This window comes from Thermobia domestica, chromosome 1 (assembly GCF_964235325.1).
Source record: "Thermobia domestica chromosome 1, izTheDome1.hap1.1, whole genome shotgun sequence".
Lineage (NCBI taxonomy): Eukaryota > Metazoa > Arthropoda > Insecta > Zygentoma > Lepismatidae > Thermobia > Thermobia domestica.
Genome location: NC_137454.1, coordinates 189,715,060 through 189,787,148, shown reverse-complemented (window position 1 = coordinate 189,787,148; position 72,089 = coordinate 189,715,060). Strand labels below are relative to the sequence as shown.

Genomic DNA, 72,089 nt, shown 5'->3' with positions numbered 1-72,089 from the left:
ACAGTTTAAGGTGAAATCTGGACTACCGCATTGCTTTTAATGCTTTCCCATCTAAAATCAGTGTATCAAAGGCGCTCATGCTAGCAACTAAATGCGGGAAACTAGCGTTCGATTCCCTGGGAGACCTTATATAGTTCGGGTCCCACATTAAGTTGTAGGTCCACGTTTCATATACCCTTAGTACTGAAAGGGACGCTAAACTCTAATCCAGTTAAATCCAAAATTGATCTTGTATTACCTTGTGACCTTACACACCTATTAATCGATTCCGTCTTAGGTTATCCAATACCGAGATTTTGACGGACGTTACTCACCCTTTAAGTGAATTTCGAACCATGCTGGATGCAGTTGACGGTGCACACGAACAGTACATCATGCAATATCACCTCTTAAGAACTGTCCTTTATTCACACCAATGTGTAGCCTTCAAAAAAAGATGGATTATAGGATCACGATATCCCCCACTTTTGTTATTGTACAGTACACCCATCATACAGTTTCATGCGGGCCTGGAATGAAATCAGTTAGTCTCTAAGAGTGTTAGGTTTCAAACATCATAATTTTCTTTCATATATCCAATCCAGGCTCCCTTCTGATTATGTAGATAGTGTACTGGCCTCTTTAGCGGAGGACCCGGGTTCGACTCCCGTTGGAAGCTCATGTTGATCGGATCCCACGTTAAACTGTAGGTGCACGTCGTATATAGCCTCTCTGCTGAAAGGGATGCTAAATTCAAAACAAAATCATTTCACAAGTGTTTTATTTTCCAATAAGGTACCATAAAGACAAGTTTTGTTGTATGTTTTAGAGATCGAGCGTCCCAAATACGGCATAGCTAACTGTTAGGAAGTTTTAGATTTTTACAGAGCTTAACGACGAATTGTTGAACGTTTTAGCTTGTCACAAATAAATATTTTCCAATATTTCAAATAAATATATTATTGTTTCGTTTTTATCACTGCTGATACTGTTGTACTTTGCTAAATGGCCTGGACTTGAAATGGGAAAATAATAAAACACGAGTAAAACCTCTCTTTGATACTACATACAATTATGATTAATTATTTTCATTAATTACTATTGTTCGTATTACATATTATTTCAAAGTGCGTAGTTCCTAAGTTCCCAAAAGCTAATAAAATTTTTTGTGAGAAGAGACAGTACTTACAAACTACAAAAATAGAAAGACACTAATAATATTTAGATATTATGAAGGATTTGCTCAACAGATTATATCGGAACCGGTGGGAAACGTAAACCTAGAGGATCCTCAATTCAGTCATCATTAAAGATTAGCACATCTATTTTTTCTTGATTTTAGTGTCACAAACAAGCTCTTTGTACAAAATTAAACAAATGACTATCAAATAACATTAGATGAAACATTGTAGCATGTAAACTGAAATTTGAGTTCGAAATGTATGAAGCGATGCACTTAGCATTATTTTGTTTAATGAGTTTCTTTAAGTATTCTAGGTGAATAATTGGATATGATATGGATATACATGGATCTTCGTAAATTTCATTACAACCTCCCCTCATTTCGATAATTTTAATAATAATAATAAATAATGACGGGCTATTTTTTCAACAGACGAGTCAGAGCAGAATAAAGAGAAAGCCACCTAGTTACTTAAGAACTTAGAAAGTCACTTAGGAACTAATATGTGCCCTATCCAAATATCCAACTTCCAGAATCCTGTGGTACTTCCGCAACAATTTTTATAAAGGGGGTTTGGCTACGGGCATATAATTTGAAGTACTCACCAACTACCTCTATAACAATTGTTGTGGAACTAAAATAGAATTCTGGAAGTTGGATATTTGGATAGTACACATATCAGTTCCAAAGTGAAGTCTTGACCCGACTATGGTACGTCCCATAGTTTTGGAGCTATGGACCTTTAAAGTTCCTTTTTTTTATTTTTATAAGTTTTCGGCAGCCTATAACTCTAAAAGGAAGCATTTGTGTACCCAGGTTGGTCTATACTTTTCGTCTTATCTTGGTGTCAGGAATCACCTCCCACACGTTGTCGGTGTTGTTTTGAAACTACCTGTATATCATAAACGAGACAGTGATTTGCTGATTTTTGTTGAAAAAAAAAAACCGTTAATAAATTATGATCATAGATCATAATTTATTATCGAAATGGGCTATGTTTTGCAACAGAAATCAGCACATCCTTGTTTTTCCTTTATGACAGAATCGTTCTCTTTCTATCTTACATACAGTTAAAGCTCAGTGATTAATTACCTCGGACACTCGGTTTCTCTTTAGATGTCTGTTAGGTTCTCAAGAACATAATCTACTACAGGCTAGAAACCAAATTACTGGAAACTAGCTGTAAAATTGACGTCAGACACTATATCCTCTCTGACATTTTATCCTATCTGTGAAGAAAGTGGCTCAGGAGATTCTCGAAATCCAAGACTCGAGCTTACTTTTCGAAAACTAGATTTCTACCTGAAACACGAACCCTTAGCAGTGTTCCTTTCTTTTTTTTTTAACTAGGAGAGTTTCAGTCCATAGTATCAGTCCAGAAAAATATGTCCTGATTTCTACGCTCTCCTATTTTACATTGAAATGACGAAAGAAAATTAGTGTTCGATGGAAAAGCGGAAAATGGAAAAAGAGCTTGATCTGAGTAGCAGTTGGTTAAAATGAGCAAATTAACATTTATGTGAAATTAAATTGATTTGTTTTGGTCGTAAAAATAAAAGTTCATTTCCTGGACTATGTTATTCTAATTCTCCGTTTCTTAGTCATTACGGATTCAAAATCTAATTAAACAAAAGAAAAGAAAAACTTCATATGGACACATTCACAAGCAGCTTCTTAAAAGTTTACTTGCTGTTACTATTCTTCCGTACTTTGCTTTCCATTATCATACTTAGTTCTGATGTACAAAAAATGTTTATTACTTTATGTAAAAGAATAAAATATTGTAAGTCTATAATAATTTCCTACGCTTCGGAAAATGCGATACAAATGTTATAAATTGTGATTTAAATTTGTTTCCTACGTATAAAAGTTAATCTTGACCCACAGGCTGTATGAAAGTAATATACTAAACTTTTGAGTCATCAGCATATGGAAGAGTTCACAGCTCTCTGAACTTTTACTCTTATACTTTCAGAGGTTTTGTAAACACGAGTTTGACTGGCATAGAAAGAGAGAGAATAAATTCCTCTATTAGCGTGGCTCGAATCCGGGTCATCCAGTTAGAAGGTAAATGTGTACAGACTACGCCAACATGGTAATTATTATGTTAAAACTAAAAATAATTAATAGATTATTTGATTGGGAAAATTTGTCTATGTCCAAAAATTTATGAAAATCATTATTTGAAGAGCTCAAGTGCAAAACAAATTATTACCATTCTTTGTTGTTTTTTAAAAGTAGTTTATGCACTTTCAGGGACTTCCTATTTATGTAGGTTTCGTATTTTGAACAAAAAGCGTTATATTTTTCAGTAAAGTCTTCATTTGATTAAAAAAGTCACAACCAAAAAATTGATTACATCGTATTAAGTTATATCCTTTCTTCCCGTCTGTTAACATTATGATGTTCCAATTTTCCTGTATATTAGTAATGCCTTTGTTGAAGTGCTGTAACAACCGATGCATATTGAGTTGTAATTGTAAGGGTGGCAAAATAATAAACATCAGAGTTTACGACTACCTAGAATCCTTACCTTTTAGGAGAGGATTGCAATTCTTAGTGACTGTATTCTCATTTATATTCGTAAGATTGAAATAGCTAACATTTTTTGAAGTATCCTTTTTTTTTTAGATTTCACCTATTTTTTTTACTATTATTGTTATTTTCTTTTTATATATTTCATATTTTGACTGATTTGGCTTTGATTTTATTATATTTGTTTTCTACTTTATTTTTAGAAGCCTTGTGTTGGCCTTTATGAGAAGCATGTGTTGGCCATTGAACTTATCGTGACGGGGATAAATTAGTCTCGGTGCTGACGTTCTCATTAAGCTCTATAAATCAATCCTAAAGCTAAATTGTCAATCAAAACTAGAAGCAAACAAAGTTACGAATACCGTGAATTACTATCTGAACAATGTTATACCAAAGAATGGGACATATAAAATCATCAAACAAATTCTCTTGGTTACTGGTAGTGTGGGAAGCCAAAATAAGAATCATATTATGAAAAACATGATTTTACATACTTGGTTTCGGAATGCTTCTGATCCCATGAAGGCTGAATTGAATCCTTTTTCTAAACATGCCTACAGTTCTTTCCATATGACAGGTTATTCGACGTTCTATTACAAGATATTTGCTTTAATTAAGCTACACGCCTTCCTGAAGAATTCCGCAATATAGTCAGAAAACGTGGTCTGTGTTCATTTTCTCTCAATACCTCTCAAGGTTGAAATCCAAGCATTCACAGAACTATAAACCAATGAATGACATTCAAACTGCAACAAGGATTCGGCTTTTGAAAGTAAAACAGTGTAGGAAAATCTCAATAGAATCTTCGATGGAAATATTTCAGTTTTGAGCTCTTTTGTGGCTAAACTAGGATGACAAGATTCTGACAAGCAAAAAGTAGGGCACAAGTATAATAGTATGATATCCTACTGCATCGGCACTACACATTCTTTGTTTAATGTTAACCTTAAGTTAATCATTTAAAAATAAAAAAAAGTACTCAACAAAAAATTTGAAGGAATTCAACACAAATCAAAATACTTTCATAAATGACAAATGCGATATTGATTAAACAATTTATAATAAAACAATTTGATGGAGTAACATAAAGGAATCACTTTAATGAAAAATAAAACTTAACTAAGTTAAATCATAACATATTAATGAAACATATAAATTAGGTTCGTCCTAACAGTTATTTATCAGTTACATTGCAAAACTTTTTCCAAAAATTGCCAAATTATTTTCATTAATATATGATATCTATTTATCAACTTAACATCAGTAGGGTCCTTGGTGACTTATTTTTCGTTTGAATGTACAGCTCGTAGTAACTTGCTGTTTAGCAAAATCATGTCATGCAATTCACTACAACAGTGCAATTATAGTTGCATTTGGTTATTATTAGGTGGCTATGAGTTTTCAATTTCGACCTGATATCTCTCATCAGTTCATAAATTATTCAGTACTAGCATCAATTACCCGCTTCGCTGGGTTAAATTAAGAAAAAATATTAATATATTTTGTTAGTCAGTCACTTTTTACTATTGCTAAAGCGCTCCTTGATATTGGTCATCTTCAATCATTTTTATATATCCCCTCTCCTCCCCATGTTGAGAGCCACGACATCGGAAGTGTCATTGTTCATCTCAACGACCTCGAAAAGTATGAATTCGACACTGATATTGGTAATTTTGATTATATATATATATATATATATATATATATATGTATGTATGTATGTATTCCCCTCCTCTCCCACAATTTTTGGGGGGCTCAATTTGGATTTAAATGGCATCAGAAATGTCACTGCTCATCTCAGCGAGCTCAAAAACTATAGATTTGACACTAATATTGGTCATTTTCGATCATTTGTAAATGTCTTTCCCCTCCTTTAAGTTACATCGTCAAAGTGATATGATAAAAGTCATCTCATGTTCGAACTTAATCTAGGTTGAAAATTTGATCGAGATCGGTCCGGTGGTTCAAGAGTTATTAAGTTTTATTTATTTTTATATATCTCCCCCTCCTCCCCTAAGTTCTATTGTCAAAGTGAATAGATAAATACCATCCCAGGCCCGAACCTCATACTTATATCCCTCTCCCTCCCCTACGTTGCACCGTCAAAGTTAAATTATGAAAATTATCCCAAGCCCGAACGTCATCTATGTTGAAAATTTGATCGAGATCGGTTGGGTGGTTCAAGAGTTATTAAGTTTTATTTATTTTTATAAATATGTCCCCTCCTCTCCCTCTCCCCTAAGGTCTACTGTCAATATGATATGATACAGATCACCCCAGGTCCGAACTTCATCCATATTGAAAATTTGATTAAGATCGGTCCTGTGGTTAAAGCGTGATGAAGTCACAAAGATGGTTACTTTTATTTTTATTCTTTTTACATATATTTCCCCCTCCTCAAACCCTAGGTTCCACCGTAAAAGTGAAATAACGAAAACATCCCAGGCCCAAACCTTATATATGTTGAAAGTTTGATCAAGATAGGTCTGGTGGCTCAAGAGTTATTAAGTTTCATTTATTTTTATAGATTTATCCCCTCTCATCCCCCTCCTCTAAGTTCCACAGTTAAAGTGATATGATAAAACCACCTCAGGTCCGAACCTCATCTATGTTGAAAATTTGTTTAAGATCGGTCGGGTGGTTTAAACATGATGAAGTCACAAAGATAGTCACTTTTATTTTTATTTTTTGACATATTTCTACCCCCTCCCCCTTTCCTTCGTTGCACTGTAAAAGTGAAATGAAGAAAACATCCCAGGCCCGAGCCTTATCTATGTTGAAAGTTTGATCGAGATCGATCTGGTGGTTCAAGAGTTACTAAGTTTTATTCATTTTCATATATTTCCCCTTCTCCCCTCCTCCTCTCCTAAGATCTACTATCAAAATGAAATGATAAAAATCTTTCCAGGTTTGAACTTCATATATGTTGAAAATTTGATTGAGATCGATGGGGTGGTTCAAAAGTAATTAATTCACGAAGATAGTCACTTTTATTTTTATATTTATTGACTTTTGTATATCTCCCCCTCCACCCCCTCCCCTACGTTGCTCCGTCAAAGTGAAATGATAAAAAATCATTCCAGTCCCGAACCTCATCTACATGAAAATTTTGATCAAGATCGGTCGGGTGGTTCAGGAGTTATTAAGTTTTATTTATTTTTTTCTCTGTCTCCTCCTCCCCCTCCTCTAAGTTGTACCGCCAAAGTAAATAGCTAAGAGCACTCCCAGGTCAGAACCGCATCTACGTTGAAAATTTGATCGGGATCGGTCGGGCGGTTCAAGAGATTAAGAGTCACAAACATAGTCACTTTCAGTTTTATAATATAGAAGATAGAAAGTACTCTCTCAGTCGAAGCATTTGTGGGACATACTGAACTTCACACTATCATAATGCTTGGGAATATGAATAAATTATTCCAACTTAAGAGAGTGCTTTTTTTTTCTTTTTCAAAAATAGAATACTTTTACATTTATAACCTTATCAAACATGTAGGAGTCCTTTGTTTCTCTTCCTGAAAATTTTTAAATGTACTTCCAGCTACTCTCTATCCCATTCAATTTCTGAGTTAAGTCTTGTCAAATTCAAAATGTTAATGTCTACGAACAGTTCGGATCACTACTTAGCATACTAAATACAAACTGAACAAAATTAATACACATATTTCTATAAATTCAATACACGTACTACCCTCTTTTTTCCTAAGACTTTTTAGTTCTAACTACAAAAGGGAGAACAATAGTTATATCTGTCAATTCATTTTGCTTTGAGTTCAGTGGCCAATACTGAATCTTCAACCATCGAAACATACTAACCTTCAAGAATATGAACAAAATAACTGAAAACTGATGCTTGGCTGTGGATAAAATAGAGCTATATTTCGACAGCTCAGACAAAGGATCGTTGAAAAGCATTTCAATGATTATGGTACACTTACCCTGTGATAGAAAATATGATTTTAAGATTGGGTAAAGTTCAAGTATACGTTCTATAGTTGGCAACAAAGAAAGCCATCTAGTTTTACCGAAGGAAACGAGTTTCAAGTACTCGACTTCCACAAAGTCAAAAAATTCATGCAATGTAGCTTCACGTATGTATGTAAAAGTATGAATATATGTTATGAACCCCACTAGATACGCAAACTAGTAAACAGTCTAGAGAGATTTCGTACAGATATCCTCCATATGTGCAGCACAACCAACATCCACAATTGGTTTGTTTAATGAATTCTGAAGAATATTGTGAACATTCTTCTTGCCTTTCCTTGCTGCATCTTCCCAGTTGCAGTTGGTATCAACATATAAACCTGTGACTTTCCTTTCAATTTTTGTATTCCTGTAATTGTCTGAAGAATACATGCGCATACAATACCAGCCGTTTCACGAAACTGATCTTGAAAATCGAGAACTTTAACTTGCACTTCAATTGCACGACAAAAGTAGCAAACCAATAATGGAAACAGTTTCGTACACTTACGGTTTGAAGAATTTGTATATACTATCATATAATTGACTTAATCCAAGTCTTTTTTCATTTCTAAATTGCGTATGGGTTAATCACACTCATTACAAGAGCTTTCGATTTTGTTCTTGCACACGAGTACTAGGGTTCGAAGTCTTTTTTTGATGGGTTTAGAACAGTCTGTTGAACGAAATGACTGGTTATGCGTTACTGTGGGAAACATAAAACATATTTCTACTGCGGCGAGAGCTTGTTCCTTCTGTCCGAAATCCTTAATTGGAAAAAATGTAGAAACCGTTACACTGGAAACAGCTCCACTGACCGCCGATTTATATTTTTTCGTTTCTAGGCGACGTTCTATTTAAGACTTTCCACTGTTGATAATGAAAAACAGCTGAAAATTTTCCACAATTTGCATCACCATCTGTTTTCCCTCTCTTAATAAATGGGACAGAGATTGTAGTTCTGAATTTAGAACACATTTTCGTCTTAAAAGTATCTAGAAAAAACTATAAAGAATTCACGCAGGCTTTACCTCGCCCTGTCTGTCTGTTCATACCAGAGTACTTAACATTACTGTAGGAAGCCAAAATATTTCACACTGCCAGACGCAAATGAGCGAATCAAATTCATTTGTATTATAATCAAATAATTTCATTTCTATTATAACTAATTAGTGTAATTAATATTAATACTTGCACTTTTGGTTTATTTTTATGAACGTACAGTAAAACTTCGTGTACGGATAAAGACTTTTTCTAAATCTATTTTCGGAGCGTGCGGTTATTTTAAGGAATGAGGGAAAATTTAGACCGGCACGAGGGAATTTCTGCTTAACTTGTTTGACATCACTGTCATAACTTGAAACAATAAACATTTCCTACCTTACCGAAATCTCAATAAGACCTCCTAAGTAAAAATTTTGGCTTGCAAAACAATGGTTTGTTGACTGTTTTCTTTCTCTAACAATAATTTTATGAAAGGCATTGAAAAACACAGTGATTTATCATTCAGAAAAAGAGAGCTTGTGGTTCAAAATGTTGTGAGTACAGAATAAAATCTTAAAGTAATGCAAAAAAGTTAAATCAGGATATTTCGCAGGACACTTTAGAAAAAAAGGACATTTTTCAAATTTCTAGGTGTCTTTGCAACACGCAGGACAGGTCTTTGAAAAACAGTATTGTACTGAGAAAAACAGTACGTCTGGTCACCCTAGGCTAAACGTTAGTGTACGAGCCTTTGGCGTGGGAAACCCGAGTTCAATTCTTAGCGGGAGCTCATGCGGTTCGTATTCCACGTTAGTCAGTAGGTCCCGTCTCATATAGCCTCGCCTTTGAAAGGGACGTTAAACTCAAAATAAACTCAACTCAACTTGTTTTTTGTTATATACTCAAGAAAGAAGTGATTTGGGTCTATAAAGTTCATTATTCAGTTGAAATTATAAAATCCAAAGTAAGCATTATGGAACACAACCGTGTAATCATTAATTTCAGTTTGTAGTCTTAAATGTTACATTTTCAATATTTCTGAAAACCATATTATTAATATAATGTGAATGAATTGCATTGAACATACATTTCCATTATTTATTTCATAAAACTACTTCAAAATTAATATTACAGTCTCATCAAGATTTACTGCAAATCAAGTTACATCCATATTTTAAAGATAAATAACTTTTTGTAGGATGAATATTGAAAATCAATATTTTCTCTCCATTCTTGTTACTATACAAAGTACTAAATGAAAACAAAGACATGCAAATTGAACCGTAAATATATAAAGAGGAATATTTTAGTCATTTCTGACAAGGGGGCCGCGGTGGCTCAATGGTAGAGAGTTCACCTCTGGTGCTTGGGGTCTGGGGTTCGATCCCAGCCCCAGCCAAGTGAACTTTGTGGTAGACAAACACCGCGTGCGTGGGTTTCCTCGGGGTTCTCTCGTTTCCTCCCACTTTCTTCATTCCACCATTTCATTCATTACTCATCATCACCGTCTCCTTTAGCCTAATCGGCATAACCGTGGGACGTAAAACTCAAAGATTTCATTTCATTTTCATTTCATTTCTGACAAGACATTTCTGGGAATATAACTTGTTTTGCATTTGTGCTCTTTATTTGCATGCATGGACGACGCCTTGCCTCTAGGCCATCCTAATAAATTTAAAATCCAATAAATTTAAAATCGAATTTTAGGATAGTCCGTTGGACTAGAGGCAAAATTAATTTGTATGATTTCCTACTTGATCAAACACAACATATGTTAAACTATCGTATAATGTATTCTGAGATTATGCTGCTTTTGAGACAGGGAGTTATTATGATCTAATAATGAATTAGATAAAAATATATCGTTAAGATATCAAAGCTGTTCGAAACGATTTGATTTTGGTACTTTTGTGTTCTCAATTTTATATTGATTTTGCACAAGTAGAAAAAACAATCATCTAATAATTACATATACTGTTACATCGCCAATTCTAATATATTATATTTTTGAAAATCAGTTGAATATTGGAATAGCTGACTTATTGAAAATGTAGTTGAATATTTTATGACCAACCTATGATCATTCAAAAAGATGCTCAACTATTGTCCCCTTTTGACGTGATCGTTTGTACCATTTTATTTATTTTTAAGATATCGGGAATAATCTTTTAACACATGCGTTTGACAAATTACGCGTTAATTTCCACAAAACCAATGATTTCTTCACTAAAAATGTTTCATACCACACAACAACGCACATGTACATTCAGTTATAACTGTATCACATGACGCGCTTCGCTGCATTTTTTCTTATTGCAGCTGTTGAATGCAGTGCAGGAACTCTAAATTAGCAGTTTCCCAACATTTTCTTGCTGACGACACATTTTTCTTAAAGTCCACGACGTCGCCACATATCTCTGGTCTCTTAATTATTAATAATATAAGTTAATAATGTAGTGACTCTATGTAGTTCCGACCATTTTTGCTGCCATTCGCGACAGACCATTGTGTCGCGATATAGCAGTTGAAAACCACTGAACTAGCAGATTTTTCCGTGGGTTTTGATTAAACATACCACGGAACAAAATAAAACTAAAGTCAATAAAAAATGTGCTTTTAAAAATAAAGAGCCGTTATCGCACACTAGTGTATAGCGCTTAAATAAACTACCTCTATTTGACTATATACGTATAGTTGAAACTTAATTTTTCTACTAAAAACATTTATGCCTTCAAATTGTACATATTTTTCCAGTGTTTTAAAAAATTTGTATACATTAGCCACGTTACCAGTCACAAGTAAATAGTCTGTTTAACAATGCAACTACATCAATTGGATCTTATCGGGGTATCAAATCTTTTGATGCACTTTATATTTTGCTTGTAATCATATCTAGGTAAAAGGATATAATTAATGATGTTTGAGAGAAACAGAAAAAATTAAAAGATTTGTTGAAATTATGATCTTATTTAATGCATACATTTTATTGAGTGAAGTGCAGACATGCCCATCTCTTATAATTTTGACCCTGTTATTTGTTCCCCCTGAGGAATGAGATTAACTTACTTTCAGTGTGTATTTTTATTATAAATATCTACATATTAATTTAATTGTTTTTCAAAAATCTTGGTGTTAAATAAGTTATAGTGTATATATTTATATCATTCACTTATGCTGGCTATATGTTGTTTCAATATAAAGTGTATTCTTTTAAAAGTATATGGTTCATGACTTAACAACAGATAAAATATTACCTTTATATTTACGGAGAGGTTTGTCCCCAACTCTCTTCTTAGGAAAGCGGTTTTTCCCTGAATTATTAGTTCCTAGAAATATTTAACGTCAACAGTGGTATAATCAATAATCAATCAATAGTTTATAAAATGTTTACCTGTTAAAACATCAATATATATATATATATATATATATATATATATATATATATATATATATATATATATATTCTTTTTGTTTTTTGCCTAACCTCCAATGATTATACTTCGAGCCTAAAGGAGACGGTGATGCTGATGATAAATAAGATGATAGAATAAAAAAAAAACTGGAGGAAACGGGAGAACTCCGAGGGAAATTTCGCACACAGTATTTCTCTATCACAAAACCCACTTAGTGCAAGCTGGAATTGAACAGAACCTCACGCACCAGAGGTAAGCTATTTACCATTGAGCCACCGCTGCCCTATGTCCATTCTTTTGTACAGTAGAGAGTGGAAAAGTAAATTTTATATTTATAACGTAAGTTAGTTAGGTTCTTTAAAAAAAAAATATAGAGAAACGTTTTGATAGGGTATGTTACACTCTGATCGGTAAATTAAATAACTTATCTTTTGGCACATGATACAAAAGAAGGTTAATTTTCTCATTGTCTAGCATACTAGGTAATTGCAAAGAAATTAATGAATGAGAAATCACGTAGAAAATTGTAGAAGAATCAAACAAAAGATTCACTTGTTCTGGACAAGTCATGACCCAGCAACAAAACACAATGCGCTCTTAAGAAACAACAATAAAATAGAGAGAGATTTGAATAAATTTTGTTTGACAGAAGAGAACCATTTTGAAATGAAAGTGTATAATTAAAAAAATATTTATCAAAAATGATATCTTTACAGACGCATATTACAATAAGACATGAAAGAGAATATTGTCTATGTGTATGTGTGCACATTAAGAAAAGAAAGAAAAAAAAGAATTTTTAAAAACAAATAACAAAGGAACATCATTCAGCAAATTAGCTTGCACTTAAGATGAGAATAAATGAAATTATTGTCCAACCCCTCTCTCCTCTCCACGTGACAACTTAAATTATTTCAAGTTGGTTAATTAATCTACCGGCACGCTTTGTAATAAAACGCGTGACTCCCAGTCATTTAGCTGCCATCCAAACCATATTTAGTATTAAACCGTTTGTTATATTTTCTTTACAGAAGAGAAAAAAGGAACACAATGGCTATTATAAAATAGAAGAAGACGAAGAAGACAAAAGCAAAATATGTGGCTGTTAAAATGTTGTTCACGATATCTATGAATTCGGTCACCTGTGACAACTTCTCCAGGTCTCTCGCGTTACGCTACGACAAACGCTGCGCTAGAGAAGTGAAGTGTAGAACGAAGGAGTATATGTAGTGGGACGTCCAAACATCTCTATGTATTCTTACTTGGATCTTCTTCACATACAGGTGTGTAGTGGTGTCTTGGAAAAGTGTATTGTAGTCGTCTCCAAACAGTTTTTTTTGTGGATTGTGGTATGATTCCGTCAATTATACCGTAACGTATAACCTTTATATGTATTAGTCTGTGCTTTACGTTTTGTGGAAGTGTTTGTTAGTGGGTACGTATATGTACATCTAAAGCATGCGCCATTAAGGAGAGGAATTCAAAATTTATCAACGATGAAGTTTTAAAAAGCCATGTATTTGCTACATGGCAAAAAGGATTATTTGTTTGCTAAAACCTGCAAAACCACTCTCTATAGGAGTTCTCAAATATAGTAATAACTGTGTGAAAATCGTATTGTGATCCATAAATGTTCGGTTGTTAACACACGTTCAACGAAGGGGTGTGATTTCATGCATTCTTATTTGAAAAGTTTGTTTTCCAAAAGTAGCATGTACATTTACGCAAACTTTGAGGAAGACACGAAATTTTATCCTTCTAGAACATAAAATACTACCCAGATTCATTGAATTTATTTTTTTTAATCAGTGTAATAGACGCTAATAATAATAATAAACAATTTAAAATGAAGAGTCATTTCTCCATATGAATGGGCATGTTCCTTTCTAAAATTCATTAAGGATTTATGAACATTATGGGGAATTTCAATAGAATTTAGTTCTGATTAGCAAATTTAGTCAAATCTAAAAGCAAACAATTAATTCAGTTGATACAACTGTACTTTTCGTAGATATGAAAGATAAATGAAAAAATATTAGGGTACATTTGCTCACTGAATATGTTAAGACAAATTATCAGAAAATTTTTTTAATGTGTAACCAAAGTAAATATGGATTTCAAGTTAATTTTTTTGTATTTTATATTTAAAAAGATTCGAATTGAAAAATATTTTCCTCATCATTCAGATAAATGAAGGATTAAATGAATTTGTAGATTTCGAGGTGTTAAAATTATATTCATCTTTAAACAACAATTTTAAATTTTCACGTACGTAAACCTAATTGATTGCAGTGAAATTACTAATCTTCTCTACAAAAGTGACGAAGAATCAATATCACATATGTATATAATACATATGCATGGCTGATTAGTATTTTTTTTTCTTGCAATGAATCCGGATAAAGAAAAATGATTGGATTATAATTTGATACTTTCTTAACAATATTAAAAGAATCATAAAATTATTTTTAATTTGACTGATACTTAGGAATACTGTAGCGAGTTTTCAAAACATAAAATTACAATAGTTACTCGTAGATAGCCATAATACGCGAAATCAAAGAAAAACTATAATACCACAGACTAGAGACTATAATTCCTTCGAGCATTGTCGATTTTCTAATATTCCTTCTGTGTTTTTGGCAAGTTAAGGGGTTTTAATATAATAAATTTACATTGGATTTATGCATAATTTCTACCTACCCAGCTCTTTTAAAACCGTAATTTCCTTCAAGGAAAAAATATTTGTTAGAAAGTTTTCAGTAGTGTGATTGTTTACCTGTTTCTGGTGTATGATAAGGTAGAATTGATTAAAAACATAATGAAATGTACAATAGTACTTTTCAATAATTATCTAGAATGATTTCAGAATTAGACAAATAATTATTCACAAATGTCTCTCGATATGCATCAAATTATACGTACAATTAACTTATATATGTTTCTTTATAGCTTGGTTTATTAAAAATGTATAGCTACTTTAACTTAATAATTGCATGGAAAGTATGAAATGCAAATTAACTCATTTGCAAACAATAATGGAAATTTTAAAATTAAATAGAATAATCTGAATGAGAGCATATTTCGAACACAAAAATAGTCAGGTTCAATAACATACAAATACAATAATGATTCAATCACTAAACTCAAAGCGATGATTAAGATACCATAATGATCAGAAAATTTCACTGACTTCGAACTCGAAGGTACTAAAGGAAATTTCTATTATTAAACTTCATAGCAATCTATAAATGAAATCATTGAGTTTAATACCCCACAATTATGCCTGCTAGACGAAGGGAGAAGATGGTTAAATCAAGTGATTGATAATGGAGAAATTGCTGGAATGAGAAAGTGGGAGGAAACGGGAGTATCCCGAGAAAACCTACTTTCCACCACAAACTTACTTGGGCAGGGACCTAACGTACCAGAGGAGAGCGCTCTATTACTGAGACACCGCGTCCCCTGAACTTCATAGCAGTTAGATAAGCTAATTACTATAATTTTTTTATTTAGTATATCCCTATAATATTTTTTTCATAGTACTCCCTATCACCTATAATAAAATTATTTCTCTAAAGACACTTTGTCTCTTACGTTCAAATATTGCTTTATTCTTAATCTGTTATAAATAAGGAGCTCCATCATTTACAGTTTGGGGAAAAATGGTTAAAAAGTATTTGAATAATTTTAAAGTATAAATCAGTGTGCTACAGTAAACAAAAGTGCCCTTTTCTCTGGTCTATCAAAACATGGGAAGATACTGAGATGTGCTGTATATGATGGAAATGTTTAGGCAATATTCAAATGCCATAGATGTCCAGAAAGGAAAACGAGAAACTATATGGCTGATCAGCAAAGAGGTTAAATAATAAATCTGAAGAACTTAAGGTTCATCTGAAATCAGAAATAGTATTTAATATTTTTGTCAAAAGTAGACATTTGTTGCTAGTTTGCTTGAATATAAATCCGCTGCTGACAACAAAAACTACAAGTAAGATTTTTTTTAAAAATAGTGTTAAATAAAAAATCTTCGTTCCGCCATTATCCCTTATAGACTAGTTGAAATGATTGATAAATAAATCCAAGTAAATACCGGTGGAATGTAAAATGGTCATAGACGAAACCTCCAGAGATCTTATACTACAAAAATTCACATGTCTTAAAATGGAACCAGTTCTTTACAAAAGATGAAAGAGGTCTATCGTCAGTGATCCCCTAATCAAAAGAGAATCAAAATGTCAAAGAAAGAGGCATTGACTTTTTCGAACTTAATACGGTTGTACGATACAGCAACAAAAGTTTATCCTATCCTATCTATATACATATGTAAATGCTAGGCTTATATGTTTGTGGTCAGTCCCTTCGACAATGAGATCTCGAAAACCACAAGTGTTAGATTTCACTAGTTCGATTCCAAATTTTGTGTAGATTTGCCAGTTCCCATTCAAATTTACAAAAAAAAAAAAAAAGTCTTTAATTTTCTATTCCACATTTTAGGCGTCGTTTTGACACTGTTTAATATTGCCACTAGAATGTTAAGGTTGATATCTTTGTGAAAGGCAACCGGTAAAGGAGCTACGTATAGCGGGTTGATAAACATTTAAAATCTCAATGACAAAACCTATTGCAAGCTGACAACTTCGAAGGCTTGTGAACCCACAATGAGACGTACTAGGATATAGAATTAAAAGAAAAAATATTTGCATTTGAAATCATCTATCACTTATCAAAATTTGCCTCAAACTTACCCCAACATTCTATATTTTAAAATACCAAATTATATGTTTGTCTATAGCAATTCACTCCGTTTGAGTCTTCCAATCCTTTACTAGTGTTCGTAAAGGGACTTGTACAGATATTGTGAGATGTGGGAGGGAAGATTCACCCTCATATTAGAACTGTGGGCTGTGTAATAGTGCAGGTTCAACTAGTTTCATACTGAACTTGTTCCAAAGGAACCTAATGAGAGAAAAAAGGTAACTTTATTATTTAAGCAAAACATTGAGAGTAAAAGGTAAAGGAAATTAATAGGTTAAAATAAAATTATTAATCGTATTGGAATGTTTGGGGCAGAAATAACTATGACTGAACGAACGTGGGAGTTCATTCCTGCAGAAACAAAATCCCCGTCATTTAACCATATTGGGAACCAACTTATTACAATAAGCAATGTTATCATCATCAATAAGATTCTTCTTCATATTTCTTCTCCTAATCTCAGCTTAACTAAAGGTTTGTTTCTCCAATCTTCAAAGATTTCTAATTATTATTATTTTACAAAGATTCATTTTCCATGTGAGCAATGTATGTCTTTCAGTTCTGATTTTTCCTTTAATTTCAGCTTATTTTTAAAGTTTTTGTTAGGTCTATTATTCGCGACGTGCATTTCACGCTATAAACTTCCTGTTTTTATCTTCATTTAATTTGTTCTCATTTGTTAATATTGACTTCTTACGTCATTTACTAGTTTCTTTCTTTTCTCTAATATTACTGAGTACAATCTTTCCATTGCTTTTACAGAATTTACTTGACTTTATATCCTTGTTTTATCCAAGGCCATTTTTAGATTGATTTCGTTATGCACTAACAAAAGTATTTTTGCTTTTTCTTGCACTGACTGTATTTCTCCTCTTTTCAAGTTTACTTCACTTGTAAACTAGAGTACTTAGACCATATCATTCAGTGTTAAACCTCAATCTATATCTTTGATTTTCTTAATTAAACAAATTTATATATATGATATATAGCCTATGTGATACTAAGAGAATCAAATATGACAACAAAGGTTTAAAACTGGATAGTATGTGAATTTGCGGAACTAAATATACAATGGCGATAAAGTGTTCTTCTTTTTCTCCTATTCACATCTACCCTCGTTATAGTAACACATACTTTACAATCTTTCACCAATTTTAGTATTCTTCTTTTGGTATTAAGACTTTGTATAAACGCTCTGTCTTTTAACAATCTTAGACATTCTTAGAATCTATAAGAAGTTAGTGAACTGTGCCTTTATATTTGCACTTCTACCCTTAATGTTTTGTGCAACGTTGACCTATTGAGTCTGATGCTACATGCTGATGATCGCAGATTGTTTTATAAGAAGAAAGTCACAATAGAAGGAGGCTAGATAAGATTTTGTAGTAAATTGACATTAGCGGAATTTATCTCCTCTTCTCTACTATCCATTTCTACCATTCCTTTTCTTGAATGTAGAAACAATTGAAAATGAAATGAAATATTTCAGTTTAACGTCCCACGATTATGCCCTTGTAGGCGAATTGAGACGCTGATTATGACAAGTGAATGATGATGGAATAATTGGTAGAATGAGAAAGTGGGAGGAAACGGGAGTAACCCGAGGAACCCACGGATACAATGTAGTCCACCATAAACTTACTTGGGCGGAGATCGAGTTAAAGACCCCACGCACCAGAGTAAGCGCTTTACCACTGAATATAAATGGCTGTACAATTTTTAGGAGTTATATACTTGTGTTATATTAATTTAAAAATTTGTTTGGTTAAAATGTCTCTCGGCATAAATAATTCAACTAAAATAGATCCACTCTAATTGATTTATATTTTCAACTTTTCAATGACAGTTCCAACCTCTAAGAGGGTCTTTTTAACCAGAGGTTCTACAGTGCTGGGTACTTCATTGTCCTTTCCTCGCTATCCATGTGTATGTTTAGATCATCGACAGTCTCCACCGGTTTCCGGAATGTTTTTCTTTTCATCTCGCACTACATTCCTTCCTAAGTTCGACTTTTATATTGATGTTTTTGCCATTCTGTCTACTTCCATGATTTTATATTATTCCACTGCTTTTGCATTTATAGATAGCTTCAATGTTACTATCTTAGTGTTTTTCGGTTATTGCGTTGTTTGGATTCTAAAATAACCAATATAATCTTTCCGTTTCCTTTGTTCAGGCATGTCTTTACATTTTTCATCCAACTACATCTTCATCTTGACGTATCCTGTGCTCTCTTTAGCTTCTTCCAACTTGTATCTGACTGTGTTTTACCTTCTATTTTAAATTTCGTCTACTTAATCCTTCTTTTCATTAAAATCTTTATTTTCGTCACTTCCTAAACTTTGTATAACTTTATATCTCTTAAGTAAACTTCTTAAATTTAGGTTCTTTAGTTTCCCAACATTTTCACTGCTGCTACCTCTATTTTTATTGTCATCACTATAATTCATCCTCTATACCAGAGTTGTTAAACTTTAGGGCATGAATTGTCAGCAATTGAATAGGATTTTACCCAGGCATATGTTGTTTTTCGGAACCTATATTTTTTTTTTAAAAAAAAGGGAAATGTCCTTTTATTAGAGAGAGAGGTCAATACAACTGCCTCAACTTGTACTATTGTGCTTTTAATAAATTATATTGGTCCGCCTAGAGGTTTTCCTTTTTCTTTGGCTCTCTTCAATCAAAGAGAGTTCACCATGACCGTATCAGGCGATGAGGCTAGGCTAAAGCAGGTAATGCATCTCTAGAGCTGCAAAAACACTTCATACTTTGATTTATTACTAGCACTCGAATTTAGTTGCACAAATCTTCCGCTACCGCAGCATGTTGCTACATTTTTTTTTCTTTCTAAAGTTTTAGAATAGCCGGCCGACTTCGAACCAACCAGAGAAAAAGAATTGAAAGAGCACTATTCAATTCTGGTTGAAATAATTGAATTGAAATGAAATGAAATTTTTGAGTTTTACGTCCCACGGTTATGCCAGTTAGGCTAAAGGAGACGGTGATGATGAGTAATGAATGTAAGAGTGGAATGAAGAAAGTGGGAGGAAACGGGAGAACCCCGAGAAAACCCACGCACACGGGTTGAAATAATTGAAGATAATCTAGCGATTGTATTTGGCCTGGTGAATTCAATCTAATTCCAAACTGAGAAACTGGATAATTATATACTTGCTTTAAAATCTAATAAGTGAAAACCTTGTTTTAGTTGTGAGAATAAGAAATTTTTACTGAAATAATTTTTAATTTTTTTCGCAAATAATTTTATAGAATGTTAATAAGAAGTTTTTTTTTTTCCAAAATAACTTTAAAATATTTGAGATGTAAGAGAGAAATGTTAGAATAGGCTTGACAAGTCTTACAGGTTCATGTCAGAGCTCTCCTGTATAGTTGACATCTGAATTAGTTTGCAATATTTTATACTCACCTGTTTTGTACTAGAATGAATATAGATTACTTGGGAATATATATCTATCATGTTGTCTTATTCCATTAGTGTTGGGTCCTTCAGTTCGTGGGTTTACGAATAGAACTACCAAAGGAATTAAAAAATAAAAAAATCGCCCATAATATTTGCATTCATTCCACTCCCTCACATTGTGTTTTCTTCAAGTTGTTATTGAAAACATTGCAAAAACTGTATCACGTCTATACTGTAGCTACACCAAATTATGCAATTATTCCTAATTAGATTTTGAGTGTTCAATAAAATGAACGAGATAAAAAAAAAAGACAAAAATGATGTCCAAAATGAACAGTTCATAAATATTACTTTTGCTTGGAGATCATATATATATATATTATTTAACAATCTTAAAATACAGCTTGGAAGGCAAATTTACACTGGAACTAGCAACAACAAAAACAAAAACAACGGAAAAAGAAGTAGAAGGAAATCGAGTATAGATCTATTTGAAGGTGCCATTACCTGGTGCAACTGAGTAAGAACCTTACAAAAAGCTTTAGCAAGGATAGCCGACTCTGTGGTTTAGATCAAGAAACCAACTCCAAAAATTATAAAAAAAATATTGTTTTGATTCTCTCTTGACGCGATGCTGATACTGTCACTGTGATAATTGTAATATCACTCATTGCTCTGATTAAAACGTAGCCGTGAATGAGCTTTGCAAGTCTTTCGTCATTTCGGGATGAGGAACTATTTAAGAAATGAAGAAATCGTATTTGTTCTTCATCCTCAAAGTCCCAATAATACACTATCGTAATAATCACAGATGATTGCTCTTATCTTCATTGTAACATCTATCTTACTCTACTATTAACCAAAGAACTCTCACGCACGTGTTTCCTTAAAAGTGAATTAGGTTGAAACTTATACGAGATCCCATCTCCTCCCTAGTTACGCCTAAAGTCACATACATTAAAAGGCATATATGATCCAAGATCAACAAGTTAAAAATTATAAAGAATAAAATTATAAAGTTAAAAATGTTTGACTGCTTTTCTCCCTCAAAACTAACGTACAACTATGGTGCTGATGTAACTTGGTTGCTTTCCTAGGTCATATGCAGTTTGAATTTTGCAAAACCTCCTGGAGGGCTTACACATTTATGAATATCATTATTTTGTAAGGATTATGACTTAACGAGAAAGCATTTTTTGGATGCTAAAAATATCAATCTTACTTGTTATCGTTCTTCCCTCTTGTTATCATTCTTTTATCTTAAATAGTTTGTAACTGAGAGATTAAATTAGAATCATTGTTTTGCAATATTCTTATCTTTTATATGGTAGTAATATGCCATAGTAGCAACTAGTTTAGTCTTCTAAGAACACCCAACGACGGCATTTTGACATTATCACACCGGGTACTAAATTTTTTAACTATGTCAGTGATTTCATTCATATTTTATATATAACTTAGAAATAGGAATATATGAAATGCCTGAAATTTAGCTTGCAGGGAGAGAAATATAGTGAACTAGTTTCTCATAAGTTAAAAAAATGGTTTTTACGGGGAGGGAGGAGGGCTATGAATAGACTTACAAATTTTCCCCAAATGTCTGGAATCGGATTCAGTACTTAGATTTCCGAAATGCTTCCATATCTCCAAGAATGATAAGATTTAGTATTATTACAATTAATGTAGGTCATTCGTGTTTTCGGTTCCAATTTTAAATAATTTCCGAGGAATTCAGTAATACCGATTGTACGAGTATGCCAAAGAAAGGCAGATAACATTGCCACTGCCAAAAGTCTAATTTTAATTTATTGCACGCAAATCTAAATTTAACGTTATACTAAACAGATAAACCCCAACTGAAATAAATGGTAATAAACTTCAATGAACGAGGAGTTAGTGGTATTGAACGGCAAATGAACCAGATAGTGGCATTAAACGGTTTGTCAATGTTAATGATTGTGAAACCATAAATATTTGTATTCTTGTGTATTGATTTTATTTTCTTTATATTGAAATAATATTAAATCTACTGTGGGAGAAACTTGCTACTAACATATCACACACTTTCCGCGTAACAAAGCAGCGTGATGTGCAAATTCCAACTTTGCCACATAAGCATGAGCTGGACTCATGCGGCAATTAATACTTCTGTCCGCCACCCAATAGGCTTTCTATGCAGCTCTCTAACAAAGCCACGTCATGGAGCTATCAGTACCAAAGTAGATACAGTAGTTTGTTATAGGATGATATAGGCCAAAACATTTGCAATGGCCTCTGCTTGATTAACATGTAGGCATTTAAATGTTTAGTTTACCCATTGTTTAACTAACAAGGAGGTTTCTGTAGTTCTAGCTTCCCCCCCTCCGCCCAAGAAAATCTCTGGGAATTGTACAATATATCATTGCTTTGTTGGTTGTTTGCTTTATTGGATTTTCACATCGATTTTCAGCATCGCAGTTGTATGAGACAATACCTACTGTTTAAGTGATGTCTAAATTACTACTCGGGTGCGTATCTGAGACAAGTATTCAATCGGGGATCGAATTTGGAATAACGTGCACAGAAAGCACGCTCGTAACCCACTCGGCCACGGAGGTTGGTTGCAGTTTAGCGTCCTTCTTTAAAGATTTTTATGAGATGCTGTATGAGACGTGGATCTACAGTTTAAAGTGAAATCCGAATCACCGTAATGCGTTCAAATTTCAAAGCTCACCCAGCTAGAATTGAGCCAATGGGGTACAAAGACTTACTATATACTGTAAAAGTTTCAAATGAAATGAAAGGAAATCTTTCAGTTTAACGTCCCACGTTTATGCCCTCCAGCCTCAAGGAGGCGATGATTAAGACAAGTGAATGATGGAAGATTGGTGGAGTGAGAAAGTGGGAGGACATGGAAGCATCCTGAGAAAACCCACGGACATGTTTTTCATCACAAACTTACTTGGCCGGGAATCGAGCACCAGAGGCAAACGCTTTACCACTGAGACACAGTGCTCTTGTAAAAGTAGTCAAGTCAAATTACGGCATAGCCTTCCCCACTGCTTTGATGATTGGTGCATATATGGTTCGAGGTTCGATTCTCTGTGGGAAAGAATTGAATGTATTACCGTAGTTTGGATTCACCTTAAATTGAAGGACTACGTCCATGGGTGCCAGTAGCGAAAGGCCAAGAGAGGGCAACTGTCCCCCTGGATTTTAGAAAGAAGTTCAGTTCTTCGATTTCGACAGCATATTCGATTTGCTTACTCACCCACTACGATTTTTAATATTACTATAGTTAATTAAGTTATGCAATGTATATCAATAATAATTGTTTTATTCGAAATAGATGCATCAAGGTGTGTATATTCACGGCTTCGCTTGTGTATCGATCTTTTGTCCCCCCTGGAAAAATTCCTGTGGGCGTCTGGGACCACGTCTCATATAATAAGCCACGATAGTGTAAAGAGGCAATAAACTTGAACAAATAACAACTTGTGACGTGGAAGCAAAAGATAGATGTACTCTTTTGACTATAAAATGTTCTTTGTGAGTTGTTTGGGTGATGGAACATTGTTAAATATTTTACAGTTGTTAGTCATAGAGGCAATTGCCCTTGCATAGATAGACATGGCACTGAACTTGGTTACACTTTAGAAAAAATGTTTCTACTACAGTAAATCTATTTGTTGCAGGTAACGGGCGAGAAACCCAGAATGAGGACAATCAGGCGAAGGTTATGATTTGTTAATATGATTCATTACGAGAAATGCTTGGATTAAAATGCTGCTAAAATTGCAAAATGCTCTGTTTTTTCCTTTCTTCCCTTCTTTTCTTGTGTTCAGTAATAATGAGTTGGTGCTAACGCGATACGCTATAGCTTTATATAGCAACTTTTAAGTGGCGTTTAAAGTCCAGGGAAATTATACAATTAGGATGTTTTATTATAGTAGGCGTGCAGTAGGCCGAAAACTTTACGTGAAACATAAAAGAAAGCCAACATAAGGAATCTATAAACATGCAATATTTTCCACTCCACGAACTCCTCGCTACTAGGTGGCATCACCGTGTGAAGTCAAGGACAGAATAGAGGTAAATAGAGGTCGCAGCAAACACACAAATTAATAGCTTCCGCAATTTTTTCTCGTTCTGTGAGCATAGCGACACACACAACCATGATTTCGTTCTCCTTTAACAAATTGATGAGAAAATTCCTTCGATATTAATAACGCATGAGCTGAAAGAATGTCCCAAATGCTACTTTTTTTTTTCCTGCTCAGACTAATTTTGGACACTGCTAAAGGAATGCATACCTACCATACATATTTTGCTTCCATTTAGGAGATAAATAATAAAAATATAATAATAATAATAATAATAATAATAATAATAATAATAATAATAATAATAATAATAATAATAATAATAATCTCCTCGCCTCGTAGTCGACAGACCTTGGACTCTCCTAGCTAGTGTAGTACTATCACTTGTAGCTTTGGTGCATGAAGTCCTGGATTCAATTTCTGATGTAAGCAAAATGGTGGTGAAACGAAATCTTTAAGTTTTACGTCCCACAATTATGGCGGCTAGACTAAAAGAGACGGAGAAATGAATGAAATGGTGGAATGAATAAAGTGGGAGGAAACGGGAGAACCCCGAGAAAAAACCCACGCACACGGTGTTTGTTCACCACAAAGCTCACTTGACGCGATCTGGGATCGAATCGAGGACCCCATGCACCAGAGGTGAACACTCTACCACTGAGTCACCGCAGCCAGTACATGATCTTGATTCACATTCCACATTAAGCTTAGGTCCTCGTCTCACATGCCTCGGTGCTAAAAACAGATTCGAAACTTCATTGGAGTAACAAGGATATTTTGCTAGGGGAAGATATGAGCCCTTACTTCTGAAACTTGAAAAAACCTTACGTAGAGTGAAACGGTATTCCAGGGGACAACAGCATTCTGGGGAGCCTGGTTCCTCGGCCCTTTCTGTTTATGCCTATGTTATAAAAATGAGCACTACTCTTAAATAACTTTCCGTTTCTTTTTGTTCATCTTTTCAGCACAAAGTATCACATTAACTTTAGTAGCTAGTTTCTTGAAAAGTAAACATGAACAAATTACCGGTCTTCCTTCAAACTGAAACCAGGCAGGAGTCAAACTCATATATAAAACATATAATTCTTCATGTGAGTTTGTTCCCAGGATGAAGGCCCGGTTGAAATTACATAGTATTTCAAATACTAAGTTAAACTTTATATATACTCATATTCACTTTAACTATTAAAACTATCAGTAAATATGCAAAATATATTAATCAATTATGATACATTAAGAATGTGTATTGTATAAAGTATTATGTACTAATTAAAATACTACGAACAATATGTCTTAGTGCATTTTCATCTACTACATGAATTTTAATTCATTATCACGTGCCTGATAGAACGTTTTCATTTTACAAATATTTCATTTTACTCGTACTAATGATCAATGATGTACATAAAGAGGAGGAGCCGGGTTTTAACCCTCTTAAAGTGGTATTATGGAAAATTAATCATTTACAATATTAAAAAATGTGTAGGCCTACAGAAAAATCACGCGAGTCCTGAAATGATATGAGCTTGGGTGTTAGATATTCCCTCCTTCATGATATTTGTTTATTCACTGCTAACGAGTCACCAGAATGAGAAATATGTTTGCAATTATTTTAAAATTGGATATTAGTATCACCCTATTCGTTTTTACGAAAGACAGGAAAAATCACTATTCACCTATTATAGCCCATGTAAATCTTTGTAGATACAAATCCAGAGGAATTCGTTCACTGTCTTCTTTGGTTGATTGAAGTTTGTTTCTTGCAGATAACCTTTTAATTCCTTCATAATGTGCGACGAGGATGTTGCTGCACTCGTTGTTGACAATGGATCCGGAATGTGCAAGGCTGGATTTGCTGGTGACGATGCTCCACGAGCAGTTTTCCCATCCATTGTTGGCAGACCACGATATCAGGTAAGTCACTAAGTGATACTGGTAACTTAATTCAAAATTTCCATATTCAATCCGAAAAAAAAAATTACCTAGCTCTACAGATATTTTATTACTAGTAACATTTATTATCTATTTTAGTCTAAAATATATTGTACAACGTGAGACATAATCGATGGCACGTGAGCTAGGCCAATGAAACGAAGTTTGTGATGCGACGTTAGCATGTGGCAAAACAGATACGTGAATGACGAATCATTTAATTCGTACATAAGCTGTCGTGGAAGTGCTGTTACTACTAAACTAACTACCAAAATATATCTAACTAGTTTGTCTTTAGATTTCTAACAAATGTCATGGCATTCTTCAATCTCTTACATAACACAGAACATCTGAAATCTATCTCGTTCTAAGATTAGAATATTGAAAGTTATAAGATTAGAATATTGTATTTCGTTTTTATCAAATCAGAATGAAGAATTTAGCCTACATCTGAAATACTTGCAAATTTATAGTAGTTGGAGCTTTATTAAAAGTTAACTGAAAAAGAAGTAATAGTTAAAATTTGCCTAGGTACCTTTAATGAATAAAAAATAATTAGCCTGTAATATATGATGAGATATAGAGCACGCTGTAAATTAATCCAAGTTAAGTTTCTTGTATTACAATATTCCAACGTATGGAATCATGGGAAGTTTTCTAGAAAATGTTCGAAATAATTTCTGATTTTCGTGTCAAACAGATAAAGTCGACACAAAATAAATCAGTGTTATTCTATTGACATTGATCAATGATGACATAACCAATGCAATTAATTCTGATTGGCAAATATTGAATAAAAATGAAAAAATAATCATTAGATCAAAATTTTGAGACACCTTACCAATTAACAATTGTTAATACTGTAAAATTTATGCACTAAAAAGGTTTGTCACTTTTAATCCATGTCACTTAGTCATTTATTTATTTTTGTATACTCCTCACTTGCTAATTTTGTTTATTTAATTATACCATATAAGTAGACTCATAAATATCTGATAGGAGGGCATAAGGTTGGTGACACCGAACTCTTCGCACCATGTTAGTCAGGATAAAATCATCTTTTAGCTTCAATCGACGTCCTTTCAGCCACCCACAAGAATGTTTACAGTCGCATTTATTTGAAAAGAAAATTTTCAAAATTAATTAGTATTTGCTTGACGGTAAGAAAAAAATCACTACATCCTCCCAAGTGAAGGCATTATCTTAGTTGTGCTTACGCTATCAATGAATGTGTAAATAAGATACAATACCTAGAAGAGGAATTGATTCGGAGAAATTTTGTTGGTATGCTGATGTTTTTAATATGTCCGTTAACCGATGTGTGAAAAAGGATTTTCATACCGCTGCAACTAAGTTAAAAGTGTTTCACCTTACACATGTTCATTTTCTTTTCAGAAAACGATCATTTGTTTCGTCCATCTTGTAAAAGTATATTTTGTTTGTCTTTTACAAGATATAACTTCTTTTGTATCTCCAATAAATTTGCGTATCGCCATTATCAAATATTTATAAGCACTACTTACTGTACGAGTAATTAAACTTATGTTATGACTTTCGAAGGGATTGTCAATGATTGATTCTCTTTATGACATATAATAAATTCATAATTTACTTCTATTAAAATTTTCTGACTCAAACGTTTATGTTTCCAAGTAATGATCTATGTTTTTGCTTCTGCAGGGAATTATGGTAGGAATGGGCCAGAAAGACAGCTACGTGGGCGACGAAGCTCAGTCAAAAAGAGGCATTCTCACCGTCAAATACCCGATAGAACATGGCATTGTCACCAACTGGGATGATATGGAGAAAATCTGGCATCACGCATTCTACAACGAACTTCGAGTGGCTCCTGAGGAACATCCTGTTCTCTTGACAGAGGCTCCACTCAATCCAAAGGCTAATCGAGAGAAAATGACTCAAGTAAGACAATTCAAAGAAACAATCTCAAATACAATATATAATGGTATTTACTTTTATACCTCAAGGTGTTGGTATCATGCTGATAAGTATAATTGAAGCGAGGGAAAGCATGTTTCTTGCATTCGACACAGTATACCTCTGTATGTTAATTTGCCGATCTCTTCCTCGATAATTTTCGTATATGATATCTTCGATATTAAAAACTTTCGGATTTTCAAAATCATAGTGTGAGTTTCTTTTGATCTCAATAGCCATCCCTATTACTTTAAATTGAAATCAGTGAGCAATACCAAGTAGATTTAACCCCTTAAAAAGTTTTGCTCGTGATTATTGGGTATCGTAATATTAAATTTCTCAGACAGTGATTGAGTACATTATTTCATTCAAAACAACGTGCGTTTGTGTATATGTGTATTACTATCTGTCTGCCCTAAGATTACTTTCGTAAAACTTATTTGAATTACGGACGTTCTCTTTAAAGCTTTGCAATCAATCTATCGCTTGAGATTGTAAGTTATCTCAAGAAACCCAACCGAAGAAGTTTGCTCATATACACAATATGATACCAAAACAATTTCCAACATTACTTTCGTAACACTACTCGCCTTTGATGGAACGACATGCCCTTCTTTTACGAAACCTTAGAGTCATTCCTGTAACTTAGGGGTAATACTATTCCAGAATTAGGGAGTAAATTAACCTTAACTTTAAAAAAATAGCTCTACAAAACTTTTATAAACTTTTCCAATATTCATGAAACATAACTTAAAATATGTGAAAGGTTTTTCAAGTTAAATGCTTCATATGAACAATATAATATTCCAATTAAATACACTAGAGCCTTAATTTTCAAAAATCAATATTTGTTCACTGTACGGATGGTAAATCTTTTCTACACTGAAATCAGTATTACGGTGTATGTTTCTTGATTAGTAATTAGTAACGCATATTGCTCATTTGGAACTCATATGTTCAAATGGATGAGATGTTTCATTTCATCACTGCATACGCTTCAAATGAATTATACATGCTTAACCCTAGGAACACCAAGGTATTTTTTGGGTTACATTAAAAACCAAGTGATGTGGGCCTCAGTGCCTCCCTTGTTGTTCCTATTAACTAGCTAAATTGCATACTAGATCTATTAGGGAGTGAGGAATTTAGGTGTCAGAATTAGAAGATAAGATTTCTCTTGAAATCGTTATAAGTTACTTTGAGTAAACGATGCTGATAAGATAACTCACCAAGAAACTGTATGAGAATAACTTTATGATGGATTTTAAACTATCATTTTCAGATTATGTTCGAAACGTTTAACACGCCGGCAATGTATGTAGCAATCCAGGCTGTGTTGTCCTTATACGCATCAGGCAGAACCACTGGCATCGTTCTTGACTCTGGAGATGGTGTCTCTCATACAGTTCCTATTTATGAAGGTATTTAATTAATTATTTCTTGGATAACGAGTTAAACAAAATTTCTCACATTTTTCCAAAGTTAAGCATAACTTTGGATTAGAATGAACAAGTAATAATTACAATAATTCAAAGATTAGTCCAATTCAATATCGGTTACGTATAAGTCTTGCTTTTATTCATGTTTCATTGTATTTCAGTTTGATATGTATTTTGTTAGTGCCTTTAAGAATGGTTTTTTCATAGCTTGAATGAAACAATTGGGAAATTGAAGGCTGAAATTATCCTTAATATTGCTAATGTACTGCACTTTAAAATTTTCGCTTCTTAACTTACTCGTAAATAATGTTACTGGAGACATAAAATTTCAACATTATCTCCTCAAAACACAGCAGTCAAGTCAGTGTTATTTCATTTTTGATCTCGGTGAAGATACACAACTCTGGATCTCAACCTATCATATGTGGTAATTTCCACTCCCTTTAATCTTCACTTTTTATTTTTAACAAACATTTTCTCTTCATTATTTCTATTGAATATTTTTCCTTAATACTATTTCCATGCGTTCCATAAAACACGCCTTCCAAACTCCCTAAATTACAATTTATTACTTTCTCTCTCTCTTTTTTTCTTTCTTTCTTTCTTTCTTTTTCTGTTATAGTGAAAATAAAATTTCGTCTCACTTCTCAGCAATTCTTCACTGTTCACCTTTTGCATTCATTAATCTTAGTTAATTGAATATCTCTAGATCAACCTTTCTACGCATCTTTAATTTTTTTCAACATATTACTGAATTTACAATAGTTCCCAACAATACCTTTCTTTCTTTATAAGAACTAATAAGTGTGTATTAAAAATATAAACCTTAACTATAGATAATATTTTCTTTGTTTAAATTCTGACGAAAGAATCAGTTTAATGGTTGTTACTCTCAAAGATCTTTAAGTTTATTTCGAAATAGCGAAGAATTTTGCCTATGCATAGTGACTCCCAAGTCAATTAGTTTTATTGAACTCCTTCGTTACTTTTTTTATGTCTCGCCTAGGTTACGCTTTACCTCATGCTATTGTGCGGCTGGACTTGGCTGGCCGTGACCTCACAGACTACTTGATGAAGATTTTGACAGAACGTGGCTACAGCTTCACTACGACAGCAGAACGAGAAATCGTCAGAGATATTAAGGAAAAATTGTGCTACGTCGCATTAGATTTCGAACAAGAGATGTCAGCAGCAGCAGCATCCAGTATTTTAGAAAAATCGTACGAGCTTCCTGATGGACAAGTTATCACCATTGGTAATGAGCGATTCCGTTGCCCAGAAGCCCTTTTCCAACCTTCATTCTTGGGAATGGAATCCTGCGGTATTCACGAAACTACTTACAATTCTATCATGAAATGCGATGTAGATATCCGAAAAGACCTCTATGCGAACACAGTGCTCTCTGGTGGTACCACAATGTATCCAGGCATTGCTGACAGAATGCAGAAGGAAATCACGGCACTTGCACCATCTACAATGAGAATTAAGATCATTGCTCCACCGGAAAGGAAGTACTCTGTATGGATCGGTGGCTCCATCTTGTCTTCTCTCTCCACATTCCAACAAATGTGGATCTCGAAACAAGAATATGATGAATCTGGTCCATACATTGTTCACAGAAAATGCTTCTAGACAAAGAAATATGTGTAACATCGTAGTCAATATTTTTCCAATGTCAATTGCTTTTTGCTTCGTTCTGGTCATCGCATTCAAGCTTAAAATTCCAAAGAAACAATGCTAGTTGTTGAATCATATTGCTATCCATTATAACCAAATTAACTTATTTTTTGGCATATAGTATGTTAAACACTTCATCCAAAATACATTCTCACTTCCTCTTTCCATTGTTGCATTGTGTAGCACCATTGTTGATTTTGTAATGGAATATTTTTACATGTTATCTATTTTGAACATGTATAATAATATTCATAATTTATTATCGTTGTTATACATATGTGTTATTGTACATAGGAAATAAAAAATGAAATTGTTTTCAACCTGTTTGTATCATTCAAATATTCCTTGATATATTTTATTTTAAATGGAACTCTAGGCTTATGCTCATAAATGACTTGGTAAAAAGAACGTTTTTGGTTTCGAAGTTCAATGTTTCTTTTCAACACCTATGTTGTGTGATACATGGGATCCGAACCACATCAGCTCCAAAACGAAATAGAAGTGGGTCTGCTTTATCCACATAGCCACTATGAAGTTCGGTGAAAAGAACAGATAAGTCAACAAGTAAATATGTGATGAGCTGGCCCACATGTGGTAAATAATATTATATGTCCATTCCTAAGGTAGTCTCTTGAATTATTTAACATTTATAATACACGCATACTCATACTGGGACTTATGTTTCAAATTAATTTTTTGAAGTTCTTCTTCACACTCGAAATGTGTCCTGAATTTGGGATCGGTTATAATCTGAAGCCATTAGATCTCTACTTTAACGTCCCGCGATTATGCATTGTGCGTTAAAGTTCAGACAAAATGTATATAAAGAGATGATAATAGAATAGTATTGGATAGAATAATAATAGTATTAGATAATATAATATAGTAGACTTATTAGATAATATAATAAAATGGATGACGTAGGAGAAAATAGAAAAACCCACGAATACGATATTATTCACCAGATGCTCATATGGCCTGATATCGAACTAAGGATCATTACACCAGAGATGAGCACTAGCATTGAAGTATTGATTATTATTGAAGAATATTATTTTCTATTGTAGTGGCAAATATGCACTAGAGATTTGTTATTTAATTTTTCTTTCATAGTTATTTCTTTAAAATATTGTTCTCAGTTTATAAGTCAGTATTACACAGTTTATATGTACTGTAAGTTCCAGTATATCTATAAAAATATAGAGAGTATTTCTTAAATAGAAGTCAAATTGTGCTCATGGGTTTGCATTTGGTTCTCCTATTTCGTTTCTTATTTTCATACCACTAATTTTAATAGTCATTCATTCATCAGATGTCTTCTTTAGCTTACAGGACATAACTGTGAGCCTTAAAACTGAACTTAGTATTTTCAAGGTGATTTTCAATGAGAATAATAATAAAAACGTATGAAAGATAAAATATATTTATCTTTGTGGTTTAGCGATCATGCTAGTTTTTACTTTAAATGAAACAAATGAAGAATTCGCTCTTCTGACGCGTAGGGTTCCTGGTTCGAACGCAGCACCCATCAATTGGTCTTTATGCTGGACAAACTGTGTGCATGGGTTTTTATTTGAGTTCTCTCGTTTGCTCCCACTTTTGTCTTTCCACCATCATCATCCATATCATCATCGTGCACCTTGACCTCGGTGCAGAGGGCCGCGGTGGCTCAGTGGTAGAGCGTTTATCTCTGGTGCATGGGGTCCTTATTTCGATCCCAGCTCGTGCCATGTGAACTTTGTGGTGAGCAAACACCGTGTGCGTGGGTTTTCTTGGGGTTCTCCTATTCCCTCCCACTTTGTTCATTCCACCATTTCCTTCATTTCTCATCGTCATCGTGTCCTTTAGCCTAGCCGGCATAATAGTTGGACGTAAAACTTAAAGATGACCTTGGTGCATATCGTAGGACGTTAAACTAAAATGAAACGCAAAATTGTATAGATCCAACAGTTATTTAAAAGTACCTGAACATAGTACACAATTTAAACATTACCTTGATAAAGTACTCTATTTTTAATTGCACCTCATTATAGATACAAAGTACGAAAAATATTTCATATTAGAGAACCCTATGTCGTTAGACATTGTATACCTATGAATTCTTGATCACTTTTCCTTATGCTTCCGAATATGCTGTTACTTGAAAAGCTCTTATTAATCTATTTAAAGAATTTGATGAATTAATAATCAAACTCCTTTCGTGGTTATTTAGGATGTATATCTCAAATTAGAGTACTCTCTGTCATTGGATAGATTGTATGTCTAGGAATTCTTGAACATTCTTCTTTTCATATGGTTCCGAATATGCTGTTACATGAAAGACATCTTATTGATCTATTTAAAGAATTTGATACACACATTAATAACCAAACTACTTTCCTTGTTATTTAGGATGTATATCACTAAATTTCTCCGAGAAAAGTTTGAGTTTCTGCAATGTAACTTGATAATAATTATTAGGATATATTAAATCAGAAACAGTTGGAGAATATTTATACATCTGTTCGATCAAATCTCATAACGTATAAAAAAAAATATTCTCTCGGCAGATATAGAGCATATACAACACATCAAAGTTTCTTTTCTGCTGCTAATTTTTATTTTCCTAATAGACATTACAACCTGAACAATATACAATATGATTTTTCTAAGTATACAAACAGGAGTACACAAGAGTATCATCTTAGAATTTTGTAGACTAAATTTCCAAATCAAAATCAACAATAATAATATTTTTATATAAATAAGTTTAAAAAGTAATCTTAAAGTTTACTAATTAATAAGAACGTTGTCATTCTCTTATGTTCTACCAGTAAAAATTCAAGAGGAAATAGCTTATTCGTAAATGGCTGCTTCCAATCTGAAGTCAACATTTGTGTTTACTTTGAACTCCAGTTCCAAACGATCGGCCAAAATTTCTGCTTCTTTTTCTTGTAGTTCCGACAGAAAGAAGAGAAAGAAATGGATTTTGTCCAAATCTGAAAAGTTAGAAAAAGAAACAAAGGAATAGTTAAATTTTCAAAAGAAAGAAGAAAATATTGTTAATGAATTACTATTTATAGCATAATGAATCAAGATAATTCAAGAAAATGCTAGTCATGACAGTTAACTATGGGAAACGTCAAATTCTTAAATCTTAAAATACTTGATAGAAGTTTTGCATGTTTAAAGTTTGAATGTCTCTGTTCAATACCGAAAGCATATGAGACATGAATATACATATTAACACGGGAAGTAAATCATACGTGGTTCAACCGAAAATCAAATATGAGCTTTCTGTAGAGTTAAAAGTGAGGGGAAACATGGGCGGACATCGTTCCCCCACTTCCCAAGTTTCTAAAAAAATTACAATGCGCAAAGATAGGCACGAAGGCTACCTTTTCTGATCCATTTTTACCTCTGGCTTTCTGCTCAAAATATTAGCTTTATGGTTGATATGCCACGGAACGGAATAGTAACTGTAACTTAACATGTTCAATATACTTTCCAGACAATCCTATTGTTTGGGGTTAAAATAGGTTCAAGGGTCATAAATCTAATTCCATCTAGGTAAAGTTAGTCTGAATTTTGAAGTTTGAATATACTAAGTTATCAAAGATTTTCTTTTGATTTACGATATACATTAAGATTACTATAAATGAGAAAAAAAAACACTCTTGTTCTGTGTGCTGAACTATTGGTGTATGAAATGTAAAGGACAAATTGAAGGGTGTGGTGGAAAAAGTTGGTGTCTTCCCACTTGCGACAGTCCTATTAGCGATCGGAACTGTTAACTGTCCTATGAGCGACCGATTCGAACTGTTAACTGCCCTATGAGACACCGATTCGTTCATACTAAGATAATGGAAGAAGATAAGGTTCTCTCTTCTTTAACTTGTTTTATGCCAATGTGATTTAGAACCTAACAAAATGTACTATGAAAAATTTTGCTCTGCCTGAATTTAATACGTGAGAATGTTCTCATTATGTTAACAATTTTTTATACGTTTTTCCTAATATTATTTTTTGAATTAATTTCGATGAATACATTGACTATATCAAGGGGAAAACTAACTAAATACTTAGAGTAGCTCCGCCTTCGCCTATGATTCTAATATAATTAAAAATTTCATGTTAAAGTTATACAGAGCATAAGTTTAGATTGAATATATTTATGGCATAAGAAAGAAATCAGAAAGAGGTAGGGGCGCCCGAAGAAAATTTTCTAGGGAAGGGCATGGTTGCTGTATCACGTCTTGTATATCTGATATTTAATGTATGTGATTTGGTATATTACGTATACATTTTTGTGAGCCAGGGGGGCAACTCCTGCCTTCCCATCGGGCGCCCATGGAAAGAGGGTGTTCACCACTTGAGGATATCAAAGAAATCTATAAACACGGTGTATTCGAAGAAATTATTAGACAAGTTACAAATCTCTCCCAGGACTCAACAGTTCGTCTAGTATAAGGTACTATTTCAGATTGCTACACAAGCTTTTATGTAATTTCAAGGGAAGTCAAAACAAGGGAGGAAGGCAAATTAAGCAATTAGTTTACGTTTTAGTAGCTTACAATAGGGAAGAAGGTAGTTTAAAGAGTTTACCTTTTGGATTGTTTAGAGTGAACTGTATTGTAATTGGTGGGATTGGTTGAAAATAGCCAATCAGATGTAAGGAATCTCAAAAGCTGTCTTTTGTCATTGACATTTTTTTCCATGTTATTCACGTCGAAACTGTTACACGTTTGAGTTTTTTAAAATAAAATATATTACTGGGCTTAGTAATTAATTAGGTTTGAATCAAATTAAGTACAGAAAACAGAGCTTTTGAAGAAAGGGGATATTACAACTGGATTTTCAATAATTACATAGGAATATACTTTTCATGGAAATGTCCCTGTTGTCTCGTTAAGTTATTTGATATGTTTTATGGCAAATCTAACTCAAAATTAAAATAAGATTTATTTGCACTCACAGTAGAGGAAAATATATTTGACGAACAGTATCACTGGCACGTACATATTTCATACCAAGGTTGTTCGGGCGCTAATAACGCCAGAGGCAAACATACTTTACGAGAAGGAATCATATCATCTTCCATCATCTCAATGTAAATGAATCGGTCGCTCATGGGACAGATAACAGTTTCTGTCGATAATAGGACTGTCGCTTCTGAGACTAATTCGAAAAAGTTGATAATCCACAGAAACAAATTGATGTTATAAAGTAATGTCCAAAAACGCTTTGTCCCTTTTTAATTTATCTTTGTTCAACAACCTTCCATGCTAAAATTTATAATAATTTTAGGTTGATTAAATTATTGTGAGGAAAGTGCATCAACTATACACAAGATTGCAAAGAGAGTTATCAAGTTTTCCTACACACCAATCAATTAAAGAAACGGTAAGATTAGCGAAAAAGACGAAGAAACCATGAATCCCTAAACAACAAACTAAGAAAGAATTTCTTAGTGGGTAGTTAAGGGAATGTGTAAATATTTAAGAACCATTGAGAAACAATATAACTAAACTAAAACAATTGGAAATGTTTGTACGTAAAAGAAGCTGTGTGGAACAGAACAAAAAAAGGGTGAGATTGCAAAAGAAGATTGAGGGTTATAACGTAACAATACTAAAAACTAGATAGAGGAAAATGAATATTCTTGTTGAGAAGAAATTGAATTTTGATATATACCATAAAAATGTAAAGATAACTAAACTAAAAACAAACTTAAAGGAGAACAGAAAGATTGCATTAGACAGACGATATTAAACGAGTTATCATTGAAAAAGTTATTGAGGAGGTATAGAATATGGAAAGCGGCACGCAATCTTCCAGTGATCGTAGGATACTGACAACAATTAAAACGATGGCGGTTATGATAATCGTGTTGACATGATGTAGATTAACTTTGATACTTGATTTGTACAGCCATTTTGAAATATGGTTACCAAATTTTAGTTTCGAAATCTCTAGTTTTATATTTGTAGTTTAGATATGAATCGTTGGGAAAGGGCATGATGGTAATTTTTTATTGCAATCCTACCTAAATATAAGGGCTTAATTCAACTGTAAGAAATCCGGATATTAAGATTTTTATGAACACATTTACAAATTATTAGCATGCAGAATTCTCTGCTTTTATAAATTACGTTCATTTTGTACAGAAAAAGAAACGTATATCTATGGCTTCAGTGACACATTTATGTTTATTTTCTTTAATTGAAAGTATGCATTGATGTGTTTATATTTACACACCTATTATTCAAAATGTATAAATAATAAACAGTTGTCAGGTCAATGTTTCTTGTAATCATTTGGCTACTAGTCTGGTTGTGCTCAGAGAAGTCTGCAGAGCCTTATATTCATCACGTAAAAGATGTCATAAATAATAGTCTATACAAGGTGATACGATAAGACACCGACAAACTGAAGGAGTTGTTAGTAGACACGAAAATCAGCAAAAAAAAAAAATCTAATGAACACTGGTCGAGAATGGCACCGTTTTACAGCGAGAGACATCCAAAAACCGGTAAAGGCCCTTATATAATACAAAATATCTCACGCAGACAGACAGGCATCGCTGTCGGGTGAAAATAGTACACAGAAAGTGGCACTTGACAAGCACAATGACGTTTCTATGCTAGCAGAGTGGTCATCGCAATACGGGGATCCCTACACCTAGATGGAGAATTCACATATGGAGATTAGTCAAAAAGTTTTAATTGTTACCTCGTGAAAAATCAAGCTACGAATATGAAACTTCCTGGTGGTGTTAGTCCTTCTCTACACATTCACCCTCCAATGCGACACAACTTTCCCAATGATGAATTACTTCGTGGAGTGGTTGTAAAAGTTTTCATTTTGGCTGTTTAGGAAACGTTCTACTCAGAAATAACTTCTTCGTCATTCCGGAAATGCCTGCTACGCAATGGTTTCTTCATCTGCGGAAACAAGAAAATGTCATAAGGTGCCATGTCTGGAGAATACAGGGATGAGGTAAAGTGCTATAGTCCTAAAGAAACAGCATGTGTCACTGTGTCCTGTACAGAATGAGCTGGGACGGAGCCAAAAGACTCTCTTAAACATCTTCCCTCGACTCTTCGTCTTCTCAGGAGATGCTCCTGTGATGGTTTGCCCATTATGAGTATAATCTGTTGGCACCACACCTCGGCAGTCCCAGAATACACTCAGCATCGCCTTTGCCCAAAGATGGTCGGGTGTTCATCTTTTTTCAACGGTGATGAATTCATATGTTTCCACTGCTTGCTTTGTTCCTTTGTCTCAGGTCATAGTGGTACACCCAGTTCTCATTCATGATGATTAGGCATTTGAGGAAGTCATCTGGATTGGATTGACACTGCTGCAACATTTCCGCTACAGCCTCGGTTCGGCGGACTTTTTGAACAGGTGTGGTGAGCAGTCGCAGAACTCAGTGTGTGGCGACCTTTATCATGTGCAAAATGTTGTGCAAGATGTTGAAAACTGATCCATGAATGATTTTCCTTTCTTCCACTATCGCTTGGATTGTGAAACGCCAGTCTGTGAGCACCAGGGTCTCCACTTCTCTTGCAATTCCCGATTCTTCACAGAGAGATGGCCCACTACTTCTTTGTACGTCATTCAGACTTATCTGACCACACTGTAAGGGTCTGCGCCATCTAATCACTGGGTTATATTATGGTAAATTTTTCCATACACTTTCACCAAGTCAGCATGGATTGTTACAGCATTTTTTTCTCGAAATGCAGAAAACAAATTACCGCACGATACTTCACTTTATCCATGGACTGTGTTATTTTCTTTTGATTAGCGACATGCGATACTGTGGCACGGACTACAGACATGTATCTGCAAGGAAACAAAAACTAGATAAGTATTCTTTCGAGCTGATAATCAAAACATTATGACTAACCCTCGTACGTATTTCCCATTTGTAAATAACCTCCTTAAGCAGCAGCCGCTCCGTTATCATCGGTGCAACATTGCATTTGTAAGGTGCAACTTTCTATGTAATCCTTTCATGTGAGACCCATCCATCCAACTTGTAATGCTTTCCAAGTTGATGGAGGTGCTGCCGAATGGTTTCTGCACTCTCACTGAATTGAAGTTCTAGTTCCTCACATGTCTGACCGTTGTTCGCCTCAATTGCTGCCTGAAGATCTTCATTTTGTACAGGTGTTGGTTTTGCAGCACGTGGTGCGTCTTCGAGTGTTTCTTCACCGTCCTTAACTTGTTAAACCACTGCTGCACTGTCCGCATAGTCACGACACCCTCACCAAAGGCTTGGCATATCTTTCGCTCTGCTGCAGCGGCGTTTTTGACCCCAGTTTGAACTCGTAAAGTATACACGCCCTTATGACGCTCTGTGGAGGTTCCATGTTCACTCTGTCCTTACGTAAGTTCACGGAGTAACTGAACTGTCAGAACTAGGTATTATGTTGGATATACCCACACCAACAACTGACGTTCGCCTCATATCCATTCGCATTCAATTCACGGTGTATCGAAGACAGACCTTCACAATCGAACACAGACCTCCACAGAAAGCGACAGAAGTTTCTTGGTTATCTTTATAAAATACTACATTTATGTTCGTAACCAATTTAAATCGACAATGAAATCTCGGAAGACGTAAGCTCTAACATCTCGATTCCAAATGCTCGCTAGTAGATTCCAAATTTTGTGTAAATTTGTCAATTCTTGGAGATTTCAGAAATGTTCTTTTTTTTTTTTTTTTTGTTCAACGTTTTTAGAGTCGTTTCGAGCTCGTAAGATTAACATTGTCTTTAGATTACTATGGTTTATGTCCTTGTGTTAGGTAACAAGTAGAAGTGCCAAGTATAGCGGGTTGATGGAAATTGAATGCGTTTTGCTTTAATTGAATGGCGATACCTATCATATACTGGAAACTTCAAAGGCCTGTAGAGCCGAAATGAGGCGTCCTCGGATATGAATTTATAAGAGAAAATATTTTCATTCTACATCATCTGTCACTTCTCCAATTTTGTCACGCAACCTACTACTTTTGTGAGTCTCGCGTAATTCACTTGTGTCTGTCAAGGGACATGTACAGATGTAGAGAAGAAATGGAAAGGGGATTTATGCTCGTATTAGAATGATGCGTTGTGTAGACAGTCCAGCTTTAGCTAGTAATAATAATAGTAAAACAGAGAGAGCGCGCAACGAAAAAATTAAAATTATACACAAAATAGGCAAGATAGAGAGACGCTGTTGTCTTGTATAATTTGTATACCTTATTTATTTAAGTTTTGCATTAGACAGGCGTAACTTCTGAATTTGTACTATTATTAGAAGCAATGAAGGCTTTTGCTTCACCAGTAGGCTTTTAGTTGATTCTTGTGAAGTCAGCGAATAGCATCATTTCACTATTTTATGTGGCTCTCTAGACCGGATTTTACTGCTTCTTAATACAATTAGCTCCCCTATTCAATAACTTCACGACGCTAACTCATTACTAAAAATCTATTGCTGTAACGAGAATCCAATCCCAGACTACTCAAACCAAAGGCGTTCTTCCTTTAAGCCAAAGCACTTTAAATTACAATTTTCATAAATAGACTATATTGACCACTATTATTCATGATCAACACACTATATATACACACAGGTGCTCATCTTCCCCAAGGTCCATCACGTACTGCCCTGAGTACTTCTAGAACATGTCTCCATAAAAAGCAAATTCAAGTTACAAACTTTTTTACTGGTTCTGATTCCCAACCTCTTTCCCATCGTAGTATAACTTTAACTAAAAGTGTTGACTTTATAAATTATGCACTTTTATATGAGTTGTCTGAAATCAGATTGAAATAACTACATTCTCATCTTGTGGGAAATTAGCATTTTTGAAAACAATGATAACTTCGCACGAACTATTACCATTGGAAAATGGGCTTCACGTAACCCTTTGTGGTGATTCCTACACTTATTTAGTTGTGACATGATTCGTTGTGGATGATTTCATACCCTTAAGGTCCATAAGAATTGTAAGGCAGATAGAACACATATTTTTTAATAGTTATTTAGGCATGTAATCTCCAAAATTCGTCATTGGAAGATTCTTACCTCAACGGTTACTCAGTTACGGCCTGGGACCAATATGTCACTATGATAAATAAAGATTTTTTAAAAACAAATAATCATGAGCAATTCTATGATAAGTTTTGTTTTTCTTTTCTTTTCCCTCTGAATAGTGTTAGCAATTATACTGTTTATGTGTAATAATGGTTTTGTTTTCCATATATTTCATAAATTAATGAGTATCTGATAAAATATCATACAAAACCAAAGGCTAATTTTCAAACTACTACAGAGGAATTTGTATTTATATTCATTTATACATGTATTTAATCTTAGGCAATCCCTGAAGCTTTAACATCCAACACATGAAAACTGAAACATTTTAGATAATCCAGTACAAATTTAGAACAACTTAAAGAACAGAGACTAATATGTCCCTTGGACGTGAAGGCATTAAACTCCAAAATTAGAGAAAATGTAGTTAATTCACCCTGGTTTCAGAGAACTATAATAATAATAATAATAATAATAATAATAATAATAATAATAATAATAATAATAATAATAATAAAGCATAATTTATAATTTGCTTTGCTGTTTTAGGTGGGTATGAAATGAGTTGTCATTGTCAAAACAATCAGGTCTACTTTGGATCATTACTCAACGCCTGTGACCAGTTCAATTGTCTGAAACTACAGTGAACTACCTACATTTTCAACAGTTTCTGACTTTAATCATGAAATCGTTTGAGTTATGCCTATTCCATATCAAACGTTATGTCACAACGAACTAACTGTAGAAACTCATGCAACGATCACATGAAGCACATTTCCCTATGACAGTAGTTCGTGTCAAGTTGTCACTGTTTTCATAAATGATAATTTCCCACAAAACGAAAATTAGTTAGCTCATCTTGGTTTCAAACAGCTCATATATGTCCAGAAAATAATTTAGATTCTATAATGAATTATTTACATATATTTCAGTAGGCAATCTAAAATTATCCAACTTTATTTTGTAACTAAAGAATTTTTAAATATAACTTTACTCCATAATAGGTTATGTATTTTTTAGATTTAAGTATTCCATGTACACCGCAAACTTCTAATGTTTAGATGAGTAACTAATTCACATAAACTTATGATAAAAGAATTAAATATATATTTTGCAAACTTACTTGTGACACCATTGAACTGCATTCGGCATATTTGAATGATTGGCTGCATTGACTCCAGATTGCCTTGAAAAACGAAGCTCTTAAGGCAGGGACATTTGCGAACAAGTTCTATCAGGTCGTTGTCAAACAAAGTATCGTGCTGGCTTGGAAGACACAGGTAAAATGACTCTGTAATCAAAATCAAATAGATCAATAACAAATTCCACTTCTTTACAATATGAATTGATCCGCTCAATTTAACCATTTATAATTATGCATGGTAGTAATACATATTTCTCAATATCCAATCATACTTCGTTCGATGGTGAGATGAAACAACTGTGATATATAAATATGATAAAACATTCGAAAGGGATTTTAAAAATCACTATCTTATTCAAAAGTGTACTAAAATAGAAGTAAAAACTTTAATTATTTCTGGTCGCAGGGCCCAATTTTTACACTTAAATTGGGTGACCTTTACTTTGTTCGTTGTGGTATTTGTAGAGCTCTAAATCTCGAAAGCAAAAAGAGTATCCAAATCCAAAGACGGACTTCAGACTTACAATCACCACTTTCAATATTTCAATATCATGCCCTGCACGTCCCTGGCTTACTCAGAAATCTACTTTTTTTTTTTTTTTTGTCTGGCGGGAAGAAGGAAGCTTTGACTAAAGAATGTTCCAAACTAGTAAGTAGGAGTGCCTTTTTCCGGTTTATACACCTGTCATTGAGTATATACATGTGAGTGTTGATCCTTCTCTACTTCCGAAATAGCACCTTCTGGCGAGTCACAAATAAAAATGTTAGTGCATTTTAACAATAATCATTTTACAAACTTCATATGCACTTTAGTGGACTGTTAACTAGTTCAGAAGACAAAACAAATAATATGACAAATCGTCCTTCAAAGGATAGAGCTTCATTTCTTAGCTGCATGAGTATAAATACCATATTGCGTTGGAGATGGGAACTTGTATTTAAAAATATTTGGGAATACGTTTTTAAAGCTTCCGGTTCCATTCAGCTCTTACAAAATTAATTTTGACGTACTTGTAATTGGTATATAGAGACTTGATCAGAACTTACGCATTGTCGCAAGAGAAATGTCTGCATACATTTAAAAAAGAAAGAAAAATGTTTAAAAAATTGATTACAAAATATAACCCACACAGACAGCCAAACTCAAGTTGAATGAAATCGTGTAAAAAATAAATAAATAAAAGTACTTGCTAACAGACAATGTTTCACAACCAAGGAATCAATGATCATACGATAGCAGATAATATACAAGTATCGTTCAGAAAAGAAAAATGTATTGACATACTTCCTGCATGTTTTCAATACAAACGATAATATTAGTTAATAATGTTTTTGATCATGGCTGAAAATAGGTGGAAGTAAGTCAATTTTATATTTTATTAACAAATATAGACATGTAAACGCTCTATTATCCTTCATTTTATAAATCCATTTCATACTGCGATTTTTTGCATGAAACAGACATTTCCACATAATCGTCTGTTTCTGTTACTAGAATTTTGTATTTTAATTACTTTTGTACCTTGTTTTATTCTTTTCAATTGGCTCACTAGTGCGGCAACTAATTTCTAGTTGAGTTGAAATTTAGGGAAAGGGTGTGGGTGGATAAGTATAGTGAAATGGCCCCAGATGAATCTTGGGACGACAAGTGGATGGTATGTAGGTACTTCCAAGATACATTAATGCCTCACGTTTCAAACCTCAACTCTCATCGATTCATGAAAAATGGCGCAAAATCCGAAAATTGGGATTAATTTATTTCTCAAGAATGTCTCGATCGATTTTGTTCAAACTTGAATGTATTTATAGGTGTATATAAGGGCTTTCTCTGAAAAAATTAACAGCTTCCCCCGACCATTTTACCCTTCAAAAAATTTAATTCAATATTTTGAGCCCCTTTTGACCTATGATAGTCTGCGAGCACAATTATGAAAAAATAAATTTTAGATGTCGTTTTAACCCTACAATCATATATATATATTCCAAAATTCTATCACGGGTACGCCATGGTCAAAATTAGACAAAATCAACCATACCGCAGCTATAAGGGGACAATTGCGAAAAGAACAGCTATTGATGTAGCTTCAGCATATTTGCTACGTGAATTAATGAGAAATCAGATCTGAAGTACCAAACTCAGTGAGGCCCCATTCGATGGCCTGTGGCGCCTCCATCCCTAGTTTGGGATATAGTGAAACTGTTGATATTTAACAATTTATTTGGGAATGAACACCCTTGTCACTTTAAAACAAACACGAAACAATTAAACTTGTGTGATTGTGTGAATTTGTCGCGAAAAAAGGAATACTTATAACCTGGAGCGTCGGTTGCCATTTTCCTGGAGGGGGCAAGACTCCCATCTATATAAACTTTGTAATTTTATATTAGTAAATTAGTAGTCAATGGATTAAAATACAGACCCTATAAAACTTATATGGAGGACAAAGATTATGAAGTTCCTATGCCTACATTTAAAGGTAAAAATCACAATTGCCCACTGCAGAAGCATATGATACTAGGTTTGTTACAAGAATTTGTTGCGCAGTTGAAGGTACACATGGAATGCTGAAAGAAAAGTATTGTCTGTTTTATGAAATATTTGACAATGAAATGATAGCTAGTATCGGCCCGTATTATAGAATTGCTAATTCTCTACACAAATTCTCCATATGTGTGACATCAGATGAAAACCACTCCGCAATCACTGCAATCACGAAATCTGCGAAAACTTCAGGAAACGAAAACACCTTTGCAGCCTTTGTTGAACAGAAGAAATTGCGAACAAACGAACTTCCGTTTACATCTATTTCTTCACAGGATCTTGAGGATTTTCCTCGAATGACCGAGAAGTATTTGAAAGGATTGTTTTGTGGATCCTTCGAATATAAACATTCAACATGTTATTTGGCTGAAATGTTGGATGAAAGAGGTAATATTAATATGCAGTATGTTAAAGATAACGACAAGATATTGAAAACGACAGTGCATTCAAGATATACGCAAAGCAAGACATACAAATGCTTCATCTAAAACCAAATACAGAAGGTTACAAAAGTGTCATTAGGCATTGTTGCGACTGTGCAAATGGATTGCGAAAGTTGGCTCTTGCTTATATGTTGCAGCCATTATTTATTATCTAAGTTATGGGAGATATTTATCGAGGATTCCATAACCAGCACAAATATTAAGCAAAATATTCCATCACGATAACATTTGTGTGGTCATAAATGAAAACAGTGACAAGGACTGAAGTTTGTACTACAATGTTTCTTTCATCCTTATTTGTTTCACACATTGAAATACTTGTACTTCTTACATGTAACTTACTTTTCCTTTGCATTACATTTTCTTGGATGAAATGTACTTTTTATTCAAATGTTGCAGTTTTCCACTACTCTACTTCTTATCCCCATCTCCCCTCTCAGGACCTATAGGAGACACTACAACAAAGGTTGCATTGCATTATGTTGTTGATGGTTATTCTCTTTCCAGCTGAGGTTATTTCACTTTGATTGGACAGTGTATGTATAGGTGACATTGATTTTTTATATGAACATTGACACTGAAACTTCAGGCATCCTCAAATGGGATACTTACGGGGATCTAATGGAAATTTTAACTTCATATTCAGGCTGATTGATTCATATGAAATAAACACCAATTATCAACAGTTTCACTTTGGCTCAAAATGGGGATGGGGACCCCACAGGCCATCAAATGGGGCTTCAGTGAGTTTGGCGCTTTTCAGATGTGATTTCCCACTCACGTAGCAAATATGCTGAAGTTACATCAATAGCTGTTCTTTTCGCAATTGTCCCCTTATAGGTGTGGTATGGTTATTTTTGGCTACTTTTGACCATGGCGTACCCGTGATACAATTTTGGAAAATATATATATGATTGTAGGGTTAAAACGACATCTAAAATTTATTTCTTCATAATTGTGTTCGCAGACCATCATAGGTCAAAAGGGGTTCAAAATATTGAATCATTTTTTTTTTTGAGAGGGAGAAATGGTCGGGGGGAGCTGTTGATTTTTTCAGAGAAAGCCCTTGTATACACCTATAAATACATTCAAGTTTGAACAAAATCAACTGAGCCATTCTTGAGGAATAAATTAATCCCAATTTTCGGATTTTGCGCCATTTTTCATGAACCAATGAGAGTTGAGGTTTGAAACGTGAGAGATTAAGGTATCTTGGGGATATCTACATACCATCCACTTGTCGTCCCAAGATTCATCTGGGGCCATTTCACTAAACTTATCCACCCACGCCCATTATGAAATTTCTCACCAGAATGTTTTTAGTATTATTTTGGTCCCCGCCGCAACAAAAGAGAAGCACTCACTGATTTTGGGTTCCCTTCTAAGCACACTCTTTGTTTGTAACACGACGTCAGCAAATGCATCAGCTTCTACCTCAAAGAGCTATTTCGACGAAAGCAATATAGTAAATGCATTTTCCATTTTTATCTGCTTGTATAGGCAAATAAGGAAGAAATGTTCAACTGAGATAGATATTGAAAATACATATAACATGATAAATGATATACTAAATTATATAATGTTATCGCCTCATTGTTCTATGAGACTGGTCAACGAACTAAGAAGCTGTTTCATTTCAAAAACTTGTTTTATATTTGGGATTTCCCTCTGATAAATGGTTTCAAGTGCCTGATTGAAAAAAAAATTGCTTTCTGCATAATGAAGATTGACATTTCCGTCTAACAGAAACCGGGGAAACATTCCAAAGGAACACAGTATAAAATTCAGTAAACTAATGTTCTATCCACAATAAAATCCATACCACATGAACTTGAAATCTAGTCCTTAGTCTACTGTCAAAGCTAGAATAATTAATTCCAGCAGAACAGGAAAATTAATTAGTCGGAGTATCGACGCCCTTTAACCTAACATATAGTCCAAAATCTTAAAAAAAAAAAAAAAAAAAAAAAAACTTATCAAGTTTTCTAGACTGGTAAACTTACAAGTAAACGTCACATTTGGGTGAATCGAGTTTCTGCCCGAGATATATATGATAGAGTAGTACTAAGTGTGCTCAATATGTCAGGGAAGTTTTAGGTGCAAAGTTCAAAGGAGTTGGGAGATACAGCCACTGGAAGGTCACATGGAGGTATATGTTATAGTCTATTTCAGTACATGATCTTATGATCTTTGATGACATTCCAGCTGCCAATGTCTTCAATGCGGATCAAAGTCACTTCGGGAAGGAATTGAGGGAGAAAGGATCAGTGAAGATAAGAACAACATCTAATTCCTACATGATAATGCCGGTTGTGTCCATGGAAGTAGCAATTCTGTGCCCCATGTATGTTCTGGTGGTTGAATCTAACGGTAGGTTCCCTTCAGTAAGCCAGCCGATCTGGCTAGTAGAATCTTAATCTCATTTGCTGGTAAAACAACGAACAAGCAGGATCTTAAGGCTTTCTATTCTGACGTCATGTGGAAAAGCATTCCAAGTGATATGAAGAAAATCCTTCTATTACTTAATTCATGGTCTGCAAACGGTGGCTACAGTCGTTCGTCACAGTGTGTGCCAGAAGGCATTGATTAAATGACTGATACCTGGTGGATGTAGTGGAATGACTCAGGCTCTGGATGTTCACTTATTCCGTTCATAAAAGCCTTTGTTCATCACTGACAGAGCAATAACGGGAAGTAAAGTGAATATTTGACATTGTGACAGGTTCATACAACATCAATCGTTCAATTTACCAGTTCAGTGCTCCTCGTTTTCGCAACATGATTCGATTCGCTGAATACTTGAATTAGGAGCCAGGAAGTCGGTTCGTTTCTTACGATTAATGTTTTGACGGAATTGTGAACGACAAACTTTTCAAGTGTGACTTGACTGCGTTTGTCAGGTGTGCTCACTGTCAGCAGAGTATTTGTGCGAGGCATGCATGTGCGTTTCTGAACTGCATATTGATTGTAGCAATTGATAACTTTTCTATGCAATAACCAAATCACTTCGGATTCGCAAAACAAATAACTTTCTCTTGTGATTCATCACTTAAATATGCTGGAGCACGAACATAATCTAGTATAGAGGACATAATAGGTATTTCTCTCTTATGTTTTGGACTATGTATTAAGACTATATCATGTACCTCCATATGACATTCTAGTGGTTGTATCTTCCAAACCCTTTGAGCTTTGCACCTAAAACTTCCCTGACATACTGAACACACTTAGTACTACTCTGTTTTGGGCAGCAACTCGATTCACCCAAACGTGACGTTAAGTTTTTAGTGAGAGATCTGAATCTCACCAAGTATCAAACAGAGGCGCTTTGGAATAGACTACAGGAATGGAATTTACTGAATTCCATCATTAGAATTTCATTTTTTAAGGAAGATACATAAACAATTTTCGGTTTACTAGGTAATGAAAAAATCCTCTGTACTTTTATAAATATAGATAGTTTAGTCTTGGCACTAGGTTATCGACACAGCTCTGAAGAATGAAGAGCTTTATCGACTCTTCTAAACTAAACCTCAAAGCACTATTATTATACAACAGGAACGCTCAACCATTAATACCAGTGGCATATTCCTTAGAATGAAGGAAACATATGATGGTGTTGTCTGTGTTATTAGATGTGTATCACTATTAAAAATATTGCTGGAAAATTTGTGAAGTATGTTCCCTTAGTAATTTTCTACAAAGTATTGTTTGTTACCTCCTCTAAATATAAAATTAGGCCTAATGAAAAACTGAGTCAGAACCATGGATATCTCGGCTGAAATTCATTTTGTACATTCTCACCTAGTCTTTTCTCCGAGAACTTAGCGCTGCGAATGACGAGCAAAAACAAAGTTCCATATTTGTATTTAAAAGTACAGAAGGGGGTATTAAGGTAGATGGAATCCTCACATGATTGGTCACTACTGCTGGATTTTAGGTAAAGTGAAGCGCATTACAAGAGAAAGAAGGAACCGTAAGTCAAAAACATTTATCATTTTTATAATGCTTTATACATTAGTTGCACTACATTGTTATGCAGCCATTAATTTTGAGATTTTTATGATTTTATAAAAAATATGTTTTTTTAAAAAAAATGTGTCAATGAACTGAGTAAAAGTGATCAAAATTGTAATTTAGAACATTTCAATTTTTATTTAAGTATATTAATGCAGGTTTAAGTAATTATCGATGATGGAGATATTTATTGAGACGTTTTCAAATCAGAGACTAATTTTACGAAGGGAACGTTAGTTTATTACATTCTGTTATCTCATATGCAAAATCAATGCGTTTTATAATCACATTCTGTAGTTACATAAGTATATTAATTAGGTATTTAAAATGGTGTTTTGACAAAATTAATTAATTTATAGTATTCGTCAGAGTACAACTCGCTTCTGTTACACAAAACATTATGTGTTAGGGATTTTCTAATACCATTTTCGAGTTTAGAAGGAACGATTCAGTTGAAATAACTTACTTTCATCTATGTAACAAACAAATATTTTAAATTTGTTGGCTAATATAATTAAAAGTTAACTTGAAATAAAATTAAATTGTAGCTCAGATCAATTTAAAAAATATGGAAGTTTAATTAGTTTATTTATATACATCTACATTAAGTTTCAATAATGCATATTAGCGTTTCTCAAACTTTTGTAAAGGAAGACCACAATATTATTGTTCCTGTCAAAAGCAAATTCCACGTATTATACCATCACATTAACATTTTCAAGATAATATTAACAATTCTCTTCATTTTATATTCTCATAAATATAAAAAATAAATTAATTTCTTTTAAAAATTAAGGTTATCAAGAATATTTTATATAGTAGATAGGATAATACATTTAATAAAATCTTAGGCCTAAGAAAGAAAGTGAAAGACGATTCTTATGTAGTTTTCAAACTCCGTTTGACCTAAACTTTGTTTTCAATATGTTTCTAGAGAAGGAAATCAAGTGATAAGTAACCTAATGATCTGTTTATTTACAATACGAGATGGGGTGAACTACATCTTGATGTAAATATAATTCCTTATTTCCATTTCGAAATTTTCGGATTAACGAAGTCCTTCTCGAAGTTCAATGAAGTGGCAATAGTAAGACACTTATTTCCTGAGATTCCTTGTATTTAACTTCCACCTGTCGTCTATATTTAATATTGTAAAACCTTAGGAACTTCAGTGCATTTTTTATTTCTTGTTCACTAAGTACTAATTACATATCTTAATATAGGCATACATTTAAAAAAATACATCAAAAACTTACCTAGAGTTCCAGAATAGTTATTATGCAAGAAGGTGATCATGTTTTTCAGTATTTCCAGTGTCGTGTAGTCCCTTGGCCATATATCCTTAAGTTTAAATTCCTGAACACACATTGAAGGAAGAAGAAATCTAGGAAATGTGTCCATAGTGCATACAATCACTAAAAAGTTATAAGGGAAGAAATAAAACTTTAGAACAGGACTTGATTTATGTTTAGTTTAATTCATAATTCATGAACGATTTATTTCATTTATCATAAATGAACTTCTACGACAATCCTTTATGTTTCACGTTTACTTAAACTAGGGGTTCTCAAACTATGGGTCGCAACACTCTGGTACGTCGTCATAATCCACTTTCTCCAAATCGGACTTGAGTGCGCTAAGTGAAGGAATCATCCTGGTTTTGATCATTTGTTTGATCTTTTTATTTATTTGTTGGTTGAATACAACAAATAACTACAATGATCAGTTGACATAATACAAACTGAACATCTTAGATTCAACTTTTAACTACGAGTGTGATACTTCTTATGAGTCGAATATATCACTACACAATATTAAATATATCTTTTTCAGGACAATCGTTTAGTACAATAGTGTGCAATTATATCATTAAAAGTTGATCATTGTATAAGAACAGCCTTCGACATAGTTTTTGATTTCCAAAAAAAGAGTTAAGTTATATTTGTAGATGAATCCAAATGCAAAAATAATTCAATTCTGTTGGGAGAATACAAATTTTCCATCAAAAATATTCTGTGCAGTGGGTAACTCTTAGTATGCTAGAACAGGAATATTCTCCCAACAAGTGATAGACCCAGTACATTAGTTCTTTGAACAGAGGGATGAGTACTTTATTACACGGTTTCATATTTTTAAACGGAATAAATTATCTGAGTTTGTATTACAATACAGAGTGTTTCAAAACAACACCGACAACGTTTGGGAGATTATTTCTGACACCAAGATAAGACAAAACGTATAGACCAACGTAGGTGCACAAATGCTTCCTTTCGGAGTTATAGGCTGTCGATAACATGGAAAAAATGAACTTTAAAGATCCAATACTATGGGAACTACCGTAGTCGGGTTAAGATTTCATTTAGGTAGTAATATGTGTACTATCCAAAAATACACGTTTCACAATCCTGGGACACTCAAGCAACAATTTTTATAGAGGTACTCACCAAATATCTCTATAAAAATTATTGTAGAAGTACTACAGATTCTGAAACATGAATATTTGGATAAGGCACATATTACTTCCTAAGTGAAGTGTTGACCCGACTACGGCAGATCCCATAGTATTGGAGCTAAGGAAGTCTAAAGTTCATATTTTCATGTTTTCGGCAGCCTATAACTCCGAAAGGAAGCATTTGTATAGGCTCTACCCAAGATACTTTTTGTCTATTTTCGTGTTAGGAATCACCTCCCGAACGTTGTCCGTGTTGTTTTGAAACACCCTGTATAACAATTCATATCAAAATGACGGACGCAAGTTATCTCTTCTTTTCTTTTATGAATAGAATGAGGACTTACGTGTTAATCTACTTATTTTTTACACTTAGAACACACACGGTCTTTTTCTATATACTCAGAGAAATTACATATTCATACCTAGATATTGCTTTCCCTTTTCTGTACATTGGGGTGCCATATTATATTGCAGTGTGTTCATTATCTTACCTCATTTGTGGTCTGAAAACAGTGATCAAACACTGATATTCGTGTAGTCGCTTCTAAGTATTACATATCCGATATTTCTAAAAACTTCACTTACAACAGATTAATAGACATATCAAATATCAGATTTGATCACTCGCAGATCTCGTAGATCTAGAAGAACTATCTCTCTAATTTGTAAGTTAAAATAATACTCAAATTCCAAATAATTAGATTTTCATTGGTAGGAAGTGTCCTCGTATCTTGTTCGTTTTTTTCTTTATATATATATATATATATATATATATATATATATATATATATATATATATATATATATATATATATATATATATATTTGGTCTAGGAATTAATTCGTGCGGGTGGACAAGAGATGGCGCAACGAACGGAGCGTCCCACAGTTCCGTGTATCCACACATGTGTTGCAAACCCCTGTCATCGCGTATCGTTCGTAGTATAGGGCAGTGGATTAAAGCGTCTACAACACCAGTTTGTAGTTAAGTGAACATGGCGCAATTTGTGCCTGATAAAGTGTTTTTGCGGGGTGTCCTGCTGCATTACTTTAACATGCAGAAAAGTGCGACTGAAAGTCATCGTATTTTGGTGGAAGTGTATGGTGACCATGCTCTAGCTGAGCGAACGTATCAGAAGTGGTTTGCACGGTTTAGAAGTGGTGATTTCGGCTTGGCAGACCAAGAGCGAGCTGGACAGCCAAAAAAATTTCAAGACGAAGAATTGACAGCATTGCTCGAGCAGGATTCGTGTCAAACGCAGGAACAACTTGCAGCAGCATTAGGCGTTGATCAAACAACAGTCTCCAAACGCTGGAAAGCCATGGGAATGATTCAAAAGATGTCACATTGGGTTACACATGAATTGAAAGACAGAGACGTTGAAAGACGAAAAACCATTTGCGAATTGCTGCTTCAACGACAGAGCAGAAAGGGGTTTCTGCATCGAATTATTACGGGTGATGAGAAGTGGATCCATTACGAGAACCCTAAACGAAAAAAGGCCTGGGTGAAACCAGGTGAACCAGGTCCATCACAACCAAAACGAGATATTCACTGTGCAAAGGTTATGCTGTGCATATGGTGGGATATGAAAGGTGTGGTGTACTATGAGCTGCTGCAACCGGGTGAAACTATGAATGGAGAACGTTATCGACGACAATTAATGCGTTTGAAGCAAGCTCTGGCCAGAACACGACCAGAATGGGAGAACAGACATGATAAACTTATTGTTCAACATGATAACGCTCGCCCACATGTCGCAAAACCGGTCAAAACCTATTTAGAAAATGTCGGATGGGAAGTTTTACCCCACCCGCCGTATTCACCAGACGTTGTTCCTTCGGACTACTACTTGTTCGATTGCATGAACAACGATTTGATTGGACAGCGGTTTACTTCTTCAGAAGATATCGAAACATGGGTCTCTGACTGGATCGCTTCCAAGGATGAGGACTTCTTTCGCCACGGAATCCGTACATTGCCTGACAGATGGGCGAAAGTGGTGGCTAACGATGGACAATATTTTTCTTAAGGTATTTATGTATTTTGTATTTGTACTACAGCTTCAATGTGTGCGTACCAACCGCACGAATTAATTCCTAGACCAAATATATATATATATATATATATATATATATATATATATATATATATATATATATATATATATATATATATATATATATAAGTTATTCTGTTGATTTTACTCTGAACTACCTCAATGCTGGTTTGTGTCATATTCAGTGGGAACACTAGGGTAGGTTCCTTGGATCGCCTGCAAAAATAGTTCTGTGGGAGAATAATTTTACATAAGGAAAATCGTTTACAAATAATAAAAGAGGTTCAAACTTTGATTAGTGAGGTATATAAAAAAAATACGACCTTTGTTATAATATTTAGTGGGCAGACGTAGAACACTATAGACTGTCGGAATATTGGAAAGGTGAGAATCATAAGTTTTCTAAAAAGTGTTGAAGATGATTTTGACCTGTTATACGGATCTGAATGTTAAAGAAAAAGAAAAATAAAGATATGCGGGTAGCCAATATTACATTACGAAATAAAAGGAAAGAAAGAAAATATGACAAGATAAAAAAAAATATTTATCTTCTATGCTTCTTTGCTACATATTGAATAGCAATAATATAGGCAGTCTCATATAGTCTAATGGTGTGACCTCGAAGTGGAGCGATTGTGGGTTGTGAAGCCAGATAAATTGTTTTAACTTAATTCTAGTAATAATTTAGAATTATAATAGTACAGTGAAACTCTTCAACTTAGGCACCCCTTCAACTTGGACTTTATTTTCAGAACCAGAAAAACTCCTGATTTCTATTTATTGGAACCTCTGTAACCTGGACCTTGCATCTTAGATAGACAGTTTTGAAAGAAAGTTGGACATCTAAAAGAAACATCATAAAGATAAAGGAAAATGAATCAACCTCTGACAGCAAGTTATGATTCGCGAGATAAGATTCCTGGAATTTTGAGAAGAGTTGATGGTTAAGACATCAGAATAGATTATCTATTTTCATGACAAAACAACGACGAAATTCCGAGAACATGTGCAGGAGAGTCGACAAAGTGGCCAGCTGTATTTACTGAGAAAATTGGTTGAAAATGTGTGGATGAAGAACAAATGAAAGAAGAGGAAACAAACTCTCATAACCGATCTCTTTACAAACAATCGAGAGTTTGAAAAACAGCCCTATAGTGCAGAGCAAAAAATTTCCTCTGAATGTTATTATCGTATGTGTATGTGTTTGCTACTGTTCAAGTGTTCAATGAACTGCTAAGGTACGTACGATATTATAAATTGCCTTGTACAGTATGTACCCTATATTGTATTGCACAGTTCTATTCACGATGATAATTTTCCAAAGGAACAGCTGATGTCCAACTTAGAGGGATTTCACTGTATTTATGAGCAGATACCTTGATATGAAAGTAAACTTACTCAGGTATTTGTAGAAGATTTTGTATGACAGGACGGAAAGTATAGGATTAGTTAGGTTGGTCTAACAAGGAGAACCCTGTTGCAATATCATATATCATTAAATCTTTAAGTTTTATGTACGTCCCAAGGTTATGCCAACTAGGCTAAAGGAGACAGTGATAATGAGAAATGAATGAAATAGTGAAATGAAGAAAGTAGGAGGAAACGGAGGAACACCGAGAAAACCCACAAACACGGTGTTTGTCCACCACAAAGTTCACTTGGCTCGAGCTTGGATCGAACCAAGGACCCCATGCAACAGAGGTGAACGCTCTACCACTGAGCCACCGCTGCCCATCAATGTCATATAAAACGCAACAGAAGAGTAGTGATTGTTTTGTGTATTTAGCATGAAAGGAGAGTGTTGTCAATGAATTCCTTGCAGAAATATACTTTTTCATATATGATGACTAATCAATAGTTGTATTTAGAGATTCTGTTCCCAGATTGATTTCTACTACCAAACATAATAAATGAGTACAACGCTTGAGAAGCTTACTTTACGAAGGTAACGTGCTCATCATTAAAGCTTGAGGAAGAGATAAAAACAGGATTCTAAAATAGAGCCTACAATAATAAATAACATGAGATAGATTCAACGCTCCTACTTAGAACTTCACAGAACGTCTTCGACGTCTATTAAAATATTCAATGGATGGACATGTAATTTTTTGATAGTAATTTCTTCAAAGGTCACATTATTTTGTCAATAATAGAAGTTTTAGATTGATTATAACAGTCAACCGTTTTTTCCGACTTCCATTCATCACCCATCGGTGAACATTGCCACTCATCTGACAACCTATTCAAATCTAAAATTACGCTTATCATTATATTTTCTACACCTTTTGAGTTAGTATTGTCTAACAATTTCTTGGTACATGTTTACTGTATGTAATCTTGTATTAGATATTGTTCATACTTTTGAATCCTTTCTTCCAAGCTTAGGTACATTTGCCAGCAAACTGGATAACAATTATACGATTTATTAACAACTTGATACGTATGTTAATAAATATTAATACTAGATAAATCGAATTGGTAAAGCATGAACTATATGGATAAGTCAAGGTAGTAGAGTATGTACTACAAAGCGTTCAAAAAATCTCTATACACCTGAATTGTCACATATTAAAGCAACGAGAAAATTATTTTACCCAAAATTTAATATTGGGTTATATTTTATGGCATAAAAGCACTACGTACAGGGCGTAGCATATACACGCACATTTTCACAGCAAATGTTGGAAATGTCCCCCATGAGTCTCCAAACATGCTTGCACACGTTTCTTCTTGTTCTCAAATACTCTCACAAGTTGTTCATGTGGAATGCTATGAGCAAAATCTCGAATAGCTGTTTCGAGTTCTTGTAGCGTGTGGGGGTTCCCTTTATAAACAGAATTCTTTGCATAAAAAATTCGAAGGATACAAGTCAGGAGACTGAGGTGGCCACAATCCCTTTGAAATTATTCGATCTCCAAAAACCTCTTGCAGTAATCTCATGGATTGGCGAGCTGTATGTGCTGTAGCGCCATCTTGTTGTATCCAAGCATTACGAATTTTGTCTTCCGTTAGTTCTCCCATGAACTGGTGAATAATTTCACAATAACGAGTTGAATCTATTGTTTGTCTGAAAAATATGGGGCCGACTATTCTTCTTCTGGATATTGCAATCCACACCCCTACCTTCTGGTCATGCAGAGGAACTTCATGTATGACATGTGGGTTTTCTGCACACCACAAACGTGAGTTCTGGGCATTGACGTAACCTGATAAATGGAACCAGGCCTCATCAGTAAAAAGAAAAAAAAACATTATCCAAAACATCGTCAGACTTATCCATAACAAACCGTGTAAACCATTCAAAATACTGCACTCGTTTTACACTGTCGGGAGGAAGTAATTGCTGCACCGCTCTCACCTTATACGGGATAAGACGCAGTTTCTTACGAACCCCCTTTTGTGCCGTACCAACACTTATTGCTCCTTCCTAGGCAAATTTTCGAAGTGGTTTATGGGGGCTACGTTGCATTGCATCCGATATGTGTAGCATTTTTCCTGCATCGAGCACTGACGGTCTACCACTTCGATCATAGTCCATTACCGTTCCAATGTCTCTAAATTTATCGATCAGTGCCGTTACAGTGTGACGATTCGGAACAGGTGTATCCGGAAACTAGCTGCAAACTTATCTTTGACTGTCTGTTTGTACTCACCTTGTTCACGGAACACATGTTCAACCAGGAATATTCGTTGTTCCAAAGTTAACACCATTGTTTCAGAGACCGCTAACTAGATGCAACAATACTTCAACGTCACTTTGCCGACTGGAATCTAAGAAAGGAACTTCACGCAAGGCGATAATATAGCAGTGTTGCAAACCTTCGCATAAAATTTTATTTCATGTGACTTTAAATGCGACTTTGACTTGCCACGATTCAGGTGTATAAAGACTTTTTGAACGCTCTGTACAAAGATAAGTCAAGGTGGTAAAGCATGAACTACATAAATAATTCGAGGTGTTAAAGTATGGACTAAATTGATAATTCGAAGATACCTATTACTATGGACAATGTGAAAGTAAAGCTCCACACTTTCTTTATCTCACTCCGGTCACTTTAACTCTCCAGATTTTCCTCAGGTACTTATCCTACAGAGATTGTGTGAACCCTTGATCTGTTTTGGAATGAACGTAAAATGGAAAATGAAATCCTGCTCCTCCAGGGTTCAAAACCGGATTGTCTGGTTGTGAGTTTGATGTCTTAACGTCCATGTTATTGTGGCTCTTGACTTTTTAATTCATTATATCTCAGGGATTGGCACATTACGAAAACATGCTGTTCAGAGAGAGCATATATAGAGTGAAGCTTGGTTCTTACATATTAGCACCTACTAAGGCATAATTATTAGTGGAGCTGGAAGATTTACACGTTCCCTAGAAGGTAAGTGTATAAGTAGGATCGTGTAATTCTTCTAACTTCATGCACAATTATATCGTGGTAAATGGTAATATGAGATTACTTATTACCAACCTTTACCTTATTACCTCATATGATGCTGGTACTCTTATTTTTGAAACGTCCTAATAGCTTGTTAAATTCTCCTCTGCAGGAAAAAGGTATGAATTCAATACTGAATGCATATTTCTTTAACTTGTTAAGGATACGAATTTTTTTACTGTTCAGCAACCTGTATTCAAATTGGTTTTATCATTCCGAACATTTTCAGGAAAGTATTGCATATGCGAATATCCACGTTTTCTAGTGACTTATTATGTAAATAAAGTCCTTTCTAATGACAGATAGAAAGTAACAGTCTTCAAGTGTCAGATGTTCAAGATTCTTTTGAAAATTGGAAGAATACTTCTGTCATAGTAAACTTTTATATCCACTACTCAAAAAAAAAAAAAAAAAAAGTCGTGAGTATAGAACTGTTGAACGCAATGTAGAAGTTCTAATTGGCTTAATGCTTCTTTGCAATGTTGAGAATGCGTAGGTAATTCTTTTTCTTGTTTTATTAATGTTTATGTGAGTAGATGTAACGGCAAAAATAAGTTAGAATTAACTGTTTTAAACTATGTATGTTGCTTCCTCTGAATCATGCTTGAAACTATATATATTTCTTTAAATTATGCTTACATTCTTCACTTACCAACATAAAGTCTTAGTCGTAGCTGGTTGCAGGCAGAAATCAGCAAGTTCCAGTCCTCGTCATCAGGAGGGGTTATTCTTAATTCCCGCGTGTCACATAGTAGATTAATTAATTTCAGAGTCTTCTTCACATTCTGGCGTAATGTTGTTAAAAGACCTGAGGTGACCATTTTGTAATCTAACGTTAGACTAGTCAAGACCAAAAAGTGTTGGAACATACTGCCTGTATCTGTTGGCAAGGTCCAAAAGAAGTCCATCAGTCGTAAATTCTTAATGGTTCCTCCACACCATGTACCAACAATGGTCATCAGGTCCTTTCCAATGGCAGATGGAAAGTAGCAGTCTTCAAGTGTCAGGTATTCAAGATTCTTCTGAAAACTGAAAAAAAAAAAAAAACTTTGATGTCATAGTTCACTTTTGTGCGTTAACTAATCCACAACGTTCCGAGTAAATAATTATATTTATTTAAACATATAATATATGTTTAAAAAGTCGTTCCTAAAACCTACTATTCATTTTTTAATCTTTCTCGGAAATTGTTTAATTTTTAACTTTGAAAATTCAACGCTTTTCTATACATACTATATATCGAATACAACGTGTCCACGAGCTATGGAAACAAACTTTAGAAGGTAATTATGTAAGTGAAAAGAAGACCAATACTTCATTTCTAATACACTCTTGTCCGATAATGAATATTTTAAAAGTAACAGGCTTCAGAAATTGTAGGAGAGGGTATAAAGTTGAATTTGCCAAAACACGTTCTTAGAATTGTAAAATGCTCTGCTCAAAAATGTACGTTTCAGAATCGTGTAATGGCCCGGCAAGGGATTTCCTTATAAAGCGAAAAGATTCCTCGGAATTCTGAAATATGAATGAGTATGTATCCCAGCGTATGTGTGTAATGCATGATGATGCTTCAGGCTACTTACGTGTGGATGTGTACGCTATTTGTACGCTTTCTGAATCACAAAGGGGTCCTCTGTTACAGGACAACGGTAAGCCCTACATGGCTAGGATGACCCGGTACACTATTCTACGCCTTGGATGGGAAACACTGTTGCATCCGCCATACTCCCTGGACATTTCACCGTCCGATTATCACCTGTTCCATTCCTTGGAATTACCTTCGAGGACGCCAGTTCAAATCTCTAGTAGAGGTGCAAAATGCACTTGATACCTTCTTCGCTCCACGGCCCACCAAATTCTACCGAGATGGAATCCATGGCCTTCTAGAACGTTGGCAGAAGGTCGTCAATGCTGATGGGGACTATTTTTAATCTTCCAGATACGTCTTAGGTGACATATCGATGTTCGAAGGTGGTGGAGGGGGTGAAAAAGCGGAGGAAGGAGGGTAGAAAAAGCAACCAAACTTTCTTGATTACATTTATAAGTTAAAATTTTGAAATGTAGTTAACTAAGAGAGACGACACTTTTGTATTTCTATAAAATAATAGTTGTTTAACAACATATATAATAATAATAATAATAATAATAATAATAATAATAATAATAATAATAATAATAATAATAATAATAATAATAATAATAATAATAATAAACTGTGTGAATTTTGTATTTTTACGGAGTTTATCTTTTTTTTTAATGTAGATTAAATTGTCAGAGGCTAACACTTTGAGCGTACACTATGGACATTGACACTTCATTCTTCACTTTGAGCGTACAGTTCATTCTTCATATAATAATGATTTATTAAAGTAACTCTTAAGATAGTTAATATTACAAAGACCATTGATTTTATTTATCATTCTGTGATTCCATTTGGAAATTAACACTCAATAGGTTTTCCAAACAATAGAAATCTACAACTCGAGAACCAGAATGGGCGCCGACCTCAAGTTTCTTTTAAAACAAAATTTAGACTTTTCTTTTATATTTCGTACGGTTAATTTTACGTATGCGAGAGAAAAGTATTCGTGTTTTTATTAGAAAAATGATTCGTTCTTTACATACTCTAATTTCCATGTTGTCTATTATGTCATAGAGCAAGTAATTCTTTTATCGTTATTTATAATGTCATTTATAATTTATTTTTCAGTTATTTAATCTATGCGTAGCCTTTTAGATTTCTCAACAGAATAAAATACACAGGTGCTATTCTTGATGAAAAATCTAAGTACAAACATAATCATCTTTGTCAAAAAGAAACTTCAAATCTCTATTAAAATGCTGTTAAACTTGCAACAAAATTCCTTAGGACAGTAACTCTTCTCATATAATGTGCTTCAAATTGAAGGAAAAGATTGGAAAGGGCAGGCCAGGACTACTGACACTCGCGCCTATGTGGTTAGAGGTAATTTACTAACTTGCCGACCTGTAGTTCACAAATATATCAGACCATGTAATGCATACTTTTCTCGCAAATTGTAACCTCAGAAATTAAATAAATAAAGTGCTTTGGTTGAAGGCGGGTTATGTTAAACGTCATGAATTCTAGTAAACTAACCTAAATTAAAATAAATTTTGTTGAATTCATCTTACCGAATTATGTCTCCTAATTTGTCAGCAACGTGTTGGAAATGTACTGTGTCCAACATGAGTCCAGTCGGGGTCATCAAACAGAAACTCACTTCTTTCAAATTCCTACATTTCATGCAGATGTCCTCCAACAGCTGCATGAATTCAGCACAATAGCCTTGCGTTTGGTAACAACAATTAAACTCTAACCCTTCCAAGGAGGCACCAAATCGATTGATGAATTTTTCATACCGAAGAGCTTGTTCCCAATCTTTGAAATCCAAAAACATAATTTTCTTCTTCCATATGACTGCATTGCCCATAGCTTGAGACCAGCATTTGCAAGTTAAAGCAGCTGAATATCTGTCCGATTCATCTAAATTTTGGAAGATTGAAATCAGAGCTCGTTCTGGGAGATAACTCCAGTTCGACTCTTTAATCCAATCTCCTACTGTTTCCTTTTCACTCATGGCTTAGAAATAAAAGATCATGCGTTCTGTCTATCACCTCTTATTTTTTTGTAATCAACCGAAAGAAATCCAACGTAAAGAAGTTTTTTTTATACAATAAACTCATGTGAAGTAGCAACGAAAAGCTCTGATTGTTGCTTACATACGTAATAGCTTCACTGTTACAAACAGTAACATAATATAGTTGTTTTATTTTATATTAATGAAAATAAAAGTGATTTTGTTCGTGGTTGTATCACGAGAAAATAGCTGAACCGATTGGCGTGAATTTTTCAACATAGTACTTATCTCGAACTTTTTTTTTTTTTTTTTTTTTTTTTTTTTTTTTTTTTTTTTACAAATTAAGCTTCTACAAAAGGGGGAAAGGAATCAATGTTTATATTTTAATTTCCCAGTTTCTATTCATAAAATGGTGAAAGTGAGGGAACGGTTACATTTTTAAAATCAATTTTTGAACATAGCGAGCGCTTGGATCGTGCTGTTTCTGTCGTTTCATTTGCATTCAAAAACATTATAAAGGGGAGGTAGATGATTTAATAAATCTTTCATATTTCCCATAAATCTCTTTGAGGGAACGGGAATTTCAGCTCTTCTAGTACACATACAACAGCAAAAATGGCTTTTCAGTTTTTTTTGTGTGTGGGGGGGGGGAGCATATCGGACTTATTTTAAACAGTGGAAGTATTTGAAAAAGGAGAAACAAAATCATCGTAAATAGGTAAATTTAAAGAACATAATATTTGGTTTTATGAATTTTGTTGAACATTGTGAAAACTTATTAATTTTTGATCGTACAAAATTTTAAATACAAATTGAACAGAGCAAATACGAAATAGCTCATATAGAGGAGACTAGGGAGGTATGATAACAAAGGAAGAGTGATACATTGGCCCTTATTCTGTATTGTTTGCAACACTGACATTCTTCTTAAGCTGAATAAGAGCGTATTGCGTGCCTCACTTGTTGAACTGTGTTGATTGGGCAAAGACCTTGTTGTCTAGGGATGATATCATACCGGGACCAAGTACCTGAGGAAAACCTATATATCATTTGAAAGCTCTTGCCATAAGAAGTACGAAACAGTTTTCAAATCACAGGCAAACCCGCAAACTGACCCTATATGGGGCCTGTTTGTTGGTGTTTGTGACCCTATGTATGGTATATTCGACAGAAATAAAAATGAATATTACGATGCATCACACGTAAGCCCCTGAGCCCATCATGTTCTCGTTTGGCTCACTAGTAGAAGTGATTCGAGTAAGGGTTTAATAATGTCACTTTGCACCCAAAAGTACCCATTTTGTCAGTGTTGCCAACGAATTGTAAATACAATGTGGCAGATAGTTTCTGTACCACTCGATGTATATCCATGAAAACGCGGCATAAATATCATTCGTTACTAGAGAAAATATATGTCGGACATATTCCTCTCCCAAGGACCCCAGTTTGTCAGTGTTGCCAACCAAGTATAAAAACAAGAAATTGCAAAACAGGTTCCGTACGATGAGACGTTTATACACCAAGCTTGGCAGAAACATCACACGAACTATAGCAAAAAGATGTTGGTGTGGCCATCTCCCAACCATTCTAGGTTGTCAGTGTTGCCAACAAGTGTAAATATATAGTAATGTTGAAAATGGCGTGAATGCCATTGAAAGAATAGGCCTATATGACAAATGTGACAGAAGCAGTATTGGACAATGGAAAACATAGTGTATGTCCCCGTCTCACAAGCACCTCAGTGTGGCAGTGTTGCCAATCAATGCGAGCATTCAAGATTTCCGCATGAATTTTACCGCGTTGGCGGACATAACTGACAACATAGGTGCTTGTGGGTTTACTAACATACTACAAACCTAGTATGGACCACAGTAATTATACCCGTGACACTGAGGTGCCTGGGAAAGGGGGACACTCACACTATGTTTTCCATTGTCCAATGCTGCTTCTATCAATTTTGTCATATATTCGTCCAATTACATTTACACCATTTTCAATATTGTGATGTTTACACTTTTTGGCAACACTGACTACCTAAGAATGGTTGGGAGATAGCCATACTCAACATCCTTTTTGCTATGCCAAGCTTGGTGTATAAACGTCTCATCGTACGGAACCTGTTTTGCAATTTCTTGTTTTTATACTTGGTTGGCAACACTGACAAACTGGGGTCCTTGGGAGAGGAATATGTCCGACATATATTTTCTCTAGTGACGAATGATGTTTATGCCACGTTTCATGGATATACATCGAGTAGTACAGAAACTATCTGCCACGTTGTATTTACAATTCGTTGGCAACACTGACGAAATGGGTACTTTTGGGTGCAAAGTGATATTATTAAACCCTTAGCCGAGTCACGTTCTAGCAGTGAGCTAAACAGGAAAATAATATCCTTAGGGGCTTACGTGTGATGCATCGTAACATTCATTTTTATTTCTGTCGAATATACCATACATAGGGTCACAAACACCAGCAAACTGGCTTCATATAGCGTCAGTTTGCGGGTTTGCCCGTGATTTGAAAACTGTTTCGTACTTCTCATGGAAAGAGCTTTCAGACGATATATAGATTTTCCCCAGGTAATTGGTCCCGGAATGGAATCATCCCTAGTTAGTGCATCTGACCGCAAGTTTGATTTCATGGGCGAATGCTTATACGTTGAATAATTGTTTATCAATAAAACTTTTATCCTCTTTAGGTATAGGGCACATCGAGGATTGAGCGATATAACATTATACGACAACAGTAAATCTATATTATAAAATTGAAAGTGGCTATGTTTGTGACTCCTAATCTCTTGAACCGCCCGCTCAAGATCCATCAAATAGGGATGCACGCGAGAAGAGGCGAGACGAGAAATGGAAAAGTCTCGTCTCGTATTGGAGCCTCAAATATTGGTCTCGTTTCGCCTCGCAAATGTGAAGTCTCGTCTCGCATCTCGCGCGAGACTTTCTCACATGGTCTCGCAATCTCGCATATATTCTGGGTCAAAATTTTGCAATGTGTTATTCTATGGCTGTTAATGAATGATGATGTGATATTCTGCCCGAACGCAGGTATTTGACCTAAAAGTCCCTTGGCAAGGTGAATCCATGGTGGTTTGCCTTTGCTTTCCATGGGATGAATGTTCATAACATCCTAAGGAGACGGAACCTAGAGTTCAACATGGTATCCGAACTTGTCCCCTCCGCTCCAAATTAAAAGAAAAGTTGTGCTGGAATTTGATTGCTGGACCATTAATTTTCGTCAAATTAATAGCATAATTTACAGAAAAACCAGTATAAATTGTTGTGTAAGTTGGATCCAACATTGTTTTCCAGCTTAGAGGTCTCCAGCAATATTTGGCTCTTCTAAAATATCGTCGCCACTATCAACATTTACACATTTTGGTCGTTTTGAGGGTGATTTTCCATTATAAAGATGTTTTTATACCACCAAAAGCGCTTGTAGACAACAAAAGAACTCCTCACAACAGAATACGACCCAATTCTTTCGGTTCGTTCGCGCTTGTAGCAATGTTGCATTATCGCATTTTATCAACTTTCGCTTTCAACTCATATAGTGTTGCCAGGTCTAGAAAATAAAATTACTGACAGATATAGGGCCATTCCTACCATCTCCCACCAAACCTATAGGGCCATCCTACCAAACCAGTGTTTGAATTAAACTTCCGAACTAGAGGGGGATGTTTTCGATAAATATATAGAAAGAAAATACTTATTCCATGGAAAAATATCATGTTATTTCTGCGAGCCGGGCCGGGGATAAACTTTGACGAGAGGGGATTTTCCCGCCATCCCCCAACATTAATCGCTAGTAGTAATGTGAAGAAGACAGCAACAACAGAAATATCACATTTCGCAGCAATAGGAAGTTTTATTCGCTTTTCAGACCAAAAACAGAAGTTTATGTATTCGTGTATGTGTTTGTGTCACAAAATAAAGTTCTAAATCAATGCTGTAATACATTTCTAATTTACAAAGCTTTTCTTTTTTAATGATGTTTAGAAACTAAAGAAGGCTTTAATTCTGAAAATCAACCTTGAATAATAATAAATCTCATAAAATGTCTATTGCCCCAATCACTTTTTTGTTCCTGGAGGCATTAACGCTCAACTTAGAAAACTCAATAAATGTAAAAGCACTAAATATACAATTAAATGTAATTCATAAATGTTGCGAGACTGTGAGAGGTCTCGTGAGACTTCTCGTGTAAGACTTCTCGTCTCACGTCTCGCATAAAATTTTCACTCTCGTCTCGTGTCTCGTCTCGCTTGCATCCATACCACCAAATTTTCAATATAGATCAGGTTTGGGCCTGGAATGTTACTTGTCAGTTCACTTTGAAGGAGTAACGTATGGGAGGAGGAGGAGGGGGAGGTATACAAAAATCAAAATAAATAAAAATAAAAGTGACTAAGTTTGTGACTTAATAATTCTTGAACCACCATACCGATCTTAATCAAATTTTTAACATGTATGCGGTTCGGAACTGGAAAGGTTTTCATAGTTTCACTTTGATGGTAGAACCTAGGGGAGGAGGAGAGGAGGGGAGGTATATATAAAAATAAATAAAACTTAATAACTCTTGAAACACCCGACCGACCTCGATCAAATTTTCAACATAGATGAAGCTCAGGCCTGGCACGATTTTTATCATTTTACTTTGACAGTGCAACATAGGGGATGGGGAGGAGAGAGATATATGTAAAAAATAAAAGTATAAGTGACTGTCTTTGTGACTTCATCACTCTTGAAAAAGACAATCGATCTTAATGAAATTTTCAACATATGATTTAGATTATTAAATGTGTACAAAAAAAGGAAAGAGAGAGAATTTAGTATATTATTGTGAAAATAGGATTAAGTAATACTTCCTGAAAAATAGGAAATTTTCACTTTCTAGGAAGCAAAGACTTCTAAGATTAGAGTAAGTCGAAAACAAAAACAAATACAAATATGAGTACAACAGGTGAAACGCAAAACGATATACTGTATAAACTGGGTGCAAGACAAACAAAGGAAGGAGAGAGAGAGAGATAAAAACTTGTTCATATTGAATTGTTGTTGAGTATTCATAATCATAGTAATTCTCTATTCAAGAGCGAAGATGGATAAGGCTGTACTACCTTCTAATTTCTTTCCGTAAGTTAAACCTTAGTTTTGGTTATGGAGTTCATATGCCAGGAGGTCTCCCTCCGTGCAGGTTTTTAATTTAAAATTAAAATGTAAATATCTACTAAAAATTTCTTGTATGTTAGCATAAAAAAATTTAAAAGATGCATCTCACTTTTCTTCTTTTATTTCTACCAATAGATACAATCTATTTCAGTATTTGGTAATTATCCATTCGCTACTTAAATTATCTAAATATTTATTTATGTTTCAAAAATTAACTAAACTTAACTCACAAAAACAACACAACTAAAAATAAAAAGTAACGAAACAATATCACTTTGACGGTAGAACTTAGGGGAAGAGAAGGGGAGGGGAAGTGTACAAAAATAAATAAAACTTAATAACTCTTGTACCATCCAACCGATCTCAATCACATTTTCAATATAGATGAGGTTCGGACCTGAGATGGTTTCTGTCATATCACTTGGACGGTGGAGCTTAAGGGACGGGGAGAGGAGAGATATCTTAAAATGATCGATATTAGAGTGGAGTTAGTTTTGGGGGTCGCTGAGATAAACAGTGACACTTCCGATGCTGTTTAAATCGAAATTCAGCCCCGTATCTTGGCGGTGGGAGGGAAGATATCTAAAAATGATCAAAAATTAATATTAGTGTCGAATTCATAGTTTTTGGGGTCGCTAAAGTGAACAGTGATACTTCCGATCCCGTTTAAATGCAAATTCAGCATCGCAACTTGGGAAGGGGGAAGAAGGAGATATATAAAAAATATTGAAAAGGACCATTATTATCAATGTCAAATTCATGGTTTTCGAGGTCATTGAGATGAACAGTGACACTTCCGATGCCGTGCCTTGCAACATTGGAGAGAAGGAGATACATAAATTTATTGAAAATGACCAATATTAGTGCCGAATAAATAATTTTCGGTGTCTCTAAGATCAACAGTGACGTTTCTGATGCCGTTTAAACCCAAATTCAGCCCCGCAACTTGGGGAGAAGGAAGGGAGAGAAATATAAAAATAATCGAAAATGACCGATATCAGAAAGCGCTTTAGTAATAATAAAAAGTGACTGATTATTTTTTAAAATTTAACCCAACGACGTGGGTAATTGATGCTAGTAATCCATATTCACCAGTGAGACTGATTTTGTACAGTTATTTTAAATAACTTGTAATTTGATGTCATTATTTTATATTTCTAATATAGGTCAAACAAAAGTATTTATATAAATTGAGTTTATAGAAAAGACATAGACAGTTGAGTCATTTTTAGTTTTCACTCAAATTATTCTAAAATATTAAGTTTCGATTATAATAATTCTTTTATTTTTTCTCTCTTTTTTGGCCGATATGCTAAACATATCATAATCATCATCAAAGCTATTCTGCCATTCTTGGCAGGTTGCTTGCTGCAACTGAGAAACCTCGATGTACGGTGGTCCTCAGCTAGTCTCTTCGTCTTAATGTAGCAATTTTCTGTTTTAATACCTTCCTTCAACTACAATCTCCTTTGCTCCATCTCTCCCTTTCCTTTCACCATACTCTTTAGCAGGTCCTCCACAGCCAATAACCCAACCAGTTCCTCTTTCTCCTATTATCAATATCTAAAATTATTTTTTCTCCTACTGCTAATATTTCTAACACCTCATTCGTTTCCCGTTCAACACAGCTAGTTCTCTCCTTTTTTCTCCATGCCCAGGTTTCGAAAGTCTCCAATTTTTCCCATTGCTTTTGCGTAATGTCCATGTTTCTGCCCCATTGGAATCAGTAAAACAAAATCTCAATATTTAATTATAAGTTTGTTTAACACAAAGATTAGCTAATCGTGATTGAAAACAAAAATCTGACGCCTTTAGAGTGTAAAAATAATTTTGCAGTTCATGGTATTTCAATAATCTGTACCGTTTTGATTTTCTTTCATTCGTCTCAGAGGTAGCCTCCTCAGTTTTGGAACTAGTGGAGTGTTAAAAAATATAAAAATATTACCAAACGTCGTGATTTATCTTATAAGAGCGAAGCGTGAGCACCCAATAAAAAAATAAAGGCCATCACTTATGTTGTACACTATTATCATATTTACACGAAGATAAACTATGTTACATTTAGAAATATACATTGTATTTCCATTACGATTGGAGCATTGTAGAATTTATTATCCCTTATATTCAGAGTAAAATTTACCTATGGAAAGCATAAGATTTCTTAAAAGCAAGACTTGCAAGACTCTTGCAAGCAAGACCAAGATCAAGACCAAGACTGGGTGTGCAAGACCAAGACCAAGACTAAGACCGGAGGTTCCAGTGCAAGACCAAGACCAAGACCAAGATCAAGACCACTCCGGTCTTGGTCTTGGTCTTGCATTTGCTCATCACTAATGAGGAATTAGTCAACACCCACTCTTACACTTTCCTGCACGAAAGTTGCAGTGAGAAAATTTCTAATCTTTCACAGCACCTAATTGTGCTAATAAATACATACACACGGGATCGAACCCAAACGCATTCGGATTCAAATAATAGTTCCTCCACCACTGGGATGGAACCAATATCTAAGTCTTCGACGTCTCTCACCTTCGACAAAGACCCCATAGGAAGCTTAAATACTTACATTCTAATCAACCAATTAATGACCCAAGTAGGCTCTGTTATAGGCGTAGGATCAAACTTCTAAAAAAAAAAAAATAAACTTAATTCCTAATTCCCTCTCATGATAAACTGACTCACGGCCAAAGCCCAATTGCTTTAGCGGACATCTGTATTGTAGCAGAATCTCTAATCTGACTACATACAGTAACTAATTAGAGGAGACTCTCTCCTAACTGCACATTCGCTAATAGTCCAGCGGACTGGCTGGCCGAGATACTATACTTACGGACTCCTGCAACGCACAACAACGAAAGATGGGGGAGGCTGCCTTTTTATATGTTTTGGCGTGCTAAAAGAAAAGCTTCAAAATAATTTCCTTTGAAAATTTTTAGCGACAACAACTCGAATGGAAAATTCCAAGCAAAGGAGACAGAATACAATGGGATTCTCTGCTAGCCTTCTACGACATTCTTCTAAAAGGCAAAACAGTGAATTAATGTACTCCAGGCCTGGATATCTACCTTATAATAAACATAATTATTAAATTGAGTAATATGTAATTTCTCCTTTAATATTTATAACTTTTACTAGCAAGGTCGCAAGACGTAACTTGCATTTGAGACAAGTTTTTGAGTCGGGGAGGGGGGCGACAAATTATTTACAGCACAGGGGTGCACAATACATAAATACGGACCTGGGTATAGGCACTCTTTTTGTCGTATATTTGTGATATAATGTATCAGATATAATTATTTAATTCTCAGAATGCCTTTGTGGTGAATAATAGAATACGCATACAAACTTTAAGCTGACAGAACCATTTCTAATTGTTATTTGGCCATCACGAAATCAAGTGAGTGCACTGATCGTTATACATTTGGAAATTATCGAATTCTGTTACTTGTTTCTACCAGATCAGCACCCTGCGAGTTCTTGTTGCCAAGTGTGTCCTCCAAGATTTAAGGTATCCCTAATTCAAATTAAAGGTAACTAGATTAAAAATAAATTATAGAATTTATTTATTTATGATTTAAATAATCCAGTTTCAGTATGAAAAGGAGAATTATGTTATAAATTTAATAAACTTTATTACAGAATAGATTATATTCACAGAATTATATTATTTTAAATTTTACGTACCTCTAAGGAGTCAGCGCCTACCCCAAGGTGAATATTACTGATCTAAATCGCACTATAAGGTTTGCAAGGCAACTACTGCGCAGCGATAGTTAACCTACATTTTTCTGTTTCATAAAATGTTTTTTTCTTTTCTTTTGTTTTTTTTTTATAAATCCACTCTGGGAATTATTATTATGAAACTATAAATACATTTTTATTACTAAATTAATTTCCAAATGAACGTAAAGGACAGGAAAGTAGACACATCAACTTAAATTTTTTCCCTTGGTTGAACAAAGCACAACTTATGTTAACTTCGGTGGAATAAAATCATATGAGTTAGAAAATTTCCGCCAAAAAAGGTAATACTTCCTATGAAACATAGTTAAATTAGTAACGAGTAAGGTGCTGAAAAGAAGATAAAATCACTAAATAAAATAGGAACTTTTGTTCGCTTTTACAATATGCAGTATCACTAGTTATTCTAATGATAATGGTGCTGGGATGGGTTTATCATAATTTAACCAAACCAAGGAACGTGTGGGATGCAGGGAACGTCGTTCCCAAATCTTGAGGATGGTTGAAGCATATGGAATACACAGATGCAGAAGCCCTCAGCATATGCAAACTACTAATAAGGTTTATTTCACAATGATGAAAATATGAAACTGAATTCATGACTTCTGTATGTGTACTCTTCTCGAAATGACATTAGATGAATACTGTTCTTTTAAAAAACACTTCTACATAATTAGCATTTATTGCACTAGTACAGTTAACTTTTATTGTCCAGTACATTCCTTTGTCGATTTTTTGCACAAGTGATATTCTGTCCCTTATTTATCAATTATTGTCTCTTTTAAAACACTAATCACTAAAGCCCTCTAGTGGATAGAGCATGCGCATTCAGTGCATGCGTACCAGGTTCGATTCTCTATAAGAGATCATTATAATTGGAACGCACTATTGTGGTTAAAATCGCACCTTAAACTGTAGATCACCGTCTCACAAGGCTTTAGTGCTTAAAAGAAACTCTCAATTCCAACAAACAAATACATCACTAATATTTAAAGGTTCTCACATGATGAAATTGCTCGAAGCCTGAAGTTGGCGACCTCCCTATCTGTCGCAGATCCGAATCCCGCTCAGGGCACGAACTTGTATTATTCTTT

General features: G+C 34.4%; 2 protein-coding genes across 2 annotated transcripts; one reads left to right on the top strand and one right to left on the bottom strand.

The window, feature by feature from the left end:
* Positions 1 to 13,280: 13,280 nt before the first annotated feature.
* Positions 13,281 to 31,613, top strand: LOC145692180 (actin-5C-like). Its single transcript, XM_081767480.1, has 5 exons — positions 13,281 to 13,340; positions 26,088 to 26,235; positions 27,934 to 28,173; positions 29,471 to 29,609; positions 30,634 to 31,613. Exons 2-5 carry the CDS (start codon positions 26,110 to 26,112, stop codon positions 31,257 to 31,259), a joined length of 1,131 nt encoding a protein of 376 aa, XP_081623606.1. The 5' UTR covers positions 13,281 to 13,340; positions 26,088 to 26,109; the 3' UTR covers positions 31,260 to 31,613.
* A 2,281-nt stretch (positions 31,614 to 33,894) lies between these two features.
* On the bottom strand, positions 33,895 to 62,229 carry LOC145666890 (F-box only protein 39-like). The gene is made up of 5 exons (XM_081734478.1): positions 61,626 to 62,229; positions 59,125 to 59,501; positions 50,781 to 50,939; positions 42,502 to 42,669; positions 33,895 to 34,282 (listed from the first exon to the last, which is right to left on the bottom strand). Exons 1-5 carry the CDS (start codon positions 62,069 to 62,071, stop codon positions 34,140 to 34,142), a joined length of 1,293 nt encoding a protein of 430 aa, XP_081590604.1. The 5' UTR covers positions 62,072 to 62,229; the 3' UTR covers positions 33,895 to 34,139.
* Positions 62,230 to 72,089: the final 9,860 nt, after the last annotated feature.

Coding starts and splice junctions, on each gene's coding strand:
- LOC145692180 (XM_081767480.1), top strand. CDS start 26,110: ATGTGCGACGAGGATGTTGCTGCACTCGTTGTTGACAATGGATCCGGA. Junction 26,236..27,933: donor TTGGCAGACCACGATATCAG/GTAAGTCACTAA, acceptor TTGCTTCTGCAG/GGAATTATGGTAGGAATGGG. Junction 29,610..30,633: donor TACAGTTCCTATTTATGAAG/GTATTTAATTAA, acceptor TGTCTCGCCTAG/GTTACGCTTTACCTCATGCT.
- LOC145666890 (XM_081734478.1), bottom strand. CDS start 62,071: ATGAGTGAAAAGGAAACAGTAGGAGATTGGATTAAAGAGTCGAACTGG. Junction 59,502..61,625: donor AAATTAGGAGACATAATTCG/GTAAGATGAATT, acceptor TTTTTTTTTCAG/TTTTCAGAAGAATCTTGAAT. Junction 42,670..50,780: donor TAACTATTCTGGAACTCTAG/GTAAGTTTTTGA, acceptor TTTTGATTACAG/AGTCATTTTACCTGTGTCTT.